Here is a 70432-nt window from a genome sequence, read left to right as displayed (position 1 = left end):
GGCTATCAGGACTGAAAACAACTTCTTGCCTCATTCTGGTGGCCTTTCAAAAAATCATCTAATATATTTCAGGGCTAATTATATTTCATGAGTTGAATCAGGTGTGTTTGACATCTATAGCATGTACTATTGGGAACAGGGTTGGGACCATTGTCTGAATAAACCACAAACTGAGGAATGATTATATCAATTTGAAAGAAATTTCACAACATCTCATCATTTTATAACAGTTTATTTTTTAATCAGTGGGTCTCCATAAAATTCAGCCGAAGCAACTTATTTTAACCAGGTTGTCAAGACGCAGTTTCTATCTTCTTTAGTCCACTGAAATGTTAAATTGATGTTGGGCCAGTGAATACTGTGAAGTCATGTTTATTAAAAGTTATTCTTGATACCCATCCAACTTTTCATAAACATTCATTTGAACAGTTAAAATATGAAACCAGACAGTCCTTTATTGCCACACAAGGTCGATTATTTTTATCTTCTATCTATCTACTTTGCGTTCCCTCAAGGCAGCACCAGGCTGAAAATGTAGCTTCACCAGAAAACCATATATCAAAGAGTAATACTTTTGATACAGAATCAGCACATACTGAACAATCAAAACAATATTTTCTGACAGGCCAAAGAGGGTGCCAAAGTGCTGAGAAATGTCATGTGGTTGGTGAAGCTCATACAGCCTCAGGTCTTAATTTCTGAGGGCATTGCAGCTGCATCTGTTGAGCAGTACTCATTAGCAACTGAAACTAATGATACGAAAGCTCACTATAGTAAGCAAAGGCATTTTGTGTGAGTTTAACTCACTTTATGATTAAAAAAAAGTGTGGAGCCCCACTCAGAGGCACACCTGAGCTAGAGATTTTAAGACGGACATAAAGTGAGAGAAAAGAACCAAAGGACTGAAAAGGACGGAGCAGCTGATGACAAGTGAGAGAAAGTCAAAGACACTTTACAATGCCCATCTATTGTCTGGACTAACCTGTCATATCAAACATCTCAGAATAATTTAGATTGCATGTTCTTTGTAATTGTACAATGCGTGTAAAAAAAATTAAGTCTAGAATTTCTTCATCTGTCGTCTTTCCTGTCGCCTCTGTTTTTTGTCATTCTTCTCGTTATCTTCAGGGGCTGCCTGTGATTCAGCAGAAAACCAGGGGCCCAGGAAGTTCACCCACAATAGATGCAAAGCCCTTGCAGGTGCCTGGTGTAAAGAGCGAGCAAATAATACACTTTCAGTAAAAATGTAACTGTGAAACCTCAAAGATATCACAATCAGAGCAATTACGCAGTCTCACCAAGAGCCAGAAATACCAGAAGTAGGATGACAGAGTGCTGAGGACCTGAACAATAGCGGTAAGAAGAATCACATCCTTCAGGTGTCTGCATGTCAATATAAAAAAAGTCGGTTACAGTCATGAGTAATTATCACTGAATGGAAATACGCCAAAAAAGGAAATAAATGTACAGACTAAACTCACTCTGCCATGCCCTGTTCCATATTAAGGTCGATCCCTCCATCCAGCAAGCTACCATCTTCAGCAAATGCAGGTTTGGCCATTGCTGACATAGATCTGTAGCTGCCTATGTAGACCGCCACTGCGAACAGTAGAAAGAACTGGCACAAAGGAGACAAAGAGAGAAGTAAATAACATTTACCAAAAAAATGTATTACTTCACTGTTTATTTAAATAAATAATACACATTGCAGTACTAGTAGAAAAAAATGCAGTAGTGTAAACAAACTAAATATTAATTTTTCTGCAGTATAAATTGGGACTTTATACATAAAAGTGTACAGCTGCCTTATACCTTTTAGAATTGGGGCCCCTCACATAAGGATAACTATGGGGGACCATGGCCACAAGTAGATATGCATGCACACCACTAAATGCAAAAGCACAAATATACATATGTTCTTATTCAAATCACACTCTGACTTACCCATGTCCAAAATGAAGATGAGTTGTAAAAGAGCAAAAGATCGACTGCTGCATAAATAGCCTGACAAGAATACAACATCAATCAATCAATTACAAATATCTTTAAAAAAACTTTATATTTAAAAATGCACACTGAAACTCAGACGCATGCCTTACGTTTGCTCCCAGGATGATTCTGCAATAGAACTTCAGAGTATCCTGGTTTTCCTCATGAATTTGTTTTTTGCCTTTGGTTCCAACTTTTCCTTTCGGCTAAAGAGAGACATATTAATTAATAGCAGGCCAGCACTGACACACGGAAAATCACAATCTCGCCAGTCAGAATACACACTTATCTCATTGATATATTTAAATACAGTTATTAATCATGTTACTGTTTTAATGGCTAGTCAGGCTTGTCTCATACCGCCATCTTCCCTGAGTTCTCCGTCTCCTGCGAATATTTCACCTAATAACGATTTTAGGCATCTAAAAACCTAACGGATCTGATTATTTTTTTACAGAAAGATCTTCAAAACCAAACATCTATTGGGGAAAATAACACATCAGCGCTCGAAAGCACGTTTCCGGCGCTTGGAAATCGCGTCACAGATACGCCAAAAAAAAAAAAAAAAAAAAAACAACTGGACTTGTCGCCATCTCGTGCTAACTTAATGTAGGTACAGTACTAGGCTTGTCTGTACAACATTCAACATTTCGGTTTTTGAGAGCAATAAAAACCTAACAATAACTCATATGCATGAGTCTATGCATTCTACACTTAGACCTTAAATGGGTTTTGTTTTCCTCCAAAACAGCCTAACAGATACCAACAGTATTTTAGGGTACAACAGGACTAAAGGCCCCTTGGGGTGAAGAAAAAGCAAGATTTTGTCTCTCCTAAAACACACAAACACTTGTTTATCACTATATATTGCATAATAATAAGTGTTCTGATCAAGAGGTCATTACCACAGATCTAAAGATTGTTTTGGAGGCAAGTTTTTAAATGTTTTACAGTTTTTAAAATCATGCTGAATTAACTAATTTCTTGAAGTGAGTGCACAGATCTTCCCAAAAAAAAAAAAAAAAAAAAAAAGACTTGATATGATATGATGAAATCAATCATTTTTCAAGTCACTTAACAGTAAGTAACAGGGTTTTTGAGGTAAAAAAAAAAAGAAAAAAAAAAACCTCTCCAATATGCTTCTGAAAAATTGTGTATTTTCAGAATACCTGATGCTGAAGACATTGGCTTAATCCCAGCTTGACTGAGCTTGTGCCTTGCTGGAGTAGGTACAGACAACAGTGAGTTACTGTGGTGAAAACTGGAAAAATACCAATTAAACATAATTTTATTTTCGTATTATTAAAAGAGCACATGTGAGGCCTTGTCCACCACTGATCACAGCAGCACATAAAATTTCACACAATACAACTTATAAAACAAAATCACAAATACTCGTGTACAGTCACTAAATGAAGAAATGTCAAGGAAAAAAACACTTAGAGGGCTTCAACAAAACAGTCTGAAAAAGACATTTGAAAGTATTCAAGGGTGGAAGTACATCCTGTTTGAGTACATTTTGCAATTTGCAAATATATATATATATATATATATATATATAGTGTTATTTATTTGAATAGAATTGAACATGAAATTATAATTTAACAATTTTTTTTCTTGTTGGACAATTTCAAGACAAAATTTGACAACAACAAATTTTGCGGTCAACCGTTCAAAACTCCTGAACATCATACAATTTTTAAAATGAGTGATATTGCTATCTCCCCTGTTGCAATACTTTTTGTAAGATATTTTGAGATAAAAACAAATCTGTGGTTCTTTTATGTGTCCCACCATAGGACATTACATCACACCATAGGACATTACTTTACACTAAAGGAGGGAAATGCTAGTTATTAAAGTATTTCTATTTAATTTTGAACATGTCAAATGACTAAGAAAGTTTAATTTTGATACAAACAATATCAACATGATTTTTTAAAACAAAACAAAATAATTTTCCTCAACAAAAGTCAATCAGTCTCAGTCAATCAGTATGTTACTGAAAATCTTCTAGCCTCCCCGCTGCATGTGCGGCACAGCTAAATATGACTGATATTCAAACTATATTCATTAAGATGTGAAAATGTATAAAAATATATCAAGTTCCTACGCTGTCAGAAATACACGGATGAGGAAAAAGATCGCCATTTGCTAAAACAGACACTTGTACAGTTATTCTGGAGGTTTTTATTAACAATTTTATGCTTTTCTGTTTAATTTTTAAAAGTTGCAATTTATTGAACTATGCTTGAGACAGTCACACCGTAAGACAATTTTGAGATTTGGCTCAAAAATGTTAAAAACTCGAATAACGCTGCAGCTTTTATAACAACAGGTCCATGTAGGACAAAGAAATGTTTAACTATGTACTGTATTTTAAATAACAGCAATGTTAATTATATTTGAAGAGTTCAGATGCAAAACCAGCTAAAAGCCATCTCGGTCAAAAATGAGATAATGATACTGAGTGAATGTTCTTGACACATATTACACGTCCATCAACTACTTTTACTTCAAACTCGCTAAAATACCAGCCTCAGCCCATTCAGAAGTACCGGTACTTACATAGAAACCTATACATCTGAGCCTGATAAAAATGCATTTTTTAAAGAAAGACGTCACATGGATTTAGCTGGTTTTGCATCTGAACTCTTCATTTATTTTTATCTTGTAGGACAGTGAAAATGTCATGTCACGTCAACAACTGTAACGTGGGGTTTGTGCTGTCGGTGAATTGTTTAAATCAAGTCAAGTCTGTTCATGCCATGCCAAGTCAGGTCTGTGTCAAGTCATATTAAGTCAAGTCTTTGTTAGTATTTTGTATTACTTTTGAATAAAGCTACACTTGGGTTCATCACAACTCGACTTTAGTAGACATTTGTTACAACAACCCATATGCAGTTTTCTTCTATGATGCAGAGATGATCAAGCAAGCTGTATTAAATACACCAGTGTGTGCATTACTCAGCACCACAAACAAAACATAATGCTGCATTATAAACAGAATATATTGAGAGTTTTTATGCTAAAAATGTTTTTTGCATGTCAGAATAAAGTATTTACACGGAAAAACTTATCCAGGTCAAAATGAATGACTCAGCAAAAAAAGAAACACCCGGCTTTTATTTACAGCAAATTTCTTAACAGGTGTAAATGTTTGTATGATTATAAAAATATTCAACAGCTAAAACATAAACTGAACAAGTCTTACAGGCCTTTGACAAACTGAAATGTAATAATGAGTCAACATTTTCATTGCTGGAACAGGGGTCAATATTGAACAGAGCATTTCATCCTCATGGACTGATTTGTTAGTTCTTGTTGTGAAATGTTACGTCTCTCTTTTATTTCCAGCAAAATTCTTAACAGGTGTAAATGTTTGTATGACTATAAAAATATTCAACAGCTAAAACATAAACTGAACCAGATTTACAGGCCTTTGACAAACTGAAATGTAATAATGAGTCAACATTTTCATTGCTGGAACAGGGGGTCAATATTAAACAGAGTATCTCATCCTCATTGACTGCACCAGATTTGTTAGTTTTTGTTGTGAAATGTTACTTCTCTCTTCCACAAAGGCATTTGCACATTCCTACACATTTCTGCAGGGGACACATGGTTACATGGGGTTTGCCACTGCAAGGACTATCAGTTGTCCTTCCTGTCTCCGTGTAGTAGGGCCATTCTTTAATTGTGGGTACATCTCATGTCCATGAAGTATATTTTTTATATATTTTCATCAATATAAATCCCTGATGCTTAATTTTCTTAATATTGTTTTTATAACTGAGATTTTGTTTGACACTGTTGGTGTCTTAAGGACAGTTCCACAGATGCATGTGAAATATTTGTTTATGATTCGTTGATCAAGCATGAAAAACATTGTTTAGACACTTTCTGATAAAGACCTGTAATGCTTTTTTGGATTTTACAAAATTTCTCTTTTTTTGCCAAGTTTATATGATGGTTTTGTTGATGAATTGGCATGTATACAACCATGTAATGTAAAAATGTTAGTTTTATCTTACCTTCACTATCAGCAAGAGCGCATCCTTTTCCTCCATGAACTTCTGCAGCACTAGTGGCATTAGAAGTCAATTCAAAGCATGTTCACCCCACACTTCAGTCTGCCCAGGACATGGATTGCTCGGATAAAAAGGAATGTCTAATCTGCCCAAAGAAGCAGTTGCCATGCCATTCTTTGCAGGGCATGCGAGCGAGCTCCTCCTTGGTGACTGAACTAATGAATGGCAAGAATTCCTAGAAAGCCAGGTGAACACCCTTCATCTATAGACAATATATGTGTCACCCCTGTCTGGCGCAAAGGAGATCAAAACATTGAGAGTGGCAGGGTTGCAATGTGCTGTTTTGTATGTTCACTGACAGACCTAGGCACACTAAATGGGCCTCTAAATTGTTGTCCTCTAGCACTGTCTGAGACTGAGCAATGACAAGCCAGTTGTCAAAATAATTCAGCACATGCATTCCGCTGAGTCTCAAGGGAGAAAGTGCTGCCTTCGTGCATTTTGTGAAAGTGCATGGTGCCAGAGCTAGGCCGAATGGCAGGACTATAAATTGGTAAGCAACACTATCTAGATATGAAAGTAGGCATCTTTCAGGTCTATCACTATGAAGTAGTTCCCGGGCTGCACATGCTCAAGAATCTGCTTCACCGTGAGCATCTTGAATGCACGCTTTTCCAGCGCATGGTTCAGTGGTCTCAAATCCAAGATAGGGCACACCCCAAATTTGTTCAGCACAAAGAGGTAGTGGCTGTACAGCTGTACACTCTCACTGCTCATTGGGCACTCTCTCTATTGCTTGTTTGGCCAAGAGAGAAAGAATTTCTGCATGCAGCAGCAGGGCGCTCTGCTCCGGCACCTCTGACATGGTCACACTACTGAAGAGCAATGGCCTGCATCCAAATGGCGTGTATATCTGCTGCAGTGAGGGCAGTGCATTGACCGCTCACAAGGAGCGGAGCCTTACTTGAATCACATCTCCATGAGCATAACCCACAGATGATGCTGCAGCACTACCAAGCTACCCATGCTGTGGTCAACACCTTGCACCACCTTGTTTTGCTGAGCACAAAGCAAGGTCCACTGCTGTGCACAGCTTACAGAAAGATTCTGGGTCCAGGCCCTCCTCATCCAGGGACTTCAGGAGTCTCATCTGGAAAACCCGCAGGATTGCCATTGTCTGAAGGACAGATGCTGCATATCCAGGCGCTATGTATACCTTCTCAACAATGTGGGCTTTGGTCCTACATGGCTTGGAAGGCAGAGATGCAAACTTCAATCCACAAGATAGACACAGGTGAGACATGACGGCCTCCTCTAGGGGAGGGCGACCGGGCATAACCTAGTTTGTTCACCCTGTCGCGTTTTAACATAAAGGGAAATGTATATAAATAATTACAATTAATTATTATTAATTACAAATATTTATATCAGCTGCCAGTAGTAACTGTAGCAGAACTAATTTTCCATCAACTAATCTGTTCATCCCACGAACATTCAGTATGATTTTTCTATCAACTCTAAGAAATGATGTTTTCTTGGCCACAGAAAATAACTTTCTTAAAGTACCATTGCATTAGAGCATGTAGCTCAAATCGGAATCGTAAAGGGACATTAATTTGCAAGGCAGAATCAGAATCAACACTCATGTAATTTGTGCACAAGAGTTTTATTAACGAAGGACTAACACATAACTAATCTAAACAAACGTCACTCACACATGGGGGAAGGGTCAGTGAGAAGCAGTTAGAGAGAGACAGGGAAATGAAGCTATGAAAAGAGTCAGTTAACCACCTGCACAAAACCATCAGTGCTGTCTACAGCTTATACTAAACCTCTGTTTTGTTTAGTTAAATGTACGATACTTGCATTGCCTTGGTCGTTGAACAAGTGTCCGAATGCAGTCTCAGGTGAAAGTCTTGATGGTTTGGAGCAGTGGTGGTTTTGGAATAGCAATCACGTTCTTCCGGGTCTGAAGAGTGATGAACTCCAAAGATGTTCTGACTCGATGGTGACTGGGAGTTTCTTCCCATGTGAAAAGTGAAGAGGAGCCAAGAGCTGAGAGGGACCCAGCTGAAGTCCTGTGATCTTTGGGGAATGTAAAAGACAAGGCCGCAAGGCCTGGCATGTGCTTAGGGAAGTCCTGAAGAGTTCTAGCTCATCTTCTTAGGTTCTAAAAAGAGCCACTGACTAACTGAGGTGAGTCATGAAGATGAATTCCAGGGTTGAGTGGAAATGTCTGGCTCTTTGTGGTCGAGAGCCACAGCTCTGTATGTTGGGCCTGTCGGGCCGGCCGGGCACGCCCTGTGCCGGCTCAGGCTCCCTGTGGGTTCCTCCACACGGGCAGCAATCGGAAGATGTTGCAGATGAGTGAAGAGAGTGAAGAGAGGAAGGTGATCAATCGTTTGATGCCTTTAAGCTCTCTGGAGGCTCTGCCTCCAGGAGGTCCACGAACCAATGGTAACTTTCACCTTTGGAGGGAAAGTTTACGACTCTTTGTCTGTGAGCATGGTATTTTGCATATGTAATTCCATTGAGTGTTGATGCAAAACTACTAAGGTTTCTTAAAACACTAATATGTTGCATAGGTATCAACATCTAATTTACACCATCTTTTAGATCATCAAAATACAAATTCAAAGAGATCAAACATGGCATATGTGGGTTATACGGCTAGTCATCTATCATAACACATGCATAAACAGTACAAAGACAAATACAAATACAACAGACAAAGTTAAAATACAATCCAGTAATACTGTACACAATGACCTGGGCTATGTGTGATAGGAAGGTCAAAGAAAGGTTTGTCTGTGAATTAATAGGAAAGAGTCTATTTCTATAGGCATTGTGTCTTTCCTATGGGCAAATGTAGCATGGGCAAATGTGCATTCTTCTGGGCAATAAAACCTCTTATCAGATCGTCGTCCTGGCAACTGAGCCCTTTTGGGGTGTTAGTTGCTTTGGGGGGTTGTCTCCAGAGCTCCAGCATATAGCTGGCTTGTTGGATTTAAAGACTATTTGTTAAATGTAACAATTAATGTATGTCTGATTGGTCCAGATGCTACAACCCCCTCCACCACTGAGAGCAAGTGGGTCCACTGGGTATGCCCATGATCTTGTGAGCTTCTTGTGAAGCTCCGCAAAGAAGAAGTAGAGATTTCCGGGGTATCTGCTTGCCTGTCTACCCACCCACAGCTTGACGGTGGCACAAGAGGGAGGTGCAGGAGCTGATGGGCTGCCATTGAACACAATGGTGAGTCTCGTGTTGAGGATCTTAATCCTCGCAGGAGCTGCAATCCTGTCAGCATAGGTGTGGCCCAGGCACAGCACGCAGATTTGAGTCCGGGAACTTAATGGGCCGGCCACACATGCAACTTCCTCTAAGCAACAGTCAATTACAAAGTAAAGTGAAGGAGAAAGATTCTAAGATAAGATGCCATTGTGTGTTGCCATTAGAGTGGTCAAACCCACCAACCAGGCAGGCATTCAAACACCACTGGTTGTTGTGGTGTCAATGAGGATTCAATGAGGCTTGGGGAAAGTTCAGAGAAAGGGATTTCCACTGGCGATTGGCAATGTCGAGAGACCGATCTGGAAGGCAACAAAACTTTTATTCAAATTGTGAATGGATATATGTGACCCAGATAGCGCTCAAAGTGCGCTCCCTTTATAACCGCTAAAAAGCTGTCACTCACTTCAGCTCATCACAATCTCAACAAGTTCCATTAAAATCAATTAGGCTCTCTACACTACAAAATGAATTTCTTATTTACATTGTGACTGCATTTCACTCTGTAAATAAAGACTTTTGACACTTTCCAGAGGGCAAACAATAATGCATTATTGCATTGGAGAGGTTGCCAATTGCAGAGTTAACTAATGAGAATTCTTGAAATAACTGCATATATCTTAGTTTGTTCACCCGCTCCACCACTGAGAGCAAGTGGGTCCACTGGGTATGATATCCTCTAAGCTCTGACCACATAAGTTAGGAAGCCTGCAAAAATATTACTAGCCTTTTTTTTTTTTTTACCTTATCTGACCCCTAAAATCACTGATTAAACAAGTTGGCTAGTAATATTTTTGCAGGCTTCCTAACTTATGTGGTCAGACTTGATATGATATGATTAAATCAGTAATTTTTCGAGTCACTGCCCAGTAGGTAAAAGGGTTTTTGAGGGTAGTGCATGCTACAGGACATCTCCCCATAATAAGCCAAAAACCAAGAGCAAAGTCTAAAAATTTTTTGTGAACAGTGTGCAAAGTAGGCCTACATTGACTGCACCAATCACAACTGAATAGTGTTCAGTTGCAGTGTTCATTTGTGAAATATATACTTTGAAAAATGTTGTCAGTTCATTTTATTTTCAGAATACCTGATGCTGAAGACTGAACATGGGCTTAATCCAGGCTTGTTTGAGGGTTTATCCACCACCTGATAAGACACTATAACAAGTCAAACACATGTTAAGTTTTTACTTCATGTATTATAAGAAACAACACTAGACTGAAAAGTTTTGGTCACTAGAATATTTTGCCAACAAAAACATAGCAGAAAAGCTGTTAATGCTGCAGAAACATTTACAGTGTCATTGTGCATGTTTACATAATGAACTTTCAGGAGCAACCTTATCAAGAGTACATGTTGACATTGACCTCTGGTGGATGTATCATTACTCGTTGCCCGTATTGTTAATTATGGCTTACCTTTTCACCTATATAGTCTGTTTATCCGGAATATAGTTCAACAAAGAAGGAGTTTGTGTGCATGCGTATCAGTTCTTTGTCTGCATTAAATAGCAGGTTTCAGACAGGCCATCCAATAGATCAGTAACCATGTTGACCATACTTGTTCTGTTGTGTCTCGGAGCCTGTCTTCTGTACTTGCGGCTCAGAATTTGCAGACCCAAAAACTTTCCGCCTGGACCCACTCCTGTTCCATTTTTTGGAAATTTGCTTCAGCTGGACCGCAAAAACCCATTAAAGGACTTTGACAAGGTACAGTTTCAAACACACACTGGTGTCGCGATTTAAAGGGAAATGTATATAAATAATTACAATTAATTATGATTAATTACAGTTACTTTTTTTTTCCGTCAACTAATCTGTTCGTCCAGCAAACATTCAGTATAATTTTTATATCAACTCTAAGAAATTTTATGTTCTTGGCCACAGCAAATAAATTTCTTAAAGTATTATTGTATTAGAGCATGTAACTCGAATCGGAATCGTAAAGGGACATTAATTTACAAGGCAGAATCAGAATCAAACATCATGTAATTTGTGCACAAGAGTTTTATTAACGAAGGACTGACACATAACTAATCTAAACAAACAAACATGAAATCACTCATACATGGGGGAATGGTCAGTGAAAAGCCATTAGAGAGAGACAAGGAAATGAAGCTATGAAAAGAGTCAGTTAACCACCTGTGAAACCATCAGTGCTGTCTACAGCTTATACTAAACCTCTGTTTTGTTTAGTTAAATGTACGATACTTGCATTGCTTTGGTCATTGAACAAGTGTCCGAATGCAGTCTCGGGTGAAAGTCTTGATGGTTTGGAGCAGTGGTGGTTTTGGAATCGTGATCACGTTCTTCCAGGTCTGAAGAGTGATAAACTCCAAAGATGTTCTGACTCGATGGTGACTGGGAGTTTCTTCCCATGTGAAAAGTGAAGAAGAACCAAGAGCTGAGAGGGACCCAGCTGAAGTCCTGTGATCTTTGGGGAATAGAAAGACAAGGCCGCAAGGCCTGGCGCACGCTTAGGGAAGTCCTGAAGAGTTCTAGCTCATCCTCTTAGGTTCTAAAAGAACCACTGACTAACTGAGGCGAGTCATGAAGATGAATTCCAGGGTTGAGTGAAAATGTCTGGCTCTTTGTGGTCAAGAGCCAAAGCTCTATAGGTTGGGGCCTGTCGGGCCCACCGGGCACGCCCTGTGCCGGCTCAGGCTCCCTGTGGGTTCCTCTACATGGGCAGCAATCGGAGGATTTGCAGAAGAGAAAGAAAAAAGTCTCATGTGATGCTTTTAAAGTCTCTGGACGCTGCGCCTCCAGGAGGTCCAAGAACCAATGGTAACTTTCACCTTTGGAGGAAAAGTTTACGACTCTTTGTCTGTAAGCATGGTATTTTGCATATGTAATTCGGTTGGGTGTTGATGCAAAACTACTTAAGGATTTTTAAAACACTAATATGTTGCATAGGTATCAACATATAATACACACCATCATTTAGATGATCAAAATACAAATTCAAAGAGACCAAACATGACATAAGTTATACGACACTACAGATCTATCATAACAAATGCATATAAGAGTGCATAGTGAAAAACACAAAATTACAAGGCAGTAATACTATACACAATGACCTGGGGCTATGTGCGATAGGAAGATCAAAGAGAGGTTTGTCTGTGAATGAATAAAAGTATTCATTTCCTTTAGCAGTATGTTTCTGTTTTAGAGAGATTTAAGTAGGGGAAGATTCTCTCTACATACTTGTAGGTCATAAAGTTTATCTGATCTGGCCGAGGTATTCTGGTTGCCATGGTAACCAGGGGGCTGGTGGGCCATTGGAGACGTCCCGGCAGCCAGTGTTGTGGAGTGGGTGAGAGGGTCTGTGATTATTTGTTAATTTAATGAATAATTGATTTAGTAAATCAAATGAACAATTGTGTGTCTGATTGACCAAAACCCTACACTGGAGACTGCTGCATTAAAATACATTATTATTGATAGTAAACTCACGCTGAAATAACTGAATGTTATAAGTGACCAAAGGAAATCAGACTTTACTGATACAGTATGACTTTTTTTTGCAGTTTGCTCAGCGTTATGGATCAATCTATGGGCTGTTCATTGGTAGGCAGCCAGCAGTGGTGTTGACAGGTCAGAAAATCATCAGGGAGGCACTGATCACACGAGCGGGGGGAGTTTGCTGGCAGATCAGACAACATGATGGTCAGTCATGTAACAAATAGCAAAGGTAATGCAGTATAAACAAAACAGCAGCCAGCATACTACTTGTATAACACAGACAAATGCATTAAACTCAGTAGTGATTATGATTAAAAATTGTGATCGAAACTCTCCCTGCTGGGCTTAAAGGCTTCCTGATTACTTTGTGTGTTTAGGGGTGATCATGGCAAATTATGGAGAAGGTTGGCGGGAACATCGGCGCTTTGCTCTGACCACACTGAGGAACTTTGGCCTTGGTAAGAAGAGTATGGAGCAGAGGATTCTGGAGGAGGTCAAATATATATGCTCACATTTGGAGGAATCTGCTGGTATATACAATCTTCTCATCTGTGACACCTTCAATCTTCATATTAACATTGTTCATTTATGCAACCACATGTTCAGTTTCTAACGTTCGTATATATAGGCATTTTTATGATGATAATATTGCCAGAAAATACTCAAGTTCAAGAATGGAAAACATCTCTTTTATCTCTACATCTCGATCAGGAAAGTCAGTTGACCCTGAACATCTGTACCACCAAGCTGCTTCAAACATCATTGCCTCAATCATTTTTGGGTCACGTTTCAATTACCAGGACGAATATTTCCAGACATTAATCACAAACATCGAAAAACTTGCTAAGATTATCATTGGACAATGGGCAATGGTAAATACAATAAAAAATATAAGGCACTGTCACTAAATGTAAATAGCCCACCGAATTACTTATATTTGCGTTTTGTGTTAACAAGATGCTTTTTATACTCTACTGCTATTTATAGTTGTTTTGTTTACACTTACAGTGTTGCTGGTGCCAAAAATAATACATACAAAGTAGAGATTGTAGTTTGTACTCAAATGTTGAATGTTGACAGACAGAAAAAATATTAAAGTAGTTTCCTGTTAATTGCAGCTCTACGAAATTGCCCCAGTGTTAAGGATTTTGCCACTGCCATTTCGCAAGGCTTTTCAGTATTTTGCGGGAATCAAAAATCACATTCTTAAAGTTGTGGATGAGCACAAGAAGTCATGTGTTACTGGGGAGCCCAGAGACCTGATTGACTGTTACCTGGAGGAGATGGAGAAAGTAAGATGTACTCAGAAGTGTTTGTGTGTTATGATTTTTTATTGTATTTATCAGCACAATATGAGTTTAATATTCTTTGATTTACAATGATTTGTTAGTGGATCTTTTTGTTTCCAGAGAGCAGATCAACGCACCACATTTGACGATTCACAGATGGTCACTTTACTGTTTGACCTGTTTTTGGCTGGAACTGAAACAACCTCTAACACGCTCCGCACTTTAACGCTTTATTTGATGACTCACACTCATATACAGGGTAAGATGTGTCAACCCTTTTGCCCCTTTCTTTCTTTCTTTTTTTGTTGAGTTTATAAATACTCAGTATAAAACCTGTATATTTTTTTGGCAAAAGATTAGTTATGAATTATCTGAATATTCATTTTATTAACATTTTTCCCAAATTATATCTGTGGAGTAATGCGTGTGCATCTTTGTTTTTGAATATGTATTTTTGTTTCTAAAAATTAAAAAGCTGGCCTGGGTTATGGATTTCTTTTTTTATTATACATTAATTAATAATATGCAGCAAAGAGAACCAAGGTACTGGAATGGGATAGTGCACTATTAATAATTTTTTTTTATGTTTCTATTTTTATTTTTGTAAATTGTTCATAGCATTCATAGTCTTTCAATGTCTACTCGTGTCTTTAAACGGACATCTATTTGTACATTTTCAGAACAATGTCAGCGGGAGATTGATGAAGTCCTTGGTGATCGTGAACATGTCACATTTGAGGACAGAAACGCCATGCCTTATGTTCAAGCAGTGATTCATGAGGGTCAGCGTGTTGGTGACATTGCTCCTCTTAGTATGTTTCACACTGCCACAACCAACACTCAGCTCCAGGGCTACAACATCCCAAAGGTGACCTTTACTGTAATTACAGTATGACAACAGCAGTATCTTTACATGACAGGTGTACCGTTACTATGGCACATATAAAAATTAAATGACATAAAGAGTAACTAAGAACAACTATCCATCATTTAGTTTTAACAAATCAATCCATTACCAAAATACTATTGTCAGCATCTTTACTGTAAAGGGACATTGTTTTAAAAACAATTGCTCTTACAGGGGACAATTATCATCCCCTATCTGTCATCTGTTCTCAGAGAGGAAAGTCAGTGGAAGTTTCCCCATGAATTCAACCCTCAAAACTTCTTGAATGAAAAGGGTGAATTTGTGAAGCCTGATGCATTCATGCCTTTCTCTGCAGGTATGTTCTGCACATCTTTTATTACACTGTGTAATGAGGTCTTTAAATGATTAAACACATTGGATATTCATAAATAGCACTCATTTAGCCTACTAGTGCCAGTGGTGGAAGTCCCTGGGCTCTTTAATTTCATATATTACACAGACATTAGAATGACCATAACAATACTTGAATAAGCACATCCAAGTGGTAGAATGAAAACAAACAGTGCTTTTGTATAATGTACATTTACTTTATTTTCTAGGATCTCGTTTGTGTTTAGGAGAAAATCTAGCTCGCATGGAGCTCTTTCTCATCCTGGTCACTGTGTTGCGGCGTTTCCATCTGGTCTGGCCAGAAGATGCAGGAGAACCAGACTTTAAACTTATATATGGTGGGACACAGTCAGTGAAACCTTACCGTCTGACTGTCCAACTACGTACACCTGGGGAGACTTGCCAATCTGTTTACTGAACATATGTAAACTATGACAATGGTATCTGCTATTAAACAGACCCTTAGCAAAAGGTAGTATACTTCAAGTTTATTTTATTAAGTATACTTAAGTAAAGTTCAAGTATATTTTAAGTATACTTTATGTAGTAAGTATACAAATATTAGTGTACTAGAAGTATACTCGTAAGTGTACTGTTTCAATACTCCTTTTGGGACTAAATTGGCCCACTTTCTAGTATATAAAAGTATACTTTTAAGTATAGTTTAAGTATGACAGTAGTAAACTTTGAGTACACAAGTTTACATCAAAGTTTTTAGCTTGTACTGATAGTTTACTAATTAAATACGTGTAGTAGCATTTTTAGTACACTTTGAAGTATAGTCTCAGTAAACTACTAGTTTAGTAGTTTTATACTGCAAGTATACTCGTAAGTTTTCTTTAAGTGAACTTTACATCATACTTCAAGTATACTACTATGTCCCTATTCAGGTATTCATTTGTATATATTTTGTTATATGAATATCTGAACATACAAAACATCAAAAGAAAGAACAGGGTATCTGCTTGTACACAACATTTTATTCTAGCTTCATGCACTCTTTTTTTAAACACTTGAATGTGGGTAAGTTTCATAAATAAAAAACAAAGAAATAAACAACATTTTGAACAAAAAGCTGAAAAAAAAAGGACAATGAATTGGATTTAATCGGTGTACCGAGATGGGTGTTGCCACACATCGACTCAGACGTCCAATGGCTGTTTAGGCATTTACCCATGCACAGACAGAACATGCGGTGCGAAGGTGGGAATCTCAAAGTTATAAAACCTGGCAAATGTGTTGTTTGAGGACCAGCCCAACACAAGGCAAATGTCCTGAATAGATATACCTTTTGACCAGGCCTACGACAACACCAGACTCCTTGTGGAGTGGGCTCAGACACCTACCAGGCAGTTGACCCCTCTGGAGGCATAGGACAGACAAATAACTTCCATTATCCGGTGCGAAGCAGTGTCTGCTTCAAAACTAGGTGGGCCTTCTTAGTGCCTGCAAAGCAGACAAACAACTGCTTGGTTTCATGAAAATGGCTGGTTTTGTCCACGAAAATCCACAATGGTCTTAAAGGCTGGGCAGAGGAACAAATGCTTGCAGAGTCACCAACAGGGATCGAAATGGCGGTGAGGGCATTTTAGGTGTATAACCATCTGGTTGACAACCTCACCATAACAGTCTCCTGGCCCAAACAAGCACAAACAACAGACAGAGCCTCTAAATCCCCCACACGCTTTTCCATAACCTAGCATCCCTCTAAGATGTGAGAAGCAGCAATAGCAGTCACACACACTTTCAGTGTAGAGGGCAAGCTGTCAGCATCCAGCCTTTTCTGTAAAAAGGCTAAACTAACAGACACAAACAGTCGGCCCTTAATCTTGCCCACACACCAGGCTGCAATACATTCCATTTTAAGTGAATAAAGGTGCCTTGTTGATGGGGCTCTCACCTCTGCTATAGTATTTAGCACTCTGCTAAACGTAGGTCCCATATCTTGGGTCTGGGGTGCCAGATGGTGCCCGTCGCCTGAGATCCCTGAGGTCCCTTCTCACCTTGATCAGCCACAGAGGAGATATTGACAGAATAACCTGCTCCAGGAACCATGGCCTAGGATTGGGTCGCTTTGACACAGCAAGAGTGCATCTTTTTTCTCCCTGATCTTCTGCAGCACTAGCGGCATTAATTTGACAGGGGGGAATGCATATTTCCATCCTGCTGGCCTGTGGCTCAACAGTGCATCTCCCATTATGGGCGCTCGGCAGAGAAAATAATTAACAGGCAATGGGCATTCACCTCTCTAGACAGCATGCCCGCTTCCTGGTCGGAGGTGCTGGTAAACATTGCAACCTCTTCCCCAGAGTCAAAGGAAATAAGTTCCTATGCTTCAGAGGGAGGGTGGAAGCTGTACTCAGAGAAAGAAACCAGCGGCTCCGGTGAGCTGACTCCAGCAGCTCATCAGTAGAGCCTCCCAGGATGTCTGCTTGCAAGGGAACTTGAAAGGGAACAAAACTTTTATACAAATTGCGAAAGAATTATATGTAGCCCAGATGGCGCGCAAAGAGCGCTCCCTTTATAACCACTAAAAAGCTGTCATTCACTTCAGTTCATCACAATCTTAACAGGTTTTGTTAAAATTAATGAAGCTTGCTACACTACATGATGAAACTCTTACTTACGTAGTGTCTGCTTTTTATTCCAATGAGAGGATTAGCAAGCATGCAGATAATAATGTTTTGAACAGTGAGTGAATTTTGACTAACCTGAATGCAATGGCCAATCCGAAGTATTTAAGAAATCCACAGATATGTCTGTGATTGGCTACACTCCTCAACAGTACAAGGTGGCATTGTAAATAGAAACTCGACACTCGCCAAAGCGCAAACAATAATATGCAGTGGAAAGGTTGCCAAGTCTGTTTCGACAGTTTAAACTAAGTGTTTCCTTGCTTTGTTTGAGGATGCTGATGTGTGGCATAAGAGCTTGAGAAAACAGTGTCAATTGTGTGAATTGAGGTAAGTTGATCTAATGCAGGGGTGCCCATTGGAGGGCTGGTGTCTTGCAGAGTTTAGCTCCCACCCTAATTAACACAGCTGAGCCAGCCAATCAAGCTCTTTCTAGGCATACTAAAAACACAGATTGACTTACTATAGGGAGATGTGAGGGTCTATTACTTACTATTGGAGAAAGTGTAATGGCTAACTTGGATCATGTGCCCCTTAATAACCAATCACATTACAGCCTTGACGTCATTGAATTTCAGTCAGAGTTGTGCGACACGCAATCGCTGATTACGGATACCATAGGAATAGATGAGAAGTGTCGTAAACTGAATCCCACCTGTTGCAAAAAGTCAGTGACTTCTCTTATAAAACAGCTTTTTTTTTAGGGTAAACTCTAAAAATAGTTAAAACCAAAAGCATTGTTTAATGTAAAACATGTTGAAGATTAGCAGATAGGCTGTCGATTCATTAAATCATAAGCCGTTTGCTCTAAAAAGCTGTTTATTCAGCGTAGTAAAGCCTCTTCTCCATTGACATCCATTAAAAAAAGTCCTCTGGTCTCCTTTCCCACATATTGCCAGACCGGAAGCGTTAGCTTTAGCCGTTACGCTTTTTCGGCTAATGGTTGCAGGCTTGTCATCTAGTGGCTTTGAAAAGAAACTTCCCAGCAGGTATGTTGAGGCAAGTTGAGGCTGCAGAGTTTGGGCACCCCTGATCTAATGTGTAGCTTAACAATTTTCAAAATCTTGCAGAATTAACTGACAAGAATTCTTAAAATGATTGCAAAAAAACTTGATATGTTATGATAAAATAAATTATTTTTCAAATCACTGCCCAGTAAGTAAAAGGTTTTTTGAGGTAAAAAAAAAAAAAGCCATCCTGAAGGACAAGAGCAAAGTCTAAAAATTTGTTGTGAACAATGTTCAAAGTGAAGACTGAACACTGGCTTAATCCCAACTTGAGTGTGTTTGTGCATCACTGGAGTAGGTACAGGTTGTTAATGCTGCACAAACTTCGACAGTGTCATAGTGCATGTTTACATAATGAATCTTCAGGAACAACCTTATCAAAAGTACATGCTAACATTGACCTCTGGTGGTTGCATCATTACCCCTTCGCCCCTATTGTTAATTATAGCTTACATTTTCACGGTAACAGTGTGTGTTTCCAAAATCCAGTTCAACAAAGTTTAAACAGTTCAGCAGAGTTTAAAGAAGGAGTTTTGTGCGCATGCGTATCAGTTCCCTGTCTTCATTAAATAGCAGGTTTTAAACGGGCCATCCAGCAGATCAGTAACCATGTTGACCATACTTGTTCTGTTGTGTCTCGGAGCCTTTCTTCTGTTCATGCAGTTCAATATTCGGCGACCCCAAAACTTCCCCCCTGGACCCACTCCTGTTCCGTTTTTTGGAAATTTGCTTCAACTGGACCGCACAAACCCATTAAAGGACTTTGACAAGGTGAGCACATCAGTCATCATACATTATAACAGCAAAAACATGCTGCTGTGGGTCTTCAACATTAATGTTTTTGTATAGTTTGCTCAGCGCTATGGATCAATCTATGGGCTGTTCATTGGTAGGCAGCCAGCAGTGGTGTTGACAGGTCAGAAAATCATCAGGGAGGCACTGATCACACGAGCGGTGGAGTTTGCCGGCAGATCAGACAACATGATGGTCAGTCATGTAACAAACAGCAAAGGTAATGCAGTATAAACAAAATAGCAGCCAGCATACTACTCATATTACACAGACAAATGCATTAAACTCAGTAGTGATTATGATCAACAATTGTGATCAAAACTCTCCCTGCTGGGCTTAAAGGCTTCCTGATTACATTGCGTGTTTAGGGGTGATCATGGCAAATTATGGAGAAGGTTGGCGGGAACATCGACGCTTTGCTCTGACCACACTGAGGAACTTTGGCCTTGGAAAGAAGAGTATGGAGCAGAGGATTCTGGAGGAGGTCAAATATATATGCTCACATTTGGAGGAATCTGCCGGTATATACAATCTTCTCATCTGTGACATCTTTAGTTCATTTATGCAATCACATGGTTGAATATTGACATTTTTAATTATCTTAAAATTGCTAGAGAGTATTAAAGTTCAAGAAAACATCTCTACATCTCTTCCAGGAAAGTCAATTGACCCTCAACATCTGTACCACCAAGCTGCTTCAAACATCATTGCCTCAATCATTTTTGGGTCACGTTTCAATTATCAGGATGAATATTTTCAGACATTGATCACAATTATGGAAAAACTTACTAAGATTGCCATTGGGCCATGGGCATTGGTAAATACAATGAAGAGTAAAGGCACTGTATATTTACACTGAATGCAAATATCCAGTGTTGTTGCAAAAGGCTATTTACACAAACTCTGCTCACCATTGGTCAGATATTTTATCTTGAGTCAGCATGTTACTTCCTTTGCATTTTGTGTAAAGATGCTTTTTACATTCTACTACTATTTATACTCTTTTTCTTTACATTTAGTGTTGCTGCTGCCAAAAATAAATACATAGTAATACATATTGTAGTTTGTACACAAATGGATAGAATGTTAACAGACACACATTTAACTTTACATAAAAAAGAAACAGAAAGCAAATGTATTTTATTTTGATTTGCAGCTCTATGAAATAGCCCCAGTTTTAAGGATTTTCCCACTGCCATTTCGCAAGGCTTTTCAGTATTTTGCGGGAATCAAAAATCACATTCTTAAAGTTGTGGATGAGCACAAGAAGTCACGTGTTACTGGGGAGCCCAGAGACCTGATTGACTGTTACCTGGAGGAGATGGAGAAAGTAAGATATACTCAGAAGTGTTTGTGTGTCATGTATTTTTATTGAATTTATCAGCACAATATGAGTTTAATTTTCTTTGATTTATTAGTGGATCATTTTCGTTTTTTAGAGAGCAGATCAATGCACCACATTTGACGATTCACAGATGGCGATTTTACTGTTTGACCTGTTTTTGGCTGGAACTGAAACAACCTCTAACACGCTCCGCACTTTAACGCTTTATTTAATGACTCACATTCATATACAGGGTAAGATGTGTCAACCCCTTTAACTTCCTCCCTCTAAGTTTTTCAACTAAAAACTAAATATTTATATGAAAAAGTCTTCATGCAAAAGTCTTTATCTTTATGCAGGTCAAAAATAAAAACTCAGCAAAAAAAAAAAAAAGGTTAATAATAAATAAATAAATAAATAAATAATCCTGCTTTTGTTTACAGCAAATTTCTTAACCTTTAAATATTTGTATGAACATAAAAAAAGATTTAACAACTGAAACATAAACTGAACAAGTTTCACAGGCATTTGATGAACAGAAATGTAAGAATGACTCAAAATTATTCAGTTTCTGGAGCAAAGATGGGGGCAGTATTAAAAGTAGCAGTCAGAATCCTGTGTGGCCACCAGCTGCTTTAAGCACTGCTTTACTGGCCTACGTTATTATAACTGTGACCTTAATTGCCCTACCACCTGTAAACTGTCTAGTGTCTTCATGGAGTAGTTCACTTCCAGAACAAAAATGTCCAGATAATGTACTCACTCCCTTGTCATCCAAGATGATGTTCATATCTTTCTTTCTTCTGTTGTAAAGAAATTATGCTTTTTGAGGAAAACATTTAAGGATTTTTCTCCATATAGTGGACCTCAATGGTGCCCCCGAGTTTGAACTTCCAAAAATTTTTTTAATTACAATTTCTATACTTTTTAACCTCAAATGCTTGTCTTATCTTTCTCTGCGATGTGCATGCATACTCTGTGTATCTCTGGTTCAATGCAGTTAGATATGTTGAAAAACTCTCATCTCATTTTTTCCCTCAACTTAAAAAATCATTTCAAAATCATCCTACATCGCTGCAGAAGTACCAACCCATTGTTTGCAAAGTGAACATGCAAAAAAGATCAAACACCCTTAACAAAAAAGGTAAAACAGCGATGTAGGACAATTTTGACAATTTGTAGGACAAAGTTGAGCGAGAAAATGAGACAGGAGTTCGACATACCCTAACTGTCATGAACCGGAAAAAAACGTTCACGCAGAGCTAGACAAGACGAGCATTTGAGGTTAAATATAAATTGTCAATTTTTTTTTGTTTTGTTTCGCTAGATAAGACCTTTCTTCCTTGGCAGGGATCGTTTAGAGCCTTTTGAAGCTGCATTTAAACTACATTTTGGAAGTTCGGGGGCACCATTCCATATTATAGAGAAAAATCTTGAAATGTTTTCCTTAAAAAAAAAAAAAAAACAATTTCTTTATGACTGAAGAAAGACATGAACATCTTAGATGACAAGGAGGGGAGTAAATTATCTGTAAATTTTTGCTTTTGAAGTGAACTCCTTAAAGGACTGTCCCACAGATGCATGTGTGTAACGCAGTTCGTAGAATGGGAAGAAGGAGCCCACGGCTCTCGGCCCCGCCCCACTCGTCACATAGTGAAATAAGTGTTTGTGGTTCATTGAACAAGCATGAAACACATTGTTTAAGCACTTTCTAATAAAGATTGGTAATGCTTATTTGGAATTTACTAAATTATTTTTAAAATACAGTATCCTGAGAGGACATTTCTTTTTTGCCAAGTTTATATGAAGAATGTTGACAAATTGCCATGCAAAAAAAAAAAAAACATGTACATTTTTTGGCTAAAGATTAAGATTAGACTAGTTAAAGATTAGATTAAAATCATTACTAAAGATTAGTAATAAATTATGTGAATATTCATTTTTTAATATCTTCCAAAATTATAGCTGTGGGGTAATATGTGTGTGTGTGTGTGTGTGTTTGTTTACTTTAATCGTGAATTTCTGATTCTAAAAATGAAATATAGCCGGTCAAACTGTCGTCAAAAACTTGACATGACTTTGATTTGATGTTAATTGAACATCACACATATTGGCCTATATATACATTAAAGCACTGATTCTCAAGGTACGCAGAGGAATCACTTAATTAAAAATAAATTAATGTTAAAACACTTTTAAAAAGTGCTTCTGAGTAGCCGTAGCGTAGCCGGGTGTGACGATTGCTCAGTATTAGTCCTGCCCCTCCTGCCTGATTGATGAACTGTCTGCACTGAGAAAAAACGCCCAACCGTTTAGCATGAAATAGGTGCTCAGTGCTCAGCACACTCTTGACAAAATGTGACACTCCCTTTGAAACCAGTTAAAAAAATATGCTAGCCTCCGAAGTAACTAGTAAGGTAATACATTACTTTTGAATTTATAAAAAAATATCTTAGTTACTTTTTCAAATAAGTAACACTAGTTACTTTTTTTTTTTTTTTTTGTTTTTTTTTTTTACCATTTATTGACTGACAAGTCTCCTCTCTGGAAATCGGGAGTAATTATTGTGCATTAATTCATCTCACTCACAAAAAAATGAAATAAAATAAAAAATAACAGTGAAATGGAAACCCAGAATATGACACAAACCTGCAATAATTAATTTTTTGAAACTGAGATTTATACATCATATATATGAATAAATAAGCTTTTTATTGATGTATGGTTTGTTAGCATAGGACAATATTTGGCCGAGATAAAACTATTTGAAAATCTGGAATCTGAGGGTGCAAAAAAAAAAAAAAATTTAATACTGAGAAAATCGCCTTTAAATTTGTCCAAATGAAATTCTTAGCAATGCATATTACTAATCAAAAATTAAGTTTTGATATATTTATGGTCGGAAATTTACAAAATATCTTTACTTAATATCTTAATGATTTTTGGCATGAAAGAAAAATCAATAATTTGGACCCATACAATGTATTTTTGGCTATTGGTACAAATATACCCGTGCAACTTAAGACTGGTTTTGTGGTTCAGCGTCACAAATATCCTTTATGCATTTAATTCTACTTTATTAACTCTTGTCTTTGCTGCTGACCAGTGATTTGATGATCTAATTCAACCATACTAATAAGCAAAAAATATTTTACATACACTAACATTTGTGCTTCATTTTTATTTATTTATTTATTTATTTATTATTGCTGAGAATTTACTTGAGGTGCGTTCATTTCACTTTTGGTGTGAAAGGGCTTTTATGTTTGCCAAAATGAGAAATTTTTATATTATAAACAAACAAACAAGCCCTACCCAGATTTAAAAAGTAACGCAAAAAGTAACGTAATGCATTACTTTCCATAAAAAGTAACTAAGTAATGTAATCAGTTGTGTTTTTTAGGGAGTGACACAAAATTGTAATGCATTACTTTTAAAAGTAACTTTCCCCAACACATTTTTTATGGGTAATGCATTAATTAATAATGTATAGCAAAATAAGGTGCTGGAATGGGAGAGTGCATTATTAATACAACTCTTTTGTGTTCATATTTTATTTTTTGTGAATTGTTTGTAGCATTCAGTTTTTCAATGTTTACTTGTGTCTTTTAACATCTATTTATACATTTTCAGAACAATGTCAGCGGGAGATTGATGAAGTCCTTGGTGATCGTGAACATGTCACATTTGAGGACAGAAACGCCATGCCTTATGTTCAAGCAGTGATTCATGAGGGTCAGCGTGTTGGTGACATTGTTCCTCTTAGTATGTTTCACACCGCCACAACCAACACTCAGCTCCAGGGCTACAACATCCCAAAGGTGACCTTTACTGTAATTACAGTATGGCAACTGTGTCTTTACATCACAGTTGTAGGGTTACTATGTCTATGGCACATAAAAATTATATAAAGGAAAGAGCTAGTGATCTTGAACAAATTAGTTGACCTGTTTCGAGTCGTTCATTCATCTTATGGGGCTGTCACGTGATGAACGAACGACTCAAACCCGAAAACTTGTCAGATAAGAGGTGAGGTGAGCTAATCATAGACTAAAGACCCAGGTAAACAATGAATTAATCTTTTCTGTTTCTTATAGCACTATAGTTTTGTCTTGTTTGTAGTGTGATCAACGTTTGTGTAAGCAGTAGATGTGTTAGGGAAGTACCACGTAACATTTTAATTATATTTTGCTAAAATGAACAAAATGAATCGAAAAAAGATTCGTTCATTTTGCTGAACGAGACTCAAAGGTCCGAATCGGTAAAATGATTCGAACTTCCCATCACTAGAAAGAGCAAATAAGAACTTTGATTATTTGATCTCATCACAACAATCCAATTGCCTGTTACAAATTTACACTGTTACAAATTCCTAAACAATATCTTTACTTTAAAAGGGAGGATGGCTAATCTTGTTAAATATATTTGCTCTTACAGGGGACAATTATCATCCCCTATCTGTCATCTGCTCTCAGAGAGGAAAGTCAGTGGAAGTTTCCCCATGAATTCAACCCTCAAAACTTCTTGAATGATAAGGGTCAATTTGTGAAGCCTGATGCATTCATGCCTTTCTCTGTAGGTATGTTCTGCACATCTTTTATTACACAGCATAATGAGGCCTTTAAATGATTGTAGACAGTGGATATTTATCAATAGCACTCAATTAGCCTATACATCTTTAATACCATATGCAGTTCAGATGTGAATGTCTCTAAACGGTTTAATTTAACATATTACACGGCCAAAGTAAACAATACATGGATACAATCTGTAGAAAGCACATTTGTGTGGTTGAATATGAATGTAGTTTTTGTAATGTACATTTATGTTATCATTTTAGGACCTCGCATGTGTTTAGGAGAAAATCTAGCTCGCATGGAGCTCTTTCTCATCCTGGTCACGGTGCTGCGGCATTTCCGTCTGGTCTGGCCAGAGGACGCAGGAGAACCAGACTTTAAACTTACATTTGGTGGGACACAGTCAGTGAAACCTTATCGTCTGACTGTCCAACTGCGTACACCTGGGGAGACTTGTAAATCTGTTTACTGAATATATGTTGCCCTTCAGTGAAAACATGCCCCAATAGTTGGTTATGATGTCACACTATGTGTCACACAGGGTAAACTATGACAAAGGCATCTGCTATTAAACAGATACTGTTGTTAGCTTTTCAGCAAAAGTGAAACAAATATGACGCACAAAACATTAAATACACAAGTAAATCAAGTTGTATAAAATAACGAACATGTGAAAACTTGAAAAATACCTTTGTCCTCCTCTTATATTAAACTTAGTGTGCTTTTATCGTTTGCTTTTGTACTTAGAATCTACAGCAAAATAAATTGTAATTAAATGTGTTAATGGTGATCTCAACAATTAGAAGCTTTATTGCATTTACCTTTTAATAATTATTTACAACTGCTAAGCAGAACTTGTGCAATTATGAGACTTCCAGTGGTAGTGTTTTAATCATTTATTTTTTTGAAACCACTTAAATACAAATAAAATCTATACCACTTACAATATTGCAAGCTGCTAGAAAGCTCAGCATGCATAGGTAGTGTGCTATATAGTTTGGCTATAAAAGAACTAAGTGTATCGACTATGAATTAACGTTTAAAAATTAAATGAATGAAACAAAAATATTTCTAAAACATCCAAGGGTTCCTCTTCGACATTGACGTGTTCTTCCAGCTGCTGTTAAACAAAGAAACACAATATGAGTGAAAACTTTGAAACTGGAGCAACACTGAAGTACACAACTAAAGCTCATGTTAAGAACAGACGATATTTTGTTTCTCTTTTTACAGGGGCAGAACCAGCAGTAAGATAAAGCCCAAACGATAGAGAAAGAGAAATACTGTTGCACCGCAGCGTAGCTCTCAAGTCACACAGACACGGAAGCTTAAAACACGGTGCAGTTCAGTACAAGAACTGTATAAATAACAGTTTTTATACACTCTATACACTAGGCAAGGCAAGTTTATTTATATAGCACATTTCATACACAAAGGTAATTCAAAGTGCTTTACATAAAAGGAAGTAGAATAATCATAAAAACAATAATAAAAACAATAATCACAAAAAAGGAAGTGCAAAAGGAAAAGTAAAAACTGATTGATTTAATGATTTAAAAATGAATTAAAAATTGATATAAAATAAATTTAAGACAGTTAAAAATAGAAAAGGATTATACATAATGCAATCAGTTCGGACGTAGCACAGTGCTCATTCAGTAAATACACAGCTAAACAGATGAGTTTTGAGTCTGGATTTAAATGTAGCTAATGTTTTAGCACATTTGATCTCTTCTGGAAGCTGATTCCAACTGCGGGCAGCATAATGGCTTAAAGCGGATTCCCCTTGTTTTGTGTGAACCCTTGGTATTTCTAACTGACTCGATCCTAATGATCTGAGTAGTCTGTTAGGTTTATATTCAGTGAGCATATCTGCAATGTATTTAGGTCCTAGGCCATTGAGTGATATAGAAATGAGTAAAAGTACTTTAAAATCAATTCTAAATGTAACTGGAAGCCAGTGTAGGGACCTGAGGACTGGTGTGATATGCTCAGATTTTCTGGTTCTAGTCAGAATCCTGGCAGCAGCGTTCTGGACGAGCTGCAGCTGTCTAATGGTCTTCTTGGGAAGGCCAGTGAGGAGACGATTACAATAACCCACCCTGCTTGTGATAAAGGCATGAACAAGTTTTTCCAAGTCTTGACTGAAAACAAAACATCTAATTCTTGCAATGTTTTTGAGATGATAGTATGCTGATTTAGTTACTGCTTTGACATGACTACTGAAACTAAGGTCTGACTCCAGAATCACACCAAGATTCCTGACTTGGTTTTTAGTTGTTTGACCCCTAGAGTCAAGGTATGCATTCACCTTAAGAACTTCCTCTTTGCTTCCAAAAGCAATGACTTCAGTTTTCTCCTTGTTTAACTGAAGGAAGTTCTGGCACATCCAACTGTTAATTTCATCAATGCAGAGGGAGTCAATGGGGCTGTAGTCATTTGGCAATAAGTCTAGGTAAATCTGGGTATCATCAGCATAGCTGTGACAGGCAATTTGGTTCTTTCTCATTATTTGACTTAGTGGGAGCATATACAGACTAAACAAGAGTGGCGCAAGAATTGAGCCTTGAGGGACTCCGCATGTTTATGCTCTCCTATACTCAGATATATACCTCTCCCTTCTAAGTATGACCTGAACCAGTTTAGAGCCATCCCAGAAAGCCCAACCCAGTTTTCCAGTCTCTTTAGAAGAATGTTATGATCGACAGTGTCAAACGCAGCACTAAGATCTAGTAATACCAGCACTGATATTTTGCCAGAATCAGAATTTAGGCGAATATCATTTATTATCTTAACAAGCGCTGTCTCTGTACTGTGATGCGCTCGGAAACCAGATTGAAAATAACATAACACACTAACACACTAAAAACATCCACTGCAAAAGATACAATATGCCTAAACAAACAATAATTTTCTGTTACCTGGTAAGTGTCTTACTCTTGCTGTTTCACCACGTGTGTCAACCATGCTAGAATGACTGCTGACTTTATGTTTTTTCTTCTGCTGCTGCTTTGGTGAATACGACCAAGTGAAGGTGGCAAGTACCGCCATCTACTGTACATTTAAACTGGTAACATGTTTCTGCCGTTGAACTGTCCTCTGTTGGCTCCTCTATTACCAGCTCCATATGGATTCAGCACTATCTTTGATCATTTCTATTTCCTCTTTTTAAATATACTCTACCACACAGGTTTTAGGTTTTACACGCAACAGGAAAATGACAACAGTTCATTTTCATTTCTCATGTTAATACTTCTGGATGCTGCGGTTTAAACAGTTGCTATATTAGTCAAATCATAAGCTTAAAGGGGTCATCGGATGCCCATTTTCCACAAGTTGATATGATTCTTTAGGGTCTTAATGAAAAGTCTATAATATACATGGTTGTGTAAAACAACACCCTTTTTACCTTGCCAAAATCAGCTCTGCAAAATTCATCCTGTTCTGGTCGAGGCTGCTTAAAATGTTAATGAGCTCTGCTCGCCCCGCCCCTCTCTTCTCTCTGTGGAGAGACGAGCCTGTTTACTTTAGCGTGTTTGGCTGCTAAACTTGCTAACTAGCACATTATTAGGAAAGGTGATTGCAGAGATTCATAAAAAAAAACCTTATACTCACTTCTGCTGTAGCTCATGAATGATTTGCGCAAACATAGACGCATTTATGTAGATCAGGAGGCGCATTCCCTTCACAAACAAACTGCATCTTCAGCGGCTCAGATGTTGGGAGTAAATGACGACCACTATGTTCATTATTACATCCAGCAACACAACACCTCAATCGCTCAATCGGAGATATTCTTATCTAACTTACATCCAGGGGCGGATCTAGAAAATAATTTTTACGGTGGCATGGGGTCTATGAGGGGTGGCAACACCAAAGAAAGCCCCCATGCATAGTTTTTGGGGATTTATAGTCTGACATACACAGTTGTGTTCACAAATATTGCATTACCATTAAGTAATCATCTATACTGTTTAAAATGAAAAATAAATAACAACATTTCAATGTCCATCATGGCACCAAGTCAATAAACAATGTATAAAAACATAAACAGGTTATACAGTAAATGTTTCTGAGCTTGTATCACTAAAAAAGACATGCGATTCTATTAAATTACTACTTAGATGGTATAAATCACATTTTAGTGCAAATTTAAGTTGTTAATGTTGATGATTTAATGTTAATTTCCTAACATTAGAAAGAAATATTATAATATCAAAATATTATAATATCACCCAGAACACACTATCAACCATATAATTTAGCAACACCCCAGCAACTGCATAGCAAGAGCCTAGCAACCACCCAGAATATCCTAACAACTAACTAGCAACACTTCACAAAACATCTAGAACATCTAAATGACCAAACAATTTATGTTTTTAAACAAGTCTTAAGACAAGCCAGCATATATATGTCTTTCAAATGTTTCAATCTAGTGATTACAGGTATTTTTAAATCCTTACACACAATTCAAATACAACAATGACTCTCCTGCCCAGTGAACACTCGTGAGATCAATAACGCTAACAAAAAAGTCTTATTAGGAATTAATTTGCAAGTCAATGTCTGTTACAGTATACAAAATAAATTAAATTACAGATTGCTAATTCAGCAATTAACTTTTGGAAAAAAAATATTTTCATTTTACTACTGTAAAGTAATCTTGCAGCAGATGAAAAGCACTAGAAAAGTTCAAATAACAAAGAACTGTATATGAACTTGGTATGCACCACAATACAGTACAGTAAAAAATAAAATTAAAAATTAAATTCAGCATCCTTTGCACATTTGGCTAAATTTCATTAGAGCATACAGTACTATTTGGTCTCCTGACACAAGACTATATCTCTGGGTAGTCATTTCTCAGTTCTGCAAAAATTCAGTAGTCTACACAAAAAAATGTTTACAAATAAAATTTGACAGTCACACTTCAGTGTACAACATGTACTAGAGTTTACTGTACATATAGAATAGTGAAATCTAATGTACTAATGTAGATCTAATGTACTGGTACTGTACTATAATTACACTGTATGTGTAAGTATAATAAACATGTAAATGATTCGTTCATTTTTCTCCTCTCTCCATAGGTGCAGAGATTCTGATTGGTGTGTCATCAGTTTTGCTACTTATTGTTTAACTTATTGTTAAACTTTTTGAGAAATGTGTCTTTGTTTTTAGCACTGAATTAATGGTTTGGGAATATAAGCCAACTAACATCAGTTACATTGTTGACAATCGAGAAAACTGCAATACGACCAGATGCTTATCTAACTCTGCTATTAGTTAGACCATTATTCTGACGGTGAGACACCACACAGAGAGGTGTCTGAGAATGGCTTGATTTGAAAAAAGGGATATTATTTTTACAGATTAATTAAAAACCACTGGGTGGATTTTTTTTCATTATAGGGTAGATTTGTACATACACTGCCAACACACATTTATGTTCAAACAACATGTAAAAGTGAACTTTGCATGCAATGACCCCTTTAACACTAAAGACTTAATATGATATGATTAAATCAATAATTTTTCAAGTTACTGCCCAGTAAGTAAAAGGGTTTTTGAGGGTAGTACATGCTGAAGGACATAACATCCCCCCATAATAAGCCAAACACCAAGAGCAAAGTCTACAATTTTGTTGTGAACAATGTGCAAAGTAGGCCTACATTGACTGCACCAATCACAATTGAGTAATGTTTAGTTGCAGTGTTCATTTGTGAAATATATACTTTGAAAAATTTTGTCAGTTCATGTTATTTTCAGAATACCTGATGCTGAAGACTGAACATGGGCTTAATCCAAGCTTGATTGAGGGTTTATCCACCATCTGATAAGACGCTACAAGTAAAACATTTAGTGTAATATATCTTATAATATATATTATAAGAAACAACACTAGACTTGGTGTTGGTCACTAGAATATTTTGTCTAACAAAAACATAACAGAAAAGCTGGTAATGCTGCAAAACTTTGACAGTATTATTGTGCATGTTTACATAATGAACTTTCAGGAGCAACCTTATCAAGAGTACATGCTGACATTGATCTCTGGTGAATGTATCATTACTTTTCACCACATTTAGTTAATTATAGCTTACCTTTTCACCTATATAGTGTGTGTTTCCCAAATCCAGTTCAACAAAGTTTAAACAGTTCAGCAGAGTTTAAAGAAGGAGTTTTGTGCGCATGCGTATCAGTTCCCTGTCTTCATTAAATAGCAGGTTTCAGACAGGCCATCCAATAGATCAGTAACCATGTTGACCATACTTGTTCTGTTGTGTCTGGGAGCCTGTCTTCTGTATTTACAGCTCAGAATTCGCCGTCCCAAAAACTTCCCCCCTGGACCCACTCCTGTTCCATTTTTTGGAAATTTTCTTCAGCTGGACCGCACAAACCCATTAAAGGACTTCAACAAGGTATGGTAAGCACATCAGTCTCAAACACAACACTAAAATACATTATTATTGATGGTAAACTCACGGTGAAATAACTTAATGTTATTAAGTGACCAAAGAAAATCAGACTTTGTTTGATTACAGTATGACTTTTTTTGCAGTTTGCTCAGCGTTATGGATCAATCTATGGGCTGTTCATTGGTAGGCAGCCAGCAGTGGTGTTGACAGGTCAGAAAATCATCAGGGAGGCACTGATCACACGAGCGGTGGAGTTTGCTGGCAGATCAGACAACATGATGGTTAGTCATGTAACAAATAGCAAAGGTAATGCAGTATAAACAAAATAGCAGCCAGCATACTACTCATATAACACAGACAAATGCATTGCACTAGAAAATATGTTTAAAAATTGTGATCAAAACTCTCCCTGCTGGGCTTAAAGGAGAAGTCCATTTCCAAAACAAAGATTCACATATAATGTACCCCTTGTCATCCATGATGTTAATGTCTTTCTTTCTTCTGTCATAAAGAAGTTATGTTTTTTGAGGAAAACATTTCAGCATTTTTCTCCACTGATATGGTGCCCCAATTTTGAACTTCTAAAATGCAGTTTAAATGCGGCTTCAAACGATCCCAGATGTGGTTGTAAATGATCCCAGCAGAGAAAGAAGGGTCTTGTCTAGTGTAGCGATCGGTTATTTTCATAAAAATAATACAATTGATATACTTTCTAATGCCAAACGCTCATCTTGTCTTACTCTGCCTGGACTATTTTTGTTTTTGTTCGTGACAGTTAGGGTATGTCGAAAAACTCCCATCTCATGTTCTCCCTCAAAACTTCAAAATCGTCCTATATCGCTGTTTTACCTTTTTTTGTTAGGGGTGTTTGATCTTCTTTGCATGTTCACTTTGCAAAGACTGTATCAGTACTTCTGCAGCGATGTAGGATGATTTTATAATGATTTTTGAAGTTGAGGGAGAAAATACGGTCAGAGCTTTTCGACATACCCTAACTGTGTTGATCCAGAATACACAGAGTTCAAGCAGAGAAAGACAAGACGACCGTTTAAGAACAAAAAGTATTTAAATTATATTTTTTTTATTGTAAATAACCGATCGTTTCGCTAGATAAGACCCTTCTTCCTCTGCTGGGATGGTTTACATCCGCATTTGGGATCGTTTGAAGCCACACTGAAACTGCATTTTGGAAGTTCAAAATCGGGGCACCATATCAGTCCATTATATGGAGAAAAATGCTGAAATGTTTTCCTCAAAAAACATAATTTCTTTACGACTGAAGAAAGAAAGGCATGAACATCTTGGATGACAAGGGGGTGAGTAAATGATATGTGAATCTTTATTGTGGAAGTGGACTTCTCCTTTAAAGGCTTCCTGATTACTTTGTGTGTTTAGGGGTGATCATGGCAGATTATGGAGAAGGTTGGCGGGAAAATCTGCGCTTTGCTCTGACCACACTGAGGAACTTTGGCCTTGGAAAGAAGAGTATGGAGCAGAGGATTCTGGAGGAGGTCAAATATATATGCTCACATTTGGAGGAATCTGCTGGTATATACAATCTTCTCATCTGTGACACCTTCAATCTTTATATTAAAATAGCTCATTTATGCAACCACATGTTCAGTTTCTAATGTTTGTGTATAGGCATTTTTATGATGTTAAAATTGCCAGAAAATATTAAAGTTCAAGAATGAAAAACATCTCTTTTATCTCCACATCTCTTCCAGGAAAGTCAATTGATCCTCAACATCTGTACCACCAAGCTGCTTCAAACATCATTGCCTCAATCATTTTTGGGTCACGTTTCAATTATCAGGATGAATATTTCCAGACACTGATCACAAACATCGAAAAACTTACTAAGATTGCCATTGGGCCATGGGCAATGGTAAATACAATGAAAAGTAAAGGCACTGTATATTTACACTAAATGCAAATAGTCAGCCTTGTTGCAAAAGGCTATTTGCTATATGATGTTTTACACTTACAGTCTTGCTGGTTCCAAAAATAATAAATACAAAGTAGAGACTGTAGTTTGTAAACAAATGTATATAATGTTGACAGACAGGCATTTAAGTATCATATTTTGAATTGCAGCTCTACGAAATTGCCCCAGCGTTAAGGATTTTCCCACTGCCATTTTGCAAGGCTTTTCAGTATTTTGCGGGAATCAAAAATCACATTCTTAAAGTTGTGGATGAGCACAAGAAGTCACGTGTTACTGGGGAGCCCAGAGACCTGATTGACTGTTACCTGGAGGAGATGGAGAAAGTAAGATGTACTCAGAAGTGTTTGTGTGTTATGATTTTTTATTGTATTTATCAGCACAATATGAGTTTAATATTCTTTGATTTACAATGATTTGTTAGTGGATCTTTTTGTTTCCAGAGAGCAGATCAACGCACCACATTTGACGATTCACAGATGGTCACTTTACTGTTTGACCTGTTTTTGGCTGGAACTGAAACAACCTCTAACACGCTCCGCACTTTAACGCTTTATTTAATGACTCACACTCATATACAGGGTAAGATGTGTCAACCCCTTTTGTCTTCCTTCCTCTTACTGAGATTTGTATTTTACAAAATTATCTTAAAATACAGTATCCTAAAAACAGGACATTTCTTTCTTTCTTTCTTTCTTTCTTTCTTTCTTTCTTTCTTTCTTTCTTTCTTTCTTTCTTTATTTCATTCTTTCTTTCTTTCTTTCTTTTTTTCTTCATATCTTTCTTTTTTTTTGCTGAGTTTATATGATCAATGTTCATGAATCGCCATTTTTTGGCGAAAGATTAATTATGAATTATCTGAATATTTATTTTATTAATATTTTCCCAAAATTATATCTATGGAGTAATGCGTAAGTGTGTTTGTTTTTTAATATGAATTTTTCTAAAAATGAAAAAGCAGGGCTGGGTTATGGATTTATTCTTGGGTTATACATTAATGAATAATGTGCAGCAAAATAAGGTTCTGGAATGGGATAGTGCACTATTAATAAAATTATTTTCTGTTCCTATTTTTATTTTTGTAAATTGTTAATAGCATTCATAGTCTTTCAATGTTTACTCGTGTCTTTAAACATCTATGTATACATTTCAGAACAATGTCAGCGGGAGATTGATGAAGTTCTTGGTGATCGTGAACATGTCACATTTGAGGACAGAAACGCCATGCCTTATGTTCAAGCAGTGATTCATGAGGGTCAGCGTGTTGGTGACATTGCTCCTCTTAGTATGTTTCACACCGCCACAACCAACACTCAGCTCCGGGGCTACAACATCCCAAAGGTGACCTTTACTGTAATTACAGTATGACAACAGCAGTATTGTACAGTTACTATGGCACGTATAAAAATTAAATGACAATAAATGACAATGAAAAAAAGAGTAACTAAGAGCAACTATCCATTATTTAATCTTAACAAATCAATCCATTACCAAACTATTATTGTCAGTATCTTTACTGTAAAGGGACAGGGAGGATTGCTAATTTTACAAACATTTGCTCTTACAGGGGACAATTATCATCCCCTATCTGTCATCTGCTCTCAGAGAGGAAAGTCAGTGGAAGTTTCCCCATGAATTCAACCCTCAAAACTTCTTGAATGATAAGGGTGAATTTGTGAAGCCTGATGCATTCATGCCTTTCTCTGCAGGTATGTTCTGCACATCTTTTATTACACTGTGTAATGAGGCCTTTAAAAGATTAAACACAGTGGATAGTCATCAATAGCACTCATTTAGCCTACTAGTGCCAGTGGTGGAAGTCCCTGGGCTCTTTAATTTCACATATTACACAGACATTAGAATGACCATAACAATACTTGAATAAGCACATCCAAGTGGTAGAATGAAAACAAATGGTGTATTTGTATAATGTACATTTACTTTATTTTCTAGGATCTCGTTTGTGTTTAGGAGAAAATCTAGCTCGCATGGAGCTCTTTCTCATCCTGGTCACTGTGCTGCGGCGTTTCCGTCTGATCTGGCCGGAGGACGCAGGAGAACCAGACTTTAAACTTATATATGGTGGGACACAGTCAGTGAAACCTTATCGTCTGACTGTCCAACTGCGTACACCTGGGGAGACTTGCAAATCTGTTTACTGAACATAGGTTGCCCTTCAGTGACAACATGCCCCAATAGTGGGTTATGATGTCACACTATGTGTCAGTACTGCAAGCAGCTAGAAAGGTCAGCATTCATGGTATCTACACTCTTAAAAATAAAGGTGCTTCACAGCGATGCCATAGAAGAACCATTTTTGGTTCCACAAAGAACCATTCAGTCAAAGGTTCTTTAAAGAACCATCTCTTTCTTACCTATTTATAATCTGAAGAACCTTCTTTAACCACAAAGAACATTTTGTGAGACAGAAAGGTTCTTCATATGTTAAAGGTTCTTTATGGAACCATTTAGACAAAAAGGTTCTTCTATGGCATCATGAGCACCTTTATTTTTAAGAGTGTATTCAGCATGTAATCAAAAGTTTTGATGAAGTATGACACAGCCAATGAGGTTCTGTGCTAGAACAGATCTTGCTGCCAGTACAGTAAATATTTTGTCACCGTACCTTATGACAGTATCACATGGTATACTGTAATGTAAAATGCTGTATTCTTTGCCATCTGTCTCCCTTCTTCAGATTCATCTCTTATCCATCAGATGTTATACAGTCTGTAAATATTTCCTCTCTCTTGTACTCTACCCAGCTCTATGTTCACAAACTGTAAATCTCTCCTGTCTCCTGGTTATCATCTAAGAGAAATAATTAAAATGAAAAAGAATTCCTTACATTTGCTTATTTGTGTTATTTATTATTGGTTATTTTTAACTATATCTATAGAATTTATATTTATAGAAATGTACAGATTTACCAAATGATTCACTGATTAAGTATCAAGAACAATTTGATTTGATAGAGGGGATAGTTCACCCAAAAAGGAAAATTCTGTCATTAATTTCTCAATCTCACATCATTCCAAACTTGTAAAACTTTTGGAACACAAATTAAGATAATTTTGCTGAAATCCGAGAGCTTTCTGACCCTGCATAGACAGCAAAGTAATAACCATGTTCAGGGGCCAGAAATGCCAGTGGGCCAGTGAGGACATCGAAAAAATAGTCCATGTGACATCAGTGGTTTAACATAGAACCAGCATGCGCTGTGGCTTGTTTACAAGCAGAGGAATGCACACATATGCATCGTGGTACTCTCGTGTTGTGATACTAGTACTAAGATTTTTGAAAATGTAACATTTAGGCCCCTACTTGTGAAACCTTTGCCAAAGCAATTTTTAAAAAACAAAACAGGGCCAGAGAATTAAAGCAAAAATGATGAAAACGAGTAAGTAAATAAAGGCGGCACAAACAGAAGACTGTTCTGATGCTCCGCGATCTTACCCAAGCATTCCAATATGTGAATATTAATATAGCAACATAAGCCACTTAAAATGAAGACAGCTATCAACATAACTTATAATCAAAATGGTAAGCAAAAGCTGATTTGTTTACGTTTCATATATCTGCGTTTATCTCATATATCTTTGTTTCGGTTTCTCCTTTTGAATGACAAATATATACTGTTAAAAGCTAAAATAGACAGCTGAATCTTCTCACGCAGGCGCAGAATGCACATGTTAGTTTGCAAGCCGGCTGTAGTCTGTGAGGTGTGTTGAAGCACAGTTTTTTGTCCAGACGCTGTTGACACAAGGCGACAACACCATCGGCTTTTGTTGCTGCTAGTTCTTTAAAGTCCAGCCTTTAAACTTTCAGTCTGCATTTACATTGCACAATGCACATCTACTCTGACAAATTATATTTTTCTCCCGTTCTATTTTTATCAAGTCAATCACTGCAATTTCGAAAGTGAATCCTGCATTTAGATGAGGGATTTATATGTCACTCCTGAAACTTTGCTGCAGGTACAGGGTACACTGTAAAAAAATATTTGTTGAATCAACTTAAAATAATATGTAATCTGGCTGCCTTAAAATTTTAAGTTCAGTCAACTCAAAAAAGTTTATTCAACTTGAAATGTTAAATTATACTAAGTGACAACTTAGATATTTGAGTTGAATCAACTTAAAATTTTAAGGCGGCTGGGTTACTTACCCATCTGTTAAGTTTAGCAAACACAAATATCTAAGTTGTTACTTAGTACAACTTAACATTTCAAGTTGACTAAACTTATTTTATTGACTGAACTTAAAATTTTAAGGCAGCAGGGTAACAAATTATTTTAAGCTGACTCAACAAATTGTGTTTTTTATTTTTTACAGTGTATGTGGTTGTTGGTTCTCTTCGCAGCATTAATAACGGCTCATGTTACTCAACCTTGGTTCCCTAAAGGGAGGCAATGAGACATTGCGTAATTGCTAGGGAAAATCCCTTTCTCCAAACTTTCCTGAAGCCTCATTGAATTGTTGTTGCACTGCAATAGCCAAGGGTGTTTCAGCGCTTGCCTGGTTAGTGGGCTCGTCTGCTATAAAGGCAACGCCCGAAGCCATTTTACCTTAGAATCTTTTGACTGAGCAGGAGCTTCTCCTGAATGCCGACTGGGTTTTAACACGTCGACTTATGCAATGTTTTGTTACCTCCCGTCAGGGAACCATGGTTATATTAAGTATCCAGAGCCGTTCCCTTTCAGGTCAGTCTCTCGACGTTGTGTAATCGATAGGGGAACGTGTAAAATCCCTGCCATCTCTTAGCTCAGCCGAGTTAACATGGGAAACACCACATAAGCCGCTACAGGTGGACATGGCGAGGCATGTCCCTGCCCTCTCTAGGTCTGGCATCGGACCTAGTTGAAACACCCACCGTAGCACCTGGCAAGCTGCGAAGATGGTGCCAGCAGCTACACGCAGTTGAGTGGTGCTAAACTAAAAGGTATATGGGTGATAATAATGAAGCAGCAAGTAAATTGGTGCAAACAAAATTCAACCAGCTCACACGAGTGGGTTATACTGAAATTGTTAAATAGGACACTGCCATGAAATGGTATATGTAGCATTACCCTAGACCTCTAATGGGGTACACATATGACATATCCATGACACAACGTTGGAAAGTGGGAAACATATACTAGTCATTACAGCAGTCAGCTACATGAAGAACACGGAATGTAACTCGAAAACAGTAACTGTGCTATGAGTGCCTTAGCCATGCATACACAGTCACTTCTAGTGTAAGCAACAGTATGGCATACCAACCTAAATGACCTAGGTGTAAGATGCAACAGAGAGGGGCATTGCCACGTCAACTCAGTCATCCAATGGCTGTTTAGCCATTTACCCATGCACAGACAGAACATGTGGTGTGAAGGCAATCTCAAAGTTATAAAACCTGGCAAATGTGTTTTGTGAGGAACAGCCCACCATGAGGCAACTGTCCTGAATAGGTATACCTTTCGACCAGGCCTGTGACGATGCCAGACTCCTTGTGGAGTGGGCTCAGACACCTTCGAAGCAGTTGACCCCTCTGGAGGCATAGGAGAGATCAATAACTTCCATTATCCAGTGCGAAGCAGTCTCTGCTTTGAGACTGTGTGGGCACAAAAATGACTGGTTATGTCCACAATCCACAATGATCCTAAAGGCTGGCTCAGAAGAGCAGAAGAGGAACAGCTTGCAGCATCACCAGTTGGGATCAGAATGGCGTTGAGAGCATTTTAGGTGTATAACCATCTGGTTGACAACCTCACCATAAGTCTCCTGGCCCAAACTAAATGCAAGCACTATTAACAGACAGAGCTTCTAAACCCCCCCACACGCTTTTCCACACCTAGCGTCCCTCTAAGATGTAAAAAGCAGCAATAGCAGTCACACACACTTTCAGAGTAGAGGGTGAGCTGCCAGGCACGTCCTGATTTTGCTGAGTGAGATGTGTTCCTGGGTCAACATATTTTGTTGACCCTGGAACAACATTTTAATCCAAAAATTGAATCTTGACCATATCCCTACACCTAAACCTAACCTTACCCATGAGTAATCCCTAAAATCAGAGGAAATGATAGATGAATGACACTGATGTACAAGCACCAAACACTGATTGTAAGCCTAAACTTCACAAAAACTATACAGTGTTTTTTCAAATCTGATTGGTTAATCACAATGTTGTTCCAGGGTCAACAAAGATGTTGATCCAGGAACATGTCGTACTTGGTAAAATCAGGTTCTGCGTGGCATAAGAGCTTAAGAAAACAGTGTCAATTGTGTGAATTGAGGTAAGCTGATCTAATGCAGGGGTGCCCAGACTCGGTCCTGGAGGGCTGGTGTCCTGCAGAGTTTTGCTCCCACCCTAATTAAACACAGCTGAGCCAGCCAATCAAGCTCCTTCTAGGCATACTAGAAACACAAATTGTCTTACTATCCACAAGTTTCAGGGGGGGGCGCTACTGTAAAAAAGAACATGGGTACAACTTCCGGTGAGGCGGCGGACGTAGTATACCAGTGGTATTTTGTGTGCTAATTAGTGAAGGGGCTAAGTGTTTTTTTAGACCATTGTTTACTTTGTAAAGATGCACACCTTTGTGAGAGATGTCATTACGTTCTTATGGACAACATATGCTTTTCGAATTTGTGTTATTAGCAAGTTTGGATCGCTAAATCTTGAATGACTGTCAACTAGTGAAATGACATTTGAACCGAGACTTCAGAGCTTGTGTTAAAGGGCATGCCAGATGAAGCCTCGATTCGAGGCTTGTTAACGTAGAAATCACTTTCGTAGAAGCCTTTCTGTCCAGTCATGTGCGCGATTCACTTTGCGTGTACATTTTCGACCCCCAGATCTTACTTTGCGAGTACATTTTCATTGGGACCCATTTAATAATTACATTTTTTAATTACCCAGTCATACAAGTAATATGAAGAATACAAATTATTTCAGGAAAATTAAATATATGCCATTTGCAATTAATATATGTGTACACTATTCTTATATTACATCATATTGATATTCGTACTGATATTTAATGGCACTATTCAATAGGTAAATTAATTTATCATAGTCAGAAATTCAACAAACAAACACACACACGGTTAGGCTTTTATTTGTGCATATAACATGGACCGATCTATGGAAATTGTGGTGAATGTGTCTTTTGGCCCAAAACAGTCGGAGGAAAGTCTCGGTGCTTCACGAGGCTTTATTTGCCCATCACTCCTGTCAACTGTTGAATGAATGAGTGTCACGTCCCGCTTGTTTACGCTGAACCAGAAGACGCTCCCACTTTTGACGCCAGGCCTCATGGGGCGTAGGAAACTTGTTTTTTTCTTTTGTTGTTTTTTTAAGTTTTATTATTATTATTATTATTATTAATGTGTACAATTTACAATTCAAATACAAACTTTAGCGGCACATTTCAATAACTGAACACATATCGTTAGTGCTGATACAGCAAATTGAAAAAATACAAAAAGAACAGAAAAAATACAATAAAGCAAGAGAACAAAACAAAACAAAAAAGAAGAAGGGTGAGGGTCTTATTCTAACCACAAAAATGAGTTCAAATTATCTAAGAGTTTCTGGGCATTTTTGTCCATCATGTAATCAAGAGACTTCGCAATTATCTTCAGGTCATTCTTCCATCCGCTGAAGTGGGGTTTAACCTTTAAATACTTACATCGATGAATAAAGTGTTTGCACAAAATAATTAGGTTATTTATCTAAAAGTCTAGGTTCTTATCTTTCACCAATACTCCAACTTTAATTGAGACCACCGTCAAAGGGTATATTGGTATATGTTTGGAATGAAGCCACTTTTGAAATTCAAGCCAGAAATGATGCACAAGTTCACAATGGAAAAACAAATGTTCTACCGTTTCAATGTCTTTCTCACAAAACCCACATGAAATGTTCTCCCAATTAAATCTTTCATGCAAAAAGTTATTACAAGGATAAATGTCATTTAAAATTTTAAATGTCACTTCTTTGGCCTTAGGCATAATCGGATATACTAAATACCTCTTCCTTATTTTCTTTGCCTCTTCTTCACTAAATTCTTGAAGAACATATTTTCTTTTCAGCTGACTGGGGAAGTATTGTTTAATTAATAGCTTTCTGATAAACTTGTTTGTAAATAGTTTGCTCTTTATGCCTTCAATACAAAGTGATCTCATTTCTGGTATAGTATTAGAGTACAATACAAACTGTTGAATCATTGTTTGTAGGGATACTGGGATGGCCTTCATTACTTTGTTGTATTCTCTAATTGAGCAATGAAGATTAAATTTATCACACAAATCATTATAACATAAAAAATGACCATAATCATCCATCAAATGTGATATCGCCCATATTCCTTTTTCCATCCAATTCTCTTTAAACAAAGATTTTCGATTACTAAGAATACATCTATTGTTCCACAGGGGTGTATTATGTGGAGTAAAATTGTGTTTAAATATTCTGACATCTGACAATTTCACAGGCAGTTTTTGTAAATCATAATCACAACACAACAAAAAATCAATTCCACCCAGTTTTCCAAAAACTGCATTAGGTATGTTAAACCAGAAGGAGTCCTTATGACTAACGAAGGAATTCAACCACTTTTCATCACAGAAAAATCTATCACATTCATGCCACCTTCCACAATACTCTTAATCATGTCAGCTTTCCTAATGTAATGGCATTTTTCCTTCCAAATAAAATTGAAGTTCGTTTTAATAAATTAATCATATTATCTGAAATGCCTAATGAAAAAGCTGGGTATATAGCTCTGGATATACTCTCCATTTTGGTCAGCAAAACCCTACCAAATATAGTTATATCCCTTTGAAGCCACAAGTTCAGCATCTTTTTACATTTATCAATATTTTTAAGAATATTTTCTTTTTCTCTTATTTCTTTGTTTCGGGTGACTGTAATACCCAGATATTTAACTTCTGTTTTAACACTTATGTTACTGACTGAGCAAGCTGGTTGTTTATGCAAAGCAAGAATCTCACACTTATTAATATTTAACATAACACCTGATGCTTTAGAAAACTGATTAATTGAATCTAGAGCTATAATAATTTGGTTTTCATTTTTTAAGAAAAAGTTGTATCGTCTGCAAATTGTGTTATTATAATGTGTTTCCCCAATATATTAAAGCCTTCCGCTCCACTGTTCTTTATCATAATGGACAATAATTCAGCAACTATTATAAAAAGTAAAGGAGAGCTGTTACACCCTTGCCTAATGCCCCTCTTAACTAAAAATCTTGAGCAAGTGCCATGTTCTAAAGACACACAACTATTAATATCTCTATAAAGTATACTAATTAGATTTGTGAACTTTTGACCAAAACCGAAATGTTTCAAAGCTTCTAAAATAAACGGATGTTTTACTGAGTCAAAGGCTTTATAGAAATCTAGGAATACTATAAAGCCCTTCTCTACAAATAAATCATTGAACCAATCGTATGTTGTTATGAATGGATCTTCCACCCAGGAAGCCCGATTGAGTTTCGCTTATTATGTGAGATAGGCCTTTTTTCATTCTAGCTGCTATAATTCCTGATAATAATTTGTAGTCTGTGTTTAAAAGTGTAATGGGTCTTAAATTATCAAGTAATCTCTTATCTTTGCCCTGTTTAGGAATTAGTATTATTAAGCCTTGCTTCATACTTGTTAGTAATTCTTTCTTTTCTATGCATTCTTGTATCACTTTGAATAACATATATGTAATGTCTTTCCAGAAAAACCTATAAAATTCGGCCGTGAGCCCATCAGAGCCAGGAGATTTATTCAAAGACAGTTTCAAGCTCACCTCATCCAATTCTTCTATTCTTAAATCAGACTCACAAAATTCTTTGAATGCATCATCAATTTTGGGTATAAAGTCCTTGATTGTATTCAAAAAGTTGGAAGAGTCAGAGTGAGAATACATAGATGTGTATAAGTTTTTATAGAAAGCGAAAACCTCTTTTTCAATTATTTTAACATCCTTACACTCTACTCCTTTTATTAGTAAACTTGATACAGCCTTATTCTCCTGTCTTCTTTTCTCTAAACTACTGAAATACTAGGTATTCTTTTCCCCTTCCTCCATCCACTTTGCTCATGATCTTACAAAAGCACCTTGGGCTCTTTTACAATACATATTATCTAATTTATTTTGTAATGTCATTAATTTATTTTTTTCATCACTGTTTAATTCCACCTTTTTCACAGTATTTACTAATTTCCTGAAACAGTCTGCTTTCTTCTTTTCTTTTTATCTTGACTACCTCCTTACTGAACTTTATGGAACTTTCTCTAATTTTATATTTTAAAAATTCCCATTTCGTAGGAAACTTGTGGATAAGAGAAGTCACTGACTTTTTGCGACAGGTGGGATTCAGTTTACGGCACTTCTCATCTATTGCTATGGTATCCGTAATCGGCGATTGAAGCTGTGTTCGAAATCACTCACTCGTTCACTCATTCACTAATCCCTATAGAGTGACTGGCCGTTAAGCGGACTATATCAGAAGGAGTGAACAAAATTAAGTAAACGGATTCGGACGGTGACGTATACTCTTTGCAAAAAAACATCTTTGTCACATACACTACCGTTCAAAAGTTTGGGGTCAGTACATTTTTATTGTTTCTTTTTTTTTTTTTTTTTTTTTTTAAGAAATTAATACTTTTATTCACCAAGGATGTATTAAGTTAATAATTAAAAGTTTATTAAAAGTTAATAATAAATAATTTACATTGTTATAAAATATTTATATTTTGAATAAACACTGTACTTTTTAAACTTGTTATTCATGAAAGAATCCTGAAAAAAAAAATTACAGGTTCCAAAAAATATTTGGCAGCACAACTGTTGATATTATCCAACATTGATCATTCTAATAATAAATCCGCATATTAGAATGATTTCTGAAGGATCATGTGACACTTAAGACTGGAGTAACAGTTGATAAAAATTCAGCTTTTCATCACAGGAATAAATTCTATTTTAAAGTATGTTAAAACAAAAAACATTATTTTATATTGTAAAAACATTTTGCAATATTACTGTTTTTTCTATATTTTTAATCAAATAAATGCAGCCTTGATGAGCATAAGAGACTTCTTTAAAGACTATTACAAGTCTTACTGACCCCAAACTTTTGAACGGTAGTGTATGTACTTTTATATTACATGTACCTTATTTTAAAAAATAAAAATTAATAGCAATGACATTTTAAATTACTTTATATTGTAATAACACATACCTCCACGTCAGCTTTATGGTTTCATAAATGGTATTAATTTGTTTTGAAATGCTGTAATCTTTGTTTGTTATTATTGCAATAAAAAATGATCACCGCACAGAATAACGTACAATCACTGGACTAGTGATTTTCAAAAACAGACTTTGTCTTTCATTTATTCTTCACAAAATCTTTGCTCTCTAGAAACCAGTTTCGGTTGAAATTCCTATTTTAAGTGCAAGTATTAACATTATAAATGCTAAATTAATACCAACATATAAAATTACATCAGGACATGCATCAGAAATTTGGGAATGTTAGACAATAATGAAGAGTTCAGATGCAAAACCAGCTAAAAGCCATCTCGGTCAAAAATGAGATTATGATTGAATGCCCCTGACACATACGTCCATCAAATACTTTTACTTCAAACTCTCTAAATTCCAGCCTCAGCCCAATCAGAAATACCAGTACTTACATAGAAACCTATACAAAGTAGCCAGAAAGAAATGCTCATTTTAAACAAATACGTCAGATGGATTTAGAGGCTTTTACATTTGAATTCTTCAAATATAAAAGCTTCACATGGATTGGATTCCACAACTGATGCATAAAACAAATCTAATAATACAATACAACATTTACTGTAGTAGTCATAAAATTTACTGATTTGAGAAATTTATTGCATTTCTGATTTGGCTGTGAGATTCGCCAATTAAGTGCGTAAGATGTGATGGATTCTTAAGGTAAAAAAAAAAATAAATGAAATTTATTTTTTTAAGGTTTTTTAAGGTAAAAAAAAAAATAAATAAAAAAATAATTTTTAAGGTAAAAAAATAAATAAATAAAAAAATAATGAGGTTTTTTAAGGTAAAAAAAAATAAATAAATAAAAAAATAATAAAAGTCACCATCCTGAAGGACAAGAGCAAAGTCTAAAAATTTGTTGTGAACAACTTGACTGAGTTTGTGCATCACTGGAGTAGGTACAGGTCGATAATGCTGCACAAACTTAAATAATGTAATAGTGCATGTTTACATAATGGACCTTTAGGAACAACCTTATCAAAAGTACATGCTGACATTGATCTCTGGTGGTTGCATCATGACATCTTTGCCCCTATTGTTAATTATAGCTTACATTTTCATGCAGTGTGTGTTCCCGAATCCAGTTCAACAAAGTTTAAACAGTTCAGCAGAGTTTAAAGAAGGAGTTTTGTGCGCATGCGTATCAGTTCTCTGTCTTCATTAAATAGCAGGTTTTAAACGGGCCATCCAGCAGATCAGTAACCATGTTGACCATACTTGTTCTGTTGTGTCTCGGAGCCTGTCTTCTGTACTTGCAGCTCAGAATTCGCCGATACAAAAACTTCCCCCCTGGACCCACTCCTGTTCCGTTTTTTGGAAATTTGCTTCAACTGGACCGCACAAACCCATTAAAGGACTTTGACAAGGTGAGCACATCAGTCTACATACATTATAACAGCAAAAACATGCTGCTGTGGGTCTTCAACATAAATGTTTTTGTACAGTTTGCTCAGCGCTATGGATCAGTCTATGGGATGTTCATTGGTAGGCAGCCAGCAGTGGTTTTGACAGGTCAGAAAATCATCAGGGAGGCACTCATAACACAGGCGGTAGAGTTTGCCGGCAGATCAGACAACATGATGGTCAGTCATATGTCAAAGAACAAAGGTAACGCAGCATACACAAAATACTTAAGCAGCACTCATGGAGCAAACATACTACACAAATAAACACAGACAAATGCATTGCACTGAGTGGAGAATAAGATAAAAAATTTAGATCAAAACTTTCCCTGCTGCTTCTTAGCTGATTTCTTTAGGGATTTTCTGTTTAGGGGTGGTTTTGGCAAATTATGGAGAAAGTTGGCGGGAACATCGACGCTTTGCTCTGACCACACTGAGGAACTTTGGCCTTGGAAAGAAGAGTATGGAGCAGAGGATTCTGGAGGAGGTCAAATATATATGCTCACATTTGGAGGAATCTGCTGGTATATACAATCTTCTCATCTGTGACATCTTTAATTCATTTATGCAATCACATGGTTGAATACTGACATTTTTAATTATCTTAAAATTGCTAGAGAGTATTAAAGTTCAAGAAAACATCTCTACATCTCTTCCAGGAAAGTCAATTGACCCTCAACATCTGTACCACCAAGCTGCTTCAAACATCATTGCCTCAATCATTTTTGGCTCACGTTTCAATTATCAGGATGAATATTTCCAGACATTAATCACAACCATAGAAACACTTAGTAAGATTTTCATTGGGCCATGGGCAATGGTAAATACATTGAAAAGTGAAGGCACTGTATATTTACACTGAATGCAAATATCCAGCGTTGTTGAAAAAGGTTATTTACACAAACTCTGCTCACTATTGGCCAGATATTTTATCTCGGATCAGCATGTTACTTCTATTTACATTTATGCTTTTTATATTCTACTACTATTTATACTCTTTTTGTTTACATTTAGTGTTGCTGCTGCCAAAAAATAAATACATAGTAAAGATTGTAGTTTGTACTCAAATGGATAGAATGTTCACACATACACATTTAACTTAACATAAAAAAGAAAAAAAAGAAACAGGAAGCAAATGTATTTTATTTTTAATTGCAGCTCTACGAAATTGCCCCAGTGTTAAGGATTTTCCCACTGCCATTTCGCAAGGCTTTTCAGTATTTTGGGGTAATCAATAATCACATTCTTAAAGTTGTGGATGAGCACAAGAAGTCACGTGTTACTGGGGAGCCCAGAGACCTGATTGACTGTTACCTGGAGGAGATGGAGAAAGTAAGATATACTCAGAAGTGTTTGTGTGTCATGTATTTTTATTGAATTTATCAGCACATTATGAGATTTATTTTTCTTTGATATGTTAGTGGATCGTTTTAATTTTTTAGAGAGCAGATCAACGCACCACATTTGACGATTCACAGATGGCGATTTTACTGTTTGACCTGTTTGCGGCTGGAACTGAAACAACCTCTAGTACACTACGAACTATAACGTTCTATTTGATGACTCACACTCATATACAGGGTAAGGAATGTGGGTAAGATGTGTCGACCACCTTTAACTTCCTACTTCTAAGTTTTTCAACTAAAATGTTTTTGCTGTCAAAGTAACATGGGAAAACTTTATGCAGGTCAAAGACAAAACTATTAATAATAAATAAATAATAAATCCTGCTTTTGTTTCCAGCAAATTTCTAAACCTTTAAATATTTGTATATTCAACAACTGAAACATAAACTGAACAAGTTTCACAGGCATTTGATGAACAGAAATGGAAGAATGAGTCAAAATGATTCGATTTCTGAAACAAAGACGGGGACAGTATGAAAAGTAGCAGTCAGAATCCTGTGTGGCCACCAGCTGCTTTAAGCACTGCTTTACTGGCCTACGTTATTATAACTCTTTTTCAGCAGGGCAATAAACTATTGAATATTCATTTTATTAATATTTTTCCAAAATTATAGCTGTGGGGTAATATGTGTGTGCGTTTGTTTATTTTATTTGTGAACTTCTGATTCTAAAAATAAAATATAGCACTCAAACTGATGTCAAAAACTTGACATGACGTTGATCTGATGTAAATTTAACGCCAAACATATTGGCCTACATATTCATTAAACCACTGATTTTCAAGGTACACAGAGGAACCGCTTAATTAAATATAAATTAATGTTAAAACACTTTTAAAAAGTTTGCAGGTGCTTCTGAGTAGCCGTAGCATACTTTGAAACTGCTGCTGACATCGACTGTTAGTTACAGTAGCTGCTACAGGCTGTGGAAGTCAAGAGGTGGAGGTGGCTAAATAAAAAGCTCAGTGAAACGAATATTATGATAGTCCGGCAATTCCATCTGGTAAAGACATAAATACTTGGAGACAAGCAGTATTAACTTCTCCATTGTTGTTCAGTCGTAGTACAAGCCCCATCCGCCCCTCCTCTGCTGTGATTGGTTAGCTGACTCAAAAGTGACAGTAATGAGTGCTGCATTTTACCAAATACTTTCTGTGTGCAAAGAAAACAAAAATAACGAATTCATTCAACAATTTTATTCTAATTTATTATTTCAATTGTATTCTGTAGTCTTTGGTTTTTTCAGTTGAACTGTCTGCACTGAAAAAATGCATTAAAAAAATGCGACACTCCCTTTAAATCCAGTTTAAAAAAATTGCCAGCCTTGGGAGAATACCATTCAGTGGACACGTGGCCTTCAGTACGTTTTTATGTAAAAGTTAAATGAAAGTTGTACTGTACTTAAATGTTACATACCCATACATTTTCATTTAATCTTTAAGTACAGTTTTCATTTAACTTTTAGGTACAATACATTTTAATGTAATTATTTAAGTTTTTTATTTACCTATATGTAAGCACCGTGTAGTGTTAATGTTCAAACTGTGTATTTACAATGTTTAAAGTGGATGACGTAATAAATATTGTGTGTGTGTGTGCACCTGAGTAGTGGGGGAGATTTAGGAAGAAAATTAGTAAAAAATACCATAGGGATCTGGTACCTTTGGTGCTTGGACCCCTAAAAAGCAAACTGTTTCCTGGCTAGGTTATGGATTTATGTATAGATAATGCATTAATTAATAATGTGCAGCAAAATAAGGTTCTGGGATGGGAGAGTGCGTTATTAATACAACTCTTTCATGTTCATGTTTTATTTTTGTGAATTCTTCATAGCATTCATAGTCTTTCAATGTCTACTGGTGTCTTTTAACATCTATTTGTACATTTTCAGAACAATGTCAGCGGGAGATTGATGAAGTCCTTGGTGATCGTGAACATGTCACATTTGAGGACAGAAACGCCATGCCTTATGTTCAAGCAGTGATTCATGAGGGTCAGCGTTTTGGTGACGTTGTTCCGCTTGGTTTGTTTCATACCGCAACAACTGACACTCAGCTCCGGGGCTACAACATCCCAAAGGTGACCTTTACTGTAATTACAGTATGACAACAACTGTTTATTTACATCGCAGTTGTAGAGTTACTATGGCACATAAAAATAATATAAAGGAAAGCAGAAGTAAAAACTTTGATTATTTGATCTCATCACAACAATCCAATTGCCTGTTACAAATTCCCAAACAATATCTTTACTTTATAAGGGAGGATGGCTAATCTTGTTAAATATATTTGCTCTTACAGGGGACAATTATCATCCCCTATCTGTCATCTGCTCTCAGAGAGGAAAGTCAGTGGAAGTTTCCCCATGAATTCAACCCTCAAAACTTCTTGAATGATAAGGGTGAATTTGTGAAGCCTGATGCATTCATGCCTTTCTCTGTAGGTATGTTCTGCACATCTTTTTACACAGCATAATGAGGCCTTTAAATGATTGTAGACAGTGGATATTTATCAATAGCACTCAATTAGCCTATTCATCTTTAATACCATATGCAGTTCAGAGATGAATGTCTCCAAGCGGTTTAATTTAACATATTACACAGCCAGAGTAAACAATACCTGGATAAAATCTGTAGAAAGTACATTTGTGTGGTTGAATGTGAATGTAGTTTTTGTAATGTACATTTATGTTATCATCTTCTAGGACCTCGTATGTGTTTAGGAGAAAATCTAGCTCGCATGGAGCTCTTTCTCATCCTGGTCACGGTGCTGCGGCGTTTCCGTCTGGTCTGGCCAGAGGACGCAGGAGAACCAGACTTTAAACTTACATTTGGTGGGACACAGTCAGTGAAACCTTATCGTCTGACTGTCCAACTGCGTACACCTGGGGAGACTTGTAAATCTGTTTACTGAATATATGTTGCCCTTCAGTGAAAACATGCCCCAATAGTGGGTTATGATGTCACACTATGTGTCACACAGGGTAAACTATGACAAAAAACTATGATGCACAAGACATTAAATACACAAGTAAATCAAGTTGTATAAAATGACAACCTATAACACATATGTGAAAACTTGCACCGACAATAACGAAAAATAACTTTCTCCTCCTCTTATGTTAAACTTAGTGTGCGTTTATCGTTTGCTTTTTTACTCAAAATCTACAGAAAAATAAATTGTAATTAAACAATTAGAAGCTTTATTGCATTTACCTTTTAATAGTTATTTACAACTGTTAAGCAGAACTATTGTGCAATTATGAGACTTCCAGTGGTAGTGTTTTAATCATTTATTTTTTTGAAACCACTTAAATACAAATAAAATCTATACCACTTACAATATTGCAAGCTGCTAGAAAGCTCAGCATGCATAGGTAGTGTGCTATATAGTTTGGCTATAAAAGAACCAAGTGTATCGACTATGAATTAACGTGAATTACATTGTAAAAATTAAATGAATGAAACAAAAATATTTCTAAAACATCCAAGGGTTCCTCTTCGACATTGACGTGTTCTTCCAGCTGCTGTTAAACAAAGAAACACAATATGAGTGAAAACTTTGAAACTGGAGCAACACTGAAGTACACAACTAAAGCTCATGTTAAGAACAGACGATATTTTGTTTCTCTTTTTACAGGGGCAGAACCAGCAGTAAGATAAAGCCCAAACGATAGAGAAAGAGAAATACTGTTGCACCGCAGCGTAGCTCCCAAGTCACACAGACACGGAAGCTTAAAACACGGTGCAGTTCAGTACAAGAACTGTATAAATAACAGTTTTTATACACTCTATACACTAAAAACATCCACTGCAAAAGTTACAATATGCCTAAACAAACAATACATTTTCTGTTACCTGGTAAGTGTCCTACTCTTGCTCTTTCACCACGTGTGTCAACCATGCTAGAATGACTGCTGACTTTATGTTTTTTCTTCTTCTGCTGCTTTGGTGAATACGACCAAGAGAAGGTGGCAAGTACCGCCATCTACTGTACATTTAAACTGGTAACATGTTTCTGCCGTTGAACTGTCCTCTGTTGGCTCCTCTATTACCAGCTCCATATGGATTCAGCACTATCTTTGATAATTTCTATTTCCTCTTTTTATATATACTCTACCACACAGGTTTTAGGTTTTACACGCAACAGGAAAATGACAACAGTTCATTTTCATTTCTCATGTTAATACTTCTGGATGCTGCGGTTTAAACAGTTGCTACATTAGTCAAATCATAAGCTTAAAGTGGTCATCGGATGCCCATTTTCCACAAGTTGATATGATTCTTTAGGGTCTTAATGAAAAGTCTATAATATACTTTGGTTAAAAATTCTCAATGGTTGTGTAAAACAACACCCTTTTTAACTTGCCAAAATCAGCTCTGTAAAAATCAACCTGTTCTGGTCGAGGCTGCTTTAAATGTTAATGAGCTCTGCTCGCCCCGCCCCTCTCTTCTCTCTGTGGAGTGACGAGCCTGTTTACTTTTGCCATGCTTAGACTCACTTCTGCTGTAGGTGAACCTGGATCACGAATGATTTGCGCAAACATAGGCACATTTATGTATATCAGGAGGCGCATTCCCTTCACAAACAAACTTAATCCACTGCATCTTCAGCGGGTCAGATGTCGGAAGTAAATGATGACCACTATGTTCATTATTACATCCAGCAACACAACACCTCAATTGCTCAATCGGAGATATTCTCTTACATCCCCTCTCCAGCATCGAAACAATGGAGGTCGGACTGTTACAGCTGATCTGAGGTAAGACGCTCATGTCAATCAACTATCGTGGGAGCGGCTTCAGGCATCTGAGAATGGCTCAATTTGAAAAAAGGGGATATTATTTTTACAGATTAACCACTGCATGGATTTTTATCATTATAGGGTTTATTTGTACATACACTGCCAACACACATTAATGTTCAAACAACATGAAAAAGTGAACTTTGCATCCGATGACCCCTTTAACAACACAGATATACACAGACAAACTACACTAAAAAGTTTTTTTTTTTTTTTTAATTCTTGGTTCATACTGATTCCATGTGAAAAACATTAAAATTTTAGTTTTGTTGGGTTGAATTTCCACATACCTGAAGGAGTATCTTTGGTCAAATGTAGTATTAAATGCTCCATATAATCTTTCTTAGATGATCTGACTGTTGGGTTTTGCAGGCCATTACCATAGATCCAGATAATTAAAAATAATTAAAAACTTTATTTCAGTGTTGAGTGTATCAGGGGTGAGAACAAAAAGACAATAAACAGATTTGTCCTCAGTACTTTATTTGGCAAATTAAAAAAGGAGCATCTCAGCACTTATTCAATAACCAGATCCTACAAGGGCGATGCTACAGAAATGTCCACTTTTGGCATGGAAAGATGTCTTAAAATGTATTTCTTTTTCTAACATTTAAACTTAAGACCACATTATTAGATTAACTTTTGACTTCATGAATACATATAAATGACAGCTTAATGATTTATCTTTTTGTGCATTTATTTTCCTATAAGGAAGGTAACACCAGTGACAATTTTCATGCAAAAATAATTTTACAAAAAGGCTGCTGCAAGGTATCAAACCACATGTTGTCAATCATGGTAAACTCACTAAATTAAGTAGTTTAATCCATTTGTATTGTAGCTTTTTACAATTCTCTAACAATAAAGTAGGTCACACCAGTGACTTCAACTAAAACCTTCATATGAAATCATGAGATAAATGAGCAAATTTCTGATAACGGAAAAGAGACAGTGGACTTAACATGAGCCCTTTTCATACATCTTCAGAAAATAGTGTGATTTTTATTTCAAAATAAACCATTTTTGTTAACAGTAACACCAATGACACTCCAGGGGACCACTACTTTCATTGTATATTATACATGATATAATATTTATTCTGCATTTTGTTTTTTTATGCAATTTACATCATATATTTGATAGTTATGAATACATTATTGCATTTTAAATGGTAGAAAAGCTTGTTTTTGAACTCAAAATAAAGCACTTTCCCTCTGTACATGGCTGTGGGGATGAGCGGTTTTGTGGTGCTTGGAATTCAAAATATTTCATTGAAAAACAAATAATGCCAAATTGATAGCTAATAGTGTAGATAGTGTCATTGTTCAAATAACATAACATATAAACCTAAAGTGTTTTTCAAGTGTAATATTTTTGTAAAGGCTAGGGACAGAAAAATTGACATTTCCATAGAATGACCCATAACAGTAACTCTTGTTTTAAGGACATAATTGAAACATTTTAAAACCACGTGACATCCATTAATACTATTTCAAATAGTGTACCTATATTTGGGATTATGTGATTGTTATGATCAACATGACTATGAAAACCAACCCTAGTCTTTGAGGAAAAATTCTTTTTAAACAAAGATTCAAACATTTACCAAAATAAAAAGCATTTCAAAATTCCCAAACATATGCTAACACGCATACACCCAACAGTCCCTGAGAAAATTCATGTGCAACTTCATGTCACATTTCAACACTTTCCTTAAAACCTGTTTTCTTAAAAAACAGACCACTTCTAAAAATCTGATTTAGTGCTTTAAGACAGGACATGGTCCGGAGGACATTCAATAAGGCTTATTGGACAAGAAACTCTGTAGCATCTGGAAAGATGGACCAGGAGCCCACTGAGGAACCATGTGACCGGCACCCTGAAAGAGCAAAGTTGTATGTCATGCTTTTGTACATGTGAAAATTTCAAACTGTTTGAAAAGACACCTTGGAAAAGATGAAGACAGGCTGCATGGATGCCTACCTTGACTGTGAGGAAAGTGATGTTGCCAAACTGCTGGTAGAATCCAGCAATCTGGTTATCAGAAATCCAGGGTTTGTACAGTGTGCTCGCCTTGAAGAAGAAAAAACCCAACATTACATCTTAGAAGATGCTATAATATTCTGCAGAGCATTACAACTTACCTTCTGTCCAAGCTGTTCAACAAACCACTGGTCCCCAAGGAAGTTACAAGCCATATCGGTATCTCCATTATAGACCAAAGCTCTCAGACCCAACGCCAGCAGCTTCTGATACACATCCTTCACAGTTTCATAAATGGTGTGATACTGGTTTCCCACAGCATCACTGGATAAAAAAGGAAGAACTCTGTATGTACATACTCGCTCATGCATAGACACACTGAAACCGTGAGGACAGACGTCAGTTTACCTGCAGATGTCCCAACGTGGTAGTACATCAGGAATGTGCAGTGCCTTCCTTACATCTCCTCGGTTAAGCCAGTTCATCTGAGCGGTGCTGTTGATGCATGGAGGCACTCCATTTGGAGGACTTCCTACTAACTAAACAAACAAAAAAAGCATATTTCTCCTTTGTTTTATCTAGTTTATTGGCAGGCTGCATGATCAGATCGAACAAGACTTACCTTTTTAGCTTCCCAATGCTTCCTAAAGTTTCTGAAAAGATGCTTCATGGCTCTCTGAGATGTGACACCACCAGCACAGTCAAGATACAGCGCGTATGTATTCAATCCAGAGTTATAGACTATATTAAACGCATGCGCTACCTGCAAACGACAGAAGACTAATCAACTTAAATAACCATTGGCAAGGTTGTATAAGAAAAGCATGTGAAATGCATTCACAACACATTACCACAACAGAGCAGGCCTCTTTAGAATTGTTGTAGAAATTACAGACTCCATTTTGACAGCAGTTGTCATTCAGATCCTTCCACAGCCTATGTATCAAATTTTTCATTGTCAGTATTGCAATATAAATATACACGTGAGTTTCCACCTACAGAAGTAATTGATTTAGCTTACTGTTCTCCAAGCAGGCCATGATAGTTGGCGAAGTAGATTAGTGATTGGTCATTTAGTGCGAAGCTACTAATGCCATTTCCCACAGCAAAACCCTGCAAAGGCAACAAAATGAATGATAAAAGAAAAAGACATAAAAGATAAAAAGACAAGTAAACAACATAATAACTGAAATTTAAAAAAAAAATGAAATAAGCATATTAAACCTACCTTAAAGTTCACTTTAAGTTTACCTCCAGTGGCAACTCTCAGACTGAGTGTTGGTGCGTAGATGCCTCCATAACTCTCACCAAAAATGAAAAACTCATTCTGGGTGAAATTTGGGAATTTGATGAAAAAGCTTTGCAAAGCTAGGTAGTTGTTATCTGCCACCTAAAGAAAAAAAGTACACGTTAAGACTTTAAATCTCCATCTTTAAAGGCTAAGAGTGTCTTTGAATGTGTAGACACTTACCTCATCATCATTGGTTTGATATTTTTGGTCATCTGAGTAGGAATAACCCACTCCAGCAGGTGACTCAAGATAAAGGACGTTGGCAATTTTATTCCAGCTGAATTCATTCTCATACAATGTGGCTCCATTATCATTGACCTAAGGACAGACAGAACAAACACAATGTTTATTGAGGCATTTATGGTTTTGTTTTGTACAGAAAAGCAATATAGAACTCAATGACTGAAATTACATTTATGTATTTTCCCCTCTCTAAATTTTATAGCCTCGTTAGTTCTTAGGTCTTTAAGACTAAATCAGCTCTTGAGCAATGCATTGTAAATTCTTAAATATGTAAGTATCAACCTACATGAAAGGGGCCATTCTCTGATAGAAACCCATCCAGAGAGCTACAGCCTGGCCCTCCGTTCAGCCACAGCACGACTGGGTCCTTCAGCGGGTCCCTCTGAGACGTCACAAACCTGTAACATTATACAAATTCTCTTTAATGCAATAATGAATACACAAAACAATGATAACGTGTTACTGAAGAGACTCAAACTATAGTACACTCAAACCCAAGGAAAGTCTTTTTACACAGTACTACTTGTAATCACAATAACAATTCAGTACCAGAAAAAATATATAGTTTTATAGTTTTAACTACACATGAACAAAATACAATAGTTTTCTAGACAGCAAACATACTATGGTAACTTATATGAATATTTTATACTCTATAGTCTCATACTCCACACAAAAAATGGGTTCTTCAGCGGTTCATTGTGGTAGTTGGTTCTTTGGCTCATAGGGGAACCAATTTAAGTGCAATATAGCACCTATGAAGAACCTGTAATGGTTCCTTTGGGTGGTTAAGGTGCTATATAGCACCATCTTTAACTACAGAATACCCTATATATATATATATATATATACATACTTTGTCTTAAAGTGGTTCCCCTACGATTGCAAGCCAAAAAACAACAACACATTTTAGCACCATTTTTTTAGAGTGTAGTCCATATCACAGTACCTTAAAGAACCACGATATCGCCAAAACACACACACACACAAAATTTACTGGTATTACTATCCTTGTGGGGACATTTGTTCCCCATAATGTGATAAATACCAGGTTCACACATACACACACGTTTGTTTTTGTGAATTGTGGGGACTTTCCACAGACTTCTATAGATTTTACACTGACCAAACGATATTGTCTATCCCCTAACCCAACCCTAACCCTAAACCCAGCCCTCACAGAAAACATGTTTGCATCGTTACACTTTCAGATAAACATCATTTACTATTTTTAATCATTTTTTTACGGCCTGCGGTCCCCACAATGTCAAAAATTTCAGGTTTTACTATCCTTGTGGGGACATTTGGTCCCCACAATGTAGCAAGAACAAGTACAACTGACCTTGTGGGGACATTTGTGAGGTCCCCATGAGGAAACAGGCTTATAAATCATGCAGAATGAGTTTTTTTGAGAAAGTAAAAGTGTGCACAGTCTCCTGCGAGGGCTAGGTTTAGGTGTAGGGCGATAGAAAATAGGGTTTGTACAGTATAAAAACCATTACGCCTATAGAATGTCCCCATAAAACATGTAAACACACACACACATACACATACATACATATACATATACATACATATATATATATATATATATAAATTACAAACTTGAAAAAATAAAGATTAAAATGTCGCTTGTCGCATGTAAACTCTGTTTTTTCTTTAGGTGTGAATGCGGAAACTCATTTGCCTAAATATAGTAACGTTATCCTCCTCATAAACAAAACATGCTGCATATTCTCATGCTGATAAGTTTAAGGAAAAAAGACTAATAAAACTCACCAATAATGCAAAAACTTGCCAGAACTGGCCTTCAGATATCCTGACCACTGGCGGTAATTGGGTTTAAAAGACATGCCTGGTAGATCCAGCACCTCATCTGGATCATACATGCCGCTCGCGACATGCACAGACACGGACAAAAAACAGAAGAAGACCCGCAGAGAAAACATTTCACAGTCTGATGGACCACGGACACGGACCCAAGTCTTAAAGACTCCTGCGACCCTGTTTGCGTTTCCTTTTCTCTGACTGTCATATGACTTTTACAGTCGTCAGGTGATGCAGACAAACTAGTCTCCGCCCAAATATCCAGACTCTCCTTCGCTGACTCCTTGTGTGAGGTGTAAATTATCACCTGGTATTCCTTCAGATGATTATTATGAACAGATTAAGGATCACATAGCAAACAGCAGATTCATTCAAATTTGCTGGATCAGCTAGGTAGAAAAATATTGAAGAGCAATTTTATGCAAATACACGTATATAAAATTATTATTTTTTAAATAACTTGATATTTCATTTAACATATGACCCTCAATAACAAAACCAGAGATGGGCCTGGTTTAGGCTGGAAGTAGCTGGGTAGCTGGTTTTTGCTGGTCTCCCAGTCTGGCTAGGCTGGTTTTAGCTGGTTGTTCCAGCTCGTCTACCAACCTGACTAACTAAGAAAGTGGCCAAAACCCGTTTATTAATCACCTTATTATTACAAAAACCATATGTTGTCTTTAATGTCAAATACTTAAATTTACCCAATTACTTGAATCAATATTTTTGTCAATAATAAAATTGTATCTAAATTATACATGTAAAAACAGGAGCTTATAGAGCTGCAATATTATGACAAAAATCATTATTGTTTTTGTAGACTATTGCTCTTTATATTGTAATAATGATAATTACTACCAGTATAGAAAACGTTTTGGTTCATAGACAAACATGTTGGTCCATGACATTAGCCAAGTCTAGTGCAAGTTATGTAAAACTTTGGGGGCATTTTTCTTATTAAGAAATTATTATTAATACACATTTCTTATTTCTGTTTCTCCTCTTATTATTTTTGCCACAAGCCCTCATTAATTTTTGAACCTTGAACCCATAGCTACTTTTATTTCAGATGTTACTGTGGTTCTACACAACAGCACACTATATGCAAATGAAAAGAGATGGGTATCAATAGGCATGATGGTTTCTCCATATGCAGCATGTTTATACGTATATTTTTTTAATCAAAGCTTTACTGTTTTAATTGAAGTACAACCTGAAACATCTAAGAAATGTTACTATATATCTATAGTTTCTTTGTTGTTGTTGTTTTTGTTGAACGCCCTATCAAATTCCAGTGCATTTCCAAAGAAATTGTCTAATAAAATGCAGCACAAATTTCGTCCACAGCAATGTTTAACTTGCTTTTTCAATACAGTGTTGTATCGTTATAACAATATAACAGTATTTATAATTTAGAAATCCACACTGATGAAGCATGGTCAGTGAAGATGTTTGGACAAATAAAAAAAATACAGCTTGGTAGATGGATGCGTTCTTTCTATCACAAAGTCCATCAGTAAAATGCAATAAAGTGTTGCAGAAGAGATTAAAAAAAAAAAAAAAACCATTCCCACTCATGCATGAATCATTAAATTTACAAAATGATACTGCTTCAAACTGAGCATTCATTATGTAGCCAACCATTTACTTTTTCTGTTTATTTAAATATTTTTTGCATTTTTTAAGTCGCACAGAATGGAGCACAGAATCAGTTTGTTGATTTATCGTGGAACATCCCTTTAGTGATTGCACTGAAACAGTAAAACATACAATAATACATGATTGTGGAAAAGCAAACATGCATCTAGTGTTACTGATTAAATCCATGAGGAATTTTCATAATATGTATGCACAGTTGAGAATTGGAACATGTAGTACAGAAAGGGTCACCAGCACACCAATGTGACTCAATTAAACTGTTCAGATAATGGTTCAAAGAAACTTACTGAAGAAATTCTCATTCACACTAACTTCAATACTTTTGAATTTCCCCCAAAACAAAATAAACACAAAATAATTAACTTTTTCAGTAAATCATCTAGTTTTCATTATATTCACTCAAGTATCAGTAAACTTCAGTAAAATCAGAGATTATTGCACCCTTGGCCTAAGCAACAACTTAATGAAAAACACATTCAGAAAATGTACCTAAAACAATAACAATGCAACAAATTAAAACCGTTCATCAAGAATTTTCTGCAATACAGTTTAAATAAGTGTCACTTCTGGTCTAAAGTGGTATATATACACACACATACACATACACACTATTAGATCTTATGGATCTGTAGAATTACATGTTTGGCAGTGCAAGTCATCAAAAAAAAGTTTGCAATAAGATTCTAAGGGTAAACATCATGAACACTGACCACATTTGCAATGTCAAGTATATAAGGCTTTCATAAAATCAGTTTCTTAAAAAAATATATAAAAATTAAAAAAGAACATGGACAAAAAAAAATTACATTTCAAAAGAAAGGGACATATATTTGGAAGATCTAACATCGGAAGATTTAACACAATGTCCATATCCATTCAGAAAAAATGGTGAAGAACAATGTCCTTCACAGGGGTCCTCCATTCACAAACAGCCAGAGCAGAGAGCTTGATGCTGCATGCTGGTGGGTGATCCACTACATCAAGAGGTATAGACTTCTGTGGGACTGCTGCGCTTTACAATACGAGATATTTAAAACAGTCTCCTGAAGACGTGATAGAGGTCAGTGGTAGACATGATTTGTACAGTCTTCATTCCCATGTTTTTAGTTTGTCTCTACCGGTTCATATTCATGCCCAGTATTCATGGGGGTCACAGCAACCCTTCCTATGGGCTGTTGGGATGATTGATGATATCTTGGTAGATGGCATTAGTGGTCGTCTGGCCAAAGATGAAAGCACCAATTGTAACCATAATGACCCCATAGACCACCATTCCCTTCCAACTATAGAGAAATAATTAGGTTATCAGTTTTACAATTGAATATACAGCTTTAGGCATTGTTGAATATTGTTTATAAGGATAGTTCACCCAAAAATGAAAGTTCTGTCATCATTTACTCACCCTCATATTTTTCCAAACCCATAAGACGTTCATTCATTTTCAAAATGTGTCACCAAGTTTATAAAGACATATGAATTGAGCAGTTTATTCAAAGTCTTCTGAAGAGACATGTAATGATCACTTTAAATACTCACCCTCATGCTGTTCCAAGACTTTTGTTCATCTTCCGAACACAACTTAATATATTTTTGATGAAATCCAAGAGCTTTCTGACCCTGCATAGACAGCAAGGCCCAGAAAGTTAGTAAGGACATTGTTTAACCATAATTTTATTTTATAATTTTATTTTATGAAGCTACGAGAATCCTTTTTGTTAGTAACACCACACAGAGGACACAGAAGAGAAGAAATTGTTGAATAATGTTGCTATTTTTGTTTTCCTTGCGCACAAAAACTATTCTCGTAGCTTCATAAAATTAAGGTTGAACCACTGATGTCACGTGAACTATTTTATCGATGTCCTTACTACCTTTCTGGGCCTTGGACGTGTCAGTTGCATTGCTGTCTACGCAAGGTCAGAAAGCTCTTGGATTTCATTAAAAATATCTTGATTTGTGCTTTAAAGATGAACGAAGGTCTTGCGGGTTTGGAATGACATGAGGATCAGTAATTAATGACAAAATTTTCATTTTTGTGTGAACTATTCCTTTAATGTGAATTACTTTTTTACAATGTCTTTTTAAGAACTTTCTGAAGCAAAAGTTTTGGTGAAATGGTCTTCATGACAGAAATCTCACAAGTTTCAGTAAAAATCTCTTCTCTTGTTTCGAACATAAACACAAGTAGGGTGATCCATTAATGATTATTTTTGGGTGAACTTATCCTTTAATAAGTAATAAATAAGTTTACCTGGCTGTTCTGACATCATGCTCTGAAAGCTTTGCCTGAATCAAGCACAACCCTAAAGACAAACATTACAAAAATAAAAGAGATTAAATGCAGTCACTGTTTGGAAAAACATTGATGCGATACAAGCAAAAGAAAAGTCTGAGAGCTAGGGCTGGACGACTAATGGAAAAGTAATCAAAACTGAAATTCAGAACCTCCAACCTATATTTTTTCCCATGTTGGTTATCTTGTTTTTTTTAACCCTGTTAATAATTTCTTATTAAAAACACACTACCACGTGTGTAGTCAGCACTATATGGTATACTATATTGCGCTCGCGTCTTTTGGAGCGTCTCACACAGGAGTAGTACGTTTAAGACGCTGTGTCAAGTTAAAGAAGAAGTCCACTTCCAGAACAACAATTCACAAATAATTTACTCACTCCATTATCATCCAAGATGTTCATGTCTTTCTGCCTTCAGTCGTAAAGAAATTATGTTTTTGAGGAAAACATTTCAGGATTTTTCTTCATATAATGGACTTCAATTGTGCCCCCGATTTTGAACTTCCAAAATGTAGTTTAAATGCAGCTTCAGAGGGTCTTACCTAGCGAAAGGATCAGTTATTTTTTTTGGAAAATAAAAATGTGTATACTTTTTAAGCACAAAAGGTCACGTAGCACAGGCTCTGGCATGCGCGTTAATGACGCTACGTACTATTAAATCATGTCGGAAGGTCACGCCGAATGTAGGTGGAACCACAGACCCAGTTTTTACAAAGCGAACGTGCAAAGACTAAGAAAGTGCAAAAGTCAATCGCTGTTTACAAACAAAAAGGTACATGTCAGATGATTCTGAAGTTGTAGGAGAAAATAAGATGAACTTAGACATGATTCATAGTAGTGATGGGAATTTCGGATCATTTTACCGACTCAGATCTTTGAGTCTCGTTCAGCAAAATGAACAAATCTTTTTCCGAGTCATTTCGTTCATTTTAGCAAAATCAGCGTCACATGACAGCCCCATAAGATGAACGAACGACTCGAAAAAGCCGAAGACTCAAAACAAGTGAACTAATTCCAGAATATGATGTTGCGCATGCGCGACTGAATGAATCACTCCCCGAGACGACTCGTTCTTCACGAGTGACATTAAAGATTCGTTCAAAATGAACGAATCGTTCAAGAACGACCCGTGAACACGCATCCGAGAGCCTGTGCTACGCGAGCTTTTGTGCTTAAAAAGTATACAAATTTTTATTTTTCGAAAAAAAATGACAGATCGTTTCACTAGATAAGACCCTTCTTTCTCGGCTGGAATCGTTTAGAGCCCTTTGAAGCTGCATTTAAACTACATTTTGGAAGTACAAATTCGGGGGCATAACTGAAGTCCATTATATGAAGAAAAATCCTGAAATGCTTTCCTCAGAAACCATAATTTCTTTACGACTGAAGGCAGAAAGACATGAACATCTTGGATGATAATGGAGTGAGTACATTATTTGTGAATTGTTGTTCTGGAAGTGGACTTCTCCTTTAACTTGACACAGCGTCTTAAACGTACTACTCCTGTGTGAGACGCTCCATAATTTCTTTACGACTGAAGACAGAAAGACATGAACATCTTGGATGACAAGGGGGTAAGTAAATTTTTGGAAATTGTTGCTCTGAAAGTAGACTTCTCCTTTAATACACGTAGCACCACTTATCAATGTCAGTTCCAAAACAGTGGACCAATTAGAAGATCACGGAGGTGGGACAAGCGTTGCAAGCCTTTGTTTACAGGAGCAGGTTGGAATGGCAACTTTTGTATTTGATGGCAACATGGCGGAGTACGCATTATGCACTATTTTATTAAACCATTCCCGAGTGCTGCGTCTCGCATTTTAGATGCAAAGACGTGTTCTGTGTGAATGGCCACTAAGAACCTAGAGTAAATACTTGCGCAAATAGAGTGACAGGACAAGATCACTGAGAGGAATAAGTCAAATTCATATCTTTAAATATGATGGCAAAGTAATAAATAAGAAGAAGAAGAAGAAGAAAAAAAAAACAAAAATAATCATTCATTAATCGTGATCTTGATTTTAGGTCATATCGTCCAGCCCTTCTGAGAGCTTTTTAAATTTAATACCTGGAAAAACAAAGATGAAGCATGCAGCCAAACCACCAATTAGTGAAATGACTCGTCCGATATCAGGAATGAAGAGAGCAAGAATTAGTGTAAGACAAAACCAGATGAGTGTCTGCAGTATCCTCCGTCTCCGTTCTTTGGCCACATCTGTCTCTACCTCCTCTCCTTTAAAACGCAGCCACAAACCTTCCAGCACTGCCCTAAAGCACAAACAAATACACAGATTTTTGTTTTTAGATTTGATTATAAATATCTATCTTTCATACACATCTATCTACCTTATTTTTTCTGTAAGAGCAGCACATTCACAGAAAACAGTGTTAAAATAAGGTGGATCGCCCACAAAAGCCTGTTACCTTCCACAGAAGTGCAGGATTGGATATGAGGTAACAACACAGATGATGATGAAGGCGCGAGCAATGGCTACCGCAACGTCATTAGATGGATATGACATCAAAACATCCTGGCTTACGCTTGCGCCAAATGACAAGAAGCCACAGACACCTGCAGAGAGAAAAACAAGATCAAATGTTACACAACCAGTTCATATTAGAATGATCTGCCTGCTTTATCATTAGAGTATTTCAGCAAATTCAAACTCCCATACCTGTGCCTGTATACACAAAAAGGCAGATGATCATGCTTATTGTCACAACTCCCCACCAAGGCCGGATTTCTGGCTTCTTCATGCTGTTAAAAACAGGAACGCTGCTGACGTGACACTGGGAAAATGAAAGGAAAAATTTGTTAATAGATTTCAAAAGTGGTGAATTTTTGAACATTTTTCAACACAGTATTAAGAATCAAGAGTAAGTAACAGGGTGAACAGGGTAATTTTTATAAATTCAACTACGATTTTTTTCTTGTGGACTATATGTAAATGTCTTTTATGTAAAATATCTTATTCAGGGCAGTACTAAATAAAAAATAACATGCATTTTGTATGATCCCTCTTATTTTGGTAAAATAATTAAAATTTGCAGATTCTGCAAGGCGTATGAAAACTTTTGACTTCAACTGTTGATGAGTACTTTCATCAAGGATGCCTCAAATTGATCAAATGTTACTTTAAAGACACTTATGTTACAAAAGATTTCTATTTCACAGAAATGCTGTTCTTTTGAACATTTTATTCATGAAAGAATCCTGACAAAAAATAAAATAAACACTGGTAACAATAAGAAATGTTTCTTGAGCAGCAAATGAGCAAATTAGAATGATTTCTGAAACACCACATGGCACCGAAGACTGGAGTAATGATGCTGAAAATTCAGCTTTGCCATCAAAGGAATAAATACATTTTAAAATATATTTCAGTACAAAATAGTAATTTTATATTGTAAAAATATTTAATTCTATTTATTTTTTACTGTATTTTTAACTAATAAATGCAGCCTTGAGCATAAGAGACTTCCAAAAACATTAAGTTCACACACCTGGAAACCAAAGCAGATTGTGGGCATGGCATTGAACACGTCGGTCCAGGATGCAGGGCTGAAAAATAACAAACATCACATTATAGCAGTGATCAATATCTCTTGTTTAATATGTTACTCAAATAACTATTTAAAATGTACTTCTGACCTGACTGGGATGATTCCTGGAGAAATGTCTTTGTCAGGCCAGATGTATTTGACGATGATTATGATTGTCACATACCAGGTGCCGATAACACTCAGGGTGCTACAGATCAATCAGTATGTATGATTTAACCAGAAAAGATCATTCAAAAGTGCAATTTAAGCAAAAACATTTGCACTAGTCACAGCTGTGACATAACACTGCACTGCATAAAACAATAACTTAGTTAAACAATAAAGAAAATCACAAGACGTTTTTACCTGGCATACTTCTGGAAGCCAATCTCCTTGGGTATGGACAGAGGCAGTATGATCAGCACTGAGGTCAAAGTGATGGTGAACTTACGATCCGTGTACCAGTGCAAACTAATCTCTTTCTCTGACTCACTGTTTATTGCGCCAATCACTGTAGGAAGAAAGACAGGAAATTAGACTCCATTCAGACTATTTTGATGTATCATATATATATGAACATACTCACGCTTGTCTAACTGATCCCCAATAATAATAAGGAAGGCTATGCAGGTGCCAAAGGTGTAAACAGCAATGGCCAGCTCACATACAACACCGAGAGCCTTTCCACATACCGCACGAATCACCTCCTGATATGTTGTTTCATTGCTCACCTAAAAAAAATGTGAACAAAATACATAGAGCAGAAGCTCAAACATCAATCAGTTATATATCTTTGAACTTCCATGTTTATCATATCTGAGGTGCTCCATGTATGTCATTTGTTTATATGTGAATTTACTCTGTTCATTATATAAAAGATAGTGTCTCCTTAGAAGAGTTGGATTAAACTGCTTAACTCATCATTTAAACACACTTTTGCTTACCTGAGAACAATAAGCCAAGATCACCAGCCCAGTGATGATAAAGACAATCATACACTGTGAAAGATTAAATGAACAAGGCATTTAACATTTAACTTCAAAGAACAGACACTTTCTACTTCAAGTTAACACTGTATGGTTTTGTTTACAATAGTTTGTAAGTGTATCTCACCATTTGAAGGGTCACTCCAGCTGTGACGCCTCCAGCCATGTTGAAAGCAGCAGGAAAATTAAGAAGTCCGGCTCCCAGAGCAGCATTCACTACAATGAACACAGCACCAAGTAATGAAGTCCCTCCACGTCTGTCGTCTGACTGAGTAGGTAGTTGGATGGAGTCCACACTGGGGCTCTGTAAGAGCCATGCTCTTTCACCAGCATCCTCACTGTACCCCCAGTCACCCGCTTCACTATTAATCGCCCTTTCTGCCCTTGACATGATGCTTGCTTTTCTCACAGACTCTCAGATAAACTGACAAGGACACACCATAGGGCAAAAGTAGAGGCAAACACACTTGTGCTGTCAGTTGGAGTCGCCACCATTGAGGGGGCAATGGTGCAAACACACTCCTGGACTAACGCACATCCACAGGGTCCATACAGTTACAGAGAGGCTGTCACGTTTTGTGATCGCCACCTGCGGAAAATAGAGAACAAATTGACAAACAGCACATAAAATGACAGTGTGGTTTGCATCTTAGAACAAATTTGATTTCACAGAAGTTGATTGTATTATTGTTTTCTATTTTAATATACACTACCAGTCAAAAGTTTTTGAACAGTAAGATTTTTAATGTTTTTATTTTTATTTTTAATTATTTTAATGTTTTTATTTTATTTGATCCAAAATACAGCAAAGGCAGTTATATTGTGAAATATTTTTACTATTTAAAATAACTTATTTTTATTTTAATATATTTTAAAATGTAATTTATTAATTTGATCAAATCTGAATTTTCAGCATCATTAAATCATTCTAATTTGCTGATTTCAAAAAACGTTTATTATTATTATTATTATTATTATCAATATTTAAAACAGTCAAGATTCTTTGATGAATAGAAAGATCCAAAGATCAGCATTGATCTGAAATAAAAAGCTTTTGTAACATTATACACTATACCATTCAAAAGCTTGGAGTCAGAAGAAATTATAGAAATTAATACTTATATTTAGCAAGGATGCTTTAAATTGATCAAAAGTGATGATAAAGACATTTATAATGTTACAAAGGATTTCTATTTCAGATAAACGCTGTTCTTCTGAATTTTCTATTCAAAGAAACCTGAAGAAACCTCTATTCACCTCAGCTGTTTTCAGCATAATAATAATAAATGTTTTTGAGCAGCAAATCAATATATTAGAAAGATTTTTAAGGATCATGTGACTGGAGTAATGATGCTAAATATTCAGCTTTGAAATCACAGGAATAAATTACATTTAAAAATATATTCAAATACAAAACATTTTTTTCAAATACTAAAAATAATTCGAAATTTTATTGATTTTGCTGAACTTTAAAATGTGTATCTTAAAATGTAATTTTACTCCAGTCTTCAGTCTCACACGATCCTTTAGAATGTTGATTTGCTGCCCGAGTAACAATGTGGAAAAACATTATGACTTCTGTATATTTTTATGGAAATATGATAGTTTTTTTTTCTCTGCTGATCATACATTTTAAAATCTTTTATTTTAAATATAAATCTACTGTTTTATTATAAATCCATTTACTGTTACTTTCAATTTAATGCGTCTTTGTTGATTATAAGTATTAATTTCTTGAAAGCAATTTTTGAATAGCATTTGCTACTAACTTGTCTGAAGGATGTTTCACAAATTGACTAAAGTGGTTGAACAGCATTATAAAACGACAGTCAGTAAGGTTTGCACTTTAGAACACGTCTGAAAGTCACGGGACACGACTGTATTTCTCAGCTGATCAGTAAGCAGAAATGTCAGACAAGTGATGAGGAAATGAAACATGCTGTCTACAGGAGAAACAATGCAGCACTGTCTGAACCTTATCTTTAGAGCAGCTCGATTAAAAGCTGGTAAATAGTATATTGAGTATCGAACATTTCTTGAAATCTTTATCCTAAATGTCCTTAAAGTTCATGTCACCATAACAGCTGTGACATTACCACAATGTAATGGGATTATCCTTAACTATCATCCTCACTAACAATGAATTAACTCAAGATTCAATCAAGACATCAGGCCAAGTCTTGGCTAAGACACAATCATGATCAAACACTACTAGTCTTCTTTCATTCATAACCATCATATGCTCTATATTCACTGCTCTAGGAGCGTAAACAAATCTGAAAGGCACAAAACATGCCATGACGAAACCCGAAAAGTCACATGACTCACATAGCAACACTGTAACGTTATTTGTTTAGCAAAAAAACTCTCCCGGTACGAACGAGATGTGATAAACCAGATGTCTCACCTCATGTGTATGTTTTTCACTGGTCCTGTACTGTACTGAAGAGCATAAGTGTGGTATTTTTCAGTGAGGAACAGAAATAAAGATGCGGCTACCGCCTCCACTGAGATCTGGGGTACGTTCTGCTAACACAGCAACACAGGGAGCAGCAATAGGTGTGTTCAACTAGAAGCGGCGCTGCGCAGACGGATCACTGTATGACATCAAAATATCGCGAGAGGGATTTAAACGCATACGGAGCCGTCTTCGCTCTCGCGGTACTTTGATGCCATACGCCAATCGGTCTGCGCAGCGCCGCTTCAAGACGAACACACCTGAAACGTCATTTGACGCTGCAGTCACATCATATGACTTTCAGCTCATGGGTAATGTAGTCCACGGGCGTTTCTAGGATTAGAAAACATCAGGGGCTAGTAGTGGTGGATGGGAGCTCACATCATAATTACGTAAGATTTTGTTAGGCACAGGTGGATAAACATGGATCCTCCTAGGGAGGTCTGGGGGGCATGCCCCCCAGGAGAAAATCTGATATTTTTTAAAGTTAAATTCATTAATCTGGTGCACTTTGAGAGTTCAAAAATAAGAGCCATAAGTTAACCCATGTTCAGTGTGCAAACTGAACAAAGAAAACGGTTGATGACCTGACTCACCCATCTTATGATACTCCGGAAACATTGGATCATGAACTCATCGTGTTAGCAAAGTCATGTTGTGCTTTAGATTTTAGTTCATTTGACAGACACTTTGCCAAAGCAACATTGTTACACTATGAAAGAATAGTAAATAGTACTCACTGCAAATAGCAAACATATCAAAGTATTATCACAAAACTATAACTTTACAAAAATATATTACACAAATAAACTAATACATTTAAAAATATATATTTGCATGCAAAAATAGGCCCCCGCTTTTTTTTTTTAATTCCATTTTATTTACTTTTTTTTCTAAATTAATTTTTTTTTTCTGTTTTACTCCTTTTTAATGGGTATATTTAATTGTATTAATCAAAAAACATGCCTGATTAATTAAAACAATGAAACTTATACAATTTAACGTCAATTTATCAAAAGTTATGTTTAGGGCCATATGAAGTGTTTTATGTTTTCTCACCTAATATTTTATTGTTACCAAATTTGTTTTAGCATGTCTATTTATTTAAATGCATAAAACAACTTTTATTTATTTCTACAAGAGCCTTATGAAATTATGTGTTGTGTATTTAAATTTTTCTGGTTATGAAATAAAGGCATAAAATATTAAT

The 70432-nt window shown here is 36.5% G+C and overlaps 6 protein-coding genes, 1 long non-coding RNA gene and 1 pseudogene across 9 annotated transcripts; 4 read left to right on the top strand and 4 right to left on the bottom strand.

Annotated features, from left to right (window-relative positions):
- Positions 1–216: 216 nt before the first annotated feature.
- Positions 217–2523, bottom strand: tmem208 (transmembrane protein 208). Its single transcript, XM_051113744.1, has 6 exons — positions 2350–2523; positions 2100–2195; positions 1945–2004; positions 1482–1618; positions 1299–1383; positions 217–1204 (listed from the first exon to the last, which is right to left on the bottom strand). The coding sequence occupies exons 1-6, from the start codon at positions 2353–2355 to the stop codon at positions 1061–1063; spliced, it is 528 nt and encodes a 175-aa protein (XP_050969701.1). The 5' UTR covers positions 2356–2523; the 3' UTR covers positions 217–1060.
- Positions 2524–10844: 8321 nt separating this feature from the next.
- LOC127167873 (cytochrome P450 2C3-like) lies at positions 10845–17422 on the top strand (annotated as a pseudogene).
- A 2120-nt stretch (positions 17423–19542) lies between these two features.
- On the top strand, positions 19543–26383 carry LOC127167872 (cytochrome P450 2F2-like). Of its 2 annotated transcripts, none has more exons than XM_051114223.1 (9): positions 19543–19734; positions 19813–19975; positions 20124–20276; positions 20412–20572; positions 20912–21085; positions 21195–21333; positions 24713–24900; positions 25517–25658; positions 25920–26383. In XM_051114223.1, the coding sequence occupies exons 1-9, from the start codon at positions 19573–19575 to the stop codon at positions 26126–26128; spliced, it is 1491 nt and encodes a 496-aa protein (XP_050970180.1). In that variant the 5' UTR covers positions 19543–19572; the 3' UTR covers positions 26129–26383. The 2 variants fall into 2 exon arrangements, with proteins under 2 accessions (XP_050970180.1, XP_050970179.1); XM_051114222.1 differs by having other exon boundaries at positions 19600–19734; positions 19857–19975.
- LOC127167874 (uncharacterized) lies at positions 26346–52111 on the bottom strand. The gene is made up of 3 exons (XR_007828039.1): positions 51995–52111; positions 51353–51663; positions 26346–26477 (listed from the first exon to the last, which is right to left on the bottom strand). It is a non-coding gene; the product is annotated as an uncharacterized LOC127167874 (long non-coding RNA).
- LOC127167870 (cytochrome P450 2F2-like) lies at positions 31903–36870 on the top strand. The gene is made up of 9 exons (XM_051114220.1): positions 31903–32081; positions 32222–32384; positions 33474–33626; positions 33806–33966; positions 34176–34349; positions 34467–34605; positions 35177–35364; positions 35591–35732; positions 35977–36870. The coding sequence occupies exons 1-9, from the start codon at positions 31920–31922 to the stop codon at positions 36183–36185; spliced, it is 1491 nt and encodes a 496-aa protein (XP_050970177.1). The 5' UTR covers positions 31903–31919; the 3' UTR covers positions 36186–36870.
- Positions 46509–51330, top strand: LOC127167869 (cytochrome P450 2F2). Its single transcript, XM_051114219.1, has 9 exons — positions 46509–46697; positions 46776–46938; positions 47105–47257; positions 47393–47553; positions 47892–48065; positions 48176–48314; positions 50030–50217; positions 50439–50580; positions 50842–51330. The coding sequence occupies exons 1-9, from the start codon at positions 46536–46538 to the stop codon at positions 51048–51050; spliced, it is 1491 nt and encodes a 496-aa protein (XP_050970176.1). The 5' UTR covers positions 46509–46535; the 3' UTR covers positions 51051–51330.
- A 1506-nt stretch (positions 52112–53617) lies between the features above and the next one.
- si:ch211-122f10.4 (cathepsin A-like) lies at positions 53618–58500 on the bottom strand. The gene is made up of 11 exons (XM_051114221.1): positions 58238–58500; positions 56745–56856; positions 56396–56533; positions 56153–56314; positions 55946–56037; positions 55776–55860; positions 55547–55687; positions 55333–55463; positions 55086–55248; positions 54925–55014; positions 53618–54820 (listed from the first exon to the last, which is right to left on the bottom strand). Exons 1-11 carry the CDS (start codon positions 58405–58407, stop codon positions 54737–54739), a joined length of 1368 nt encoding a protein of 455 aa, XP_050970178.1. The 5' UTR covers positions 58408–58500; the 3' UTR covers positions 53618–54736.
- Positions 58501–59910: 1410 nt separating this feature from the next.
- Positions 59911–69324, bottom strand: slc38a7 (solute carrier family 38 member 7). Of its 2 annotated transcripts, none has more exons than XM_051115857.1 (12): positions 69172–69324; positions 66892–67353; positions 66723–66776; positions 66365–66509; positions 66145–66289; positions 65888–65986; positions 65740–65797; positions 64911–65025; positions 64660–64807; positions 64304–64503; positions 62193–62244; positions 59911–61224 (listed from the first exon to the last, which is right to left on the bottom strand). In XM_051115857.1, the coding sequence occupies exons 2-12, from the start codon at positions 67153–67155 to the stop codon at positions 61107–61109; spliced, it is 1398 nt and encodes a 465-aa protein (XP_050971814.1). In that variant the 5' UTR covers positions 67156–67353; positions 69172–69324; the 3' UTR covers positions 59911–61106. The 2 variants fall into 2 exon arrangements, with proteins under 2 accessions (XP_050971814.1, XP_050971815.1); XM_051115858.1 differs by lacking the exon at positions 59911–61224 and adding an exon at positions 61277–61558.
- Positions 69325–70432: the final 1108 nt, after the last annotated feature.

This window comes from Labeo rohita, chromosome 7 (genome assembly GCF_022985175.1).
Source record: "Labeo rohita strain BAU-BD-2019 chromosome 7, IGBB_LRoh.1.0, whole genome shotgun sequence".
Taxonomy (NCBI): domain Eukaryota; kingdom Metazoa; phylum Chordata; class Actinopteri; order Cypriniformes; family Cyprinidae; genus Labeo; species Labeo rohita.
The sequence above is the reverse complement of the archived record's forward strand: the minus strand, read 5'-3'. Positions and strand labels throughout refer to the sequence as shown.

What these genes read in the sequence shown, in the direction of transcription:
- tmem208 (XM_051113744.1), bottom strand. An exon ending in CATCTTCATTTTGGACATGG is followed by an intron (nt 1,619 to 1,944) that starts GTAAGTCAGAGT and finishes CCTTTGTGCCAG; the next exon opens with TTCTTTCTACTGTTCGCAGT. An exon ending in ATGGAACAGGGCATGGCAGA is followed by an intron (nt 1,384 to 1,481) that starts GTGAGTTTAGTC and finishes ATTGACATGCAG; the next exon opens with ACACCTGAAGGATGTGATTC.
- LOC127167872 (XM_051114223.1), top strand. Translation starts at nt 19,573, where the DNA reads ATGTTGACCATACTTGTTCTGTTGTGTCTCGGAGCCTTTCTTCTGTTC. An exon ending in CCATTGGGCCATGGGCATTG is followed by an intron (nt 20,573 to 20,911) that starts GTAAATACAATG and finishes TTTGATTTGCAG; the next exon opens with CTCTATGAAATAGCCCCAGT. An exon ending in ATTCATGCCTTTCTCTGTAG is followed by an intron (nt 25,659 to 25,919) that starts GTATGTTCTGCA and finishes TTATCATTTTAG; the next exon opens with GACCTCGCATGTGTTTAGGA.
- LOC127167870 (XM_051114220.1), top strand. Translation starts at nt 31,920, where the DNA reads ATGTTGACCATACTTGTTCTGTTGTGTCTGGGAGCCTGTCTTCTGTAT. An exon ending in GGGGCTACAACATCCCAAAG is followed by an intron (nt 35,365 to 35,590) that starts GTGACCTTTACT and finishes TTGCTCTTACAG; the next exon opens with GGGACAATTATCATCCCCTA. An exon ending in ATTCATGCCTTTCTCTGCAG is followed by an intron (nt 35,733 to 35,976) that starts GTATGTTCTGCA and finishes TTTATTTTCTAG; the next exon opens with GATCTCGTTTGTGTTTAGGA.
- LOC127167869 (XM_051114219.1), top strand. Translation starts at nt 46,536, where the DNA reads ATGTTGACCATACTTGTTCTGTTGTGTCTCGGAGCCTGTCTTCTGTAC. An exon ending in ACATTTGGAGGAATCTGCTG is followed by an intron (nt 47,258 to 47,392) that starts GTATATACAATC and finishes CATCTCTTCCAG; the next exon opens with GAAAGTCAATTGACCCTCAA. An exon ending in GACTCACACTCATATACAGG is followed by an intron (nt 48,315 to 50,029) that starts GTAAGGAATGTG and finishes GTACATTTTCAG; the next exon opens with AACAATGTCAGCGGGAGATT.
- si:ch211-122f10.4 (XM_051114221.1), bottom strand. Translation starts at nt 58,407, where the DNA reads ATGTTTTCTCTGCGGGTCTTCTTCTGTTTTTTGTCCGTGTCTGTGCAT. An exon ending in AACTTAAAGTGAACTTTAAG is followed by an intron (nt 56,038 to 56,152) that starts GTAGGTTTAATA and finishes TTGCCTTTGCAG; the next exon opens with GGTTTTGCTGTGGGAAATGG. An exon ending in TCACTTTCCTCACAGTCAAG is followed by an intron (nt 54,821 to 54,924) that starts GTAGGCATCCAT and finishes TTGCTCTTTCAG; the next exon opens with GGTGCCGGTCACATGGTTCC.
- slc38a7 (XM_051115857.1), bottom strand. Translation starts at nt 67,155, where the DNA reads ATGTCAAGGGCAGAAAGGGCGATTAATAGTGAAGCGGGTGACTGGGGG. An exon ending in CCAGGAATCATCCCAGTCAG is followed by an intron (nt 65,798 to 65,887) that starts GTCAGAAGTACA and finishes GTTATTTTTCAG; the next exon opens with CCCTGCATCCTGGACCGACG. An exon ending in TTTTGTGTATACAGGCACAG is followed by an intron (nt 64,808 to 64,910) that starts GTATGGGAGTTT and finishes TTCTCTCTGCAG; the next exon opens with GTGTCTGTGGCTTCTTGTCA.